This window comes from Biomphalaria glabrata, chromosome 14 (genome assembly GCF_947242115.1).
Source record: "Biomphalaria glabrata chromosome 14, xgBioGlab47.1, whole genome shotgun sequence".
NCBI lineage: Eukaryota > Metazoa > Mollusca > Gastropoda > Planorbidae > Biomphalaria > Biomphalaria glabrata.
The window spans coordinates 15,016,854-15,070,884 of record NC_074724.1 but is presented as its reverse complement, the minus strand read 5'-3'; the positions used below and the strand labels follow the sequence as shown (position 1 = coordinate 15,070,884).

General features: G+C 34.5%; 2 protein-coding genes and 1 long non-coding RNA gene across 3 annotated transcripts; 2 read left to right on the top strand and 1 right to left on the bottom strand.

Annotated features, from left to right (window-relative positions):
- Nucleotides 1-1,078: 1,078 nt before the first annotated feature.
- LOC129922921 (hybrid signal transduction histidine kinase G-like) lies at nt 1,079-7,440 on the top strand. The gene is made up of 6 exons (XM_056011149.1): nt 1,079-1,087; nt 1,642-1,818; nt 3,188-3,341; nt 4,229-4,423; nt 5,272-5,441; nt 6,877-7,440. Exons 1-6 carry the CDS (start codon nt 1,079-1,081, stop codon nt 7,438-7,440), a joined length of 1,269 nt encoding a protein of 422 aa, XP_055867124.1.
- A 6,315-nt stretch (nt 7,441-13,755) lies between these two features.
- LOC106060963 (secretory phospholipase A2 receptor-like) lies at nt 13,756-53,241 on the top strand. Its single transcript, XM_056011146.1, has 23 exons — nt 13,756-13,984; nt 16,054-16,145; nt 17,386-17,488; nt 19,352-19,453; nt 20,287-20,402; nt 21,029-21,128; nt 22,885-23,106; nt 24,639-24,730; nt 25,133-25,238; nt 27,266-27,463; nt 29,790-29,905; nt 30,255-30,354; nt 30,856-31,050; nt 34,369-34,457; nt 36,161-36,242; nt 36,501-36,611; nt 43,941-44,168; nt 45,308-45,472; nt 46,363-46,471; nt 47,418-47,550; nt 51,525-51,695; nt 52,932-53,099; nt 53,233-53,241. The coding sequence occupies exons 1-23, from the start codon at nt 13,906-13,908 to the stop codon at nt 53,239-53,241; spliced, it is 2,886 nt and encodes a 961-aa protein (XP_055867121.1). The 5' UTR covers nt 13,756-13,905.
- LOC129922972 (uncharacterized) lies at nt 41,821-43,685 on the bottom strand. Its single transcript, XR_008774901.1, has 3 exons — nt 43,662-43,685; nt 42,309-42,376; nt 41,821-41,961 (listed from the first exon to the last, which is right to left on the bottom strand). It is a non-coding gene; the product is annotated as an uncharacterized LOC129922972 (long non-coding RNA).
- Nucleotides 53,242-54,031: the final 790 nt, after the last annotated feature.

The following is a 54,031-nucleotide window of genomic DNA, read 5'->3' as shown; positions in this document are numbered from 1 at the left end:
ATTGATTTACAAGACTTTTTTTTCCACATCGGTGTTACATAATTCTAAAGGAAACATTTTGTGGTTGTTTCGAAGTCATAATGAGGCTACGAGGTTCATTACCATGTTCTTCATTATTTTATCCTAATTACTGGACATACATGTATGACGTGGTGTTTTCGTGGACACGACGAGTTGAAGTGGACTATTCAGTCATTATGTTCTCAATTTAAAGCTACTACGATTATATTTTTTAAAATTTTTAGGGTGTAAATTTTTTTACAGTAACAAAATATAATTGCAATAATAATAATAATAATATAATAATAACAACATTTAGATAAAGATAAGTCGCAAAATAGTACATTTTTACATGATGTGTTCCCATAGCTGTTTATTTATACTAAAATAGTGTAGTTTTAGTAGATTGCCATATCATATGTTATATATGTAAACATACATTTTTTGTTACAGTCTGACGAGGTCTTACTTGAACATCTTCTCCACCACTAGAACCGGCCCTAACTTGTGTATATTTATCAATAATTACTCAGGACAAAGTTATTTCTATAGCAATCAAGCTGTTTCCATCTATCTAATGAACAGAGCAAGTATCGAGTGTTAACGTATCGATTTTAAAAATATCGAGTGTTTGAGTATTGAGTGATAAAGCATCGAGTGTTAAAGTATCGAGTGTTAAAGTATCGAGTGTTAAAGTATCGAGTGTTAAAATATGGAGTGTTAAAGTATCGAGTGTTAAAGTATCGAGTGTTAAAGCATCGAGTGTTAAAATATCTTATATTTTGTGTGAATGTTTTGAATGGCTCAACTAAATGAAGATAAATAAACTCAGTGTCGTAAATGACTTTGGTTTTTGGATTTCCTCCTTGATAATGATTTTTTGTGATTGAATTTCAGAATTGAATTAGTCCAATTGAAGTCATTTATTTGAAGCTAAGATCTTTTCAATCAAACAAATGATAAAGACAATGTATTGTTTTCAATCAATACTCCCTCAACACGTAATTTAATAATTTTCCATTGTCAATGTATTCGATTGAGATCATATTGCAGTAAATGTAAGCAAGGACTAATCGAAATGAAGGAGGTAATAATAGAAAAGGCATTGTATTACAGCTAGAAACAAATTGTTAGACATTGACTTCAGCTATCAGGTCACAGGGAGTAATGTCTTAAGTTCTGCAAGTCCTACTTAACACTAGAACAGACCACCTACACCCTTCGCTCCAGGTCCTTCAGTCAGTTCACTGCTATGGCACTGGACGGCACTTAGCCGCAGACAGCTCAGACTCCCATAACCTGCAGATCCCTTCAGCTGGATCGACAACAGTCCTTCCTGTAGAATCAATGTCTTCTCCTACTCGTATTCAACGGTGCTCTAATGTGCACCTTCAGTGTCGGTGCGGTACCAGAGTTACAACAATATGTGTTTGTTGATCAGGGCTTTTTAAAAACAATGAGTGTAGGAACTCTTCCTCACAGTTCTAAAGTAGTATTTTAAAATTAATAGATCATCCAGTTTATTATGACTTACTAGTCTTAATCGTTCTAAGAATGTACTATCATGTTTGGCATAGAAGTAACAATTGTACATGTACTAATATTTAGTAATAATTAAATGAATATTGTTATTTTTTAAAGGTTGTAAATTCTAGTAGCTCAGAGCTTGACAATAAAGGTGATGTGACATTTCACCAACTTCTGCCTCTCCAATACTCTGGTTCTCAATACATCAGCTTTCCGTGTGCTGGCATCAGTTCTCTTCTAGGAAATATTACTTTCCGATTGATCTCTTTGCTGGACAATAATTACATCTATGTAAGTGTTTAATGTCATTGTCAAAGTAACTACCTTAAACCGACGTTCTAATAGACTTGTTTTTATAAAATCTACATCATTATCATGTTAACATTGAGTAGTTTAAGCCTATAAAAGCTTTACAGCTCATTCAATAGAGAAGCATGCGAAAATGTACAATAAAATAATAATAATAATTGATTGATCTCTTTGCTGGACAATAATTACATCTATGTAATTATTAAATACCTACAGTGCAAAGATCATCACTCGAGATTTTGTTTTCGCCAAAGGAAAAGTAAAAGCTTAGAATATAATTTTCTATCAATGGCAGTGCGAGTTTGATTGTTTAGGTTGTATAGAAATTTAGTAATAAATAATTCTGAAAACTAATAAAGTACATCTATTTGTGTGTCGTAGATCCATTAGTGAAAACATATGTGGGTATCTATTACAGTGTTCATAGTGGTTAAAAAGAAAAACCACTTCACTTTTTAATTACAAATCATTAACTATGAGTCACACATTAAATACATACAATAAAATTGTATTTCAATAAAAATGTATAAAAAATTAATTAAAACTTGATACTTAGCTCACCATTGTCTTTTGTATGAATAATTACTGTCAAATAAGCTTTATCTGAAGTCAACTATGAGCCAGATTACCGAAGTAATAAGATTTATGCTTATGTTTAACTCCCTTCCTGATATATTTAGCTCAAAAGGTTTCTCTTTTTTTTTTTGTTTATACAATTAAAACATTATTAACACATTACATTTATAATTACATAACAATCACTGTTCAACATGTTAATTCAACATTCCTTAAAAAAAAATCTGATGACAGTTTATGTATATCTTTGGGAAAAAATACTAGCTAATTAGCTACACTATAGAAACAGTTGTTTGAGCATTTTAAATTTAAAAAAATGCAATTATCGCAAAATTCATTTTGGTATTCTGAACACACATTCAGCATCTGAAATGTTTAAACTTAGTTAAGAGTTGAATACAAAAAATGATGAACATTGTATACACTGTCTCTTGTGAAACTTAGCAGCACTGTAAAAGAAGAAATGGATTATAACAACAACAAAAATGCAATGAAAAATTGTGCCTCGCTATGATATTAATATAGAGAGGAATTGATTTAAAAAAAGCAACAAGTTTTTGTATGCTAGTTGTTATAAGTATTACTGTCTCATAAAAAAAATGTTCAATACAATATCTTTCTAAAATAGAATGTATTTTAAGTTAGATGTGGCAAAACAAACTAATGATTGGTTGGTGAGCTTGAAACGTCAATAAAGGATGTTAAAAATTAAAGACTACCTCGAATTAAAAAAAGCAAAATTCTTGATTGGACCTCGTTCTATGTTTGTTGACAGATCAATGGAAGCAGTGGACTAGTCGGACAAGTTATTCTTAAGAACGTCGGTGAAGTTCGAGACCTAGATCTACCAAGTTCCAGTTTGTACTTGTTTAGTAGCAGCAAGAACAAGAGTTTCTATCTCTCTTTAACAATCAGAGATAGTGTAGGAGGTAGTGGACATATTACTACTTTATATACTAGGATATGTTTTTTGTTTGGCATTACATTGAATGAGATAGAGAATAGATAGATTGATAAATAGAAAGATAGAAAGATAGATAGATAGATAGATAGATAGATAGATAGATAGATAGATAGATTGATAGATAGATAGATAGATAGATAGATAGATAGATAGATAGATAGATAGATAGATAGATAGATAGATAGTAAATAGATAGATAGATAAATAGATAGATATATACATTGATAGAAAGATAGATAGATAGATAGATAGATAGATAGATAGATAGATAGATGGGTTGATAGATAGATGGGTTGATTGATTGATTGATTGATGGGTAGATAGATTGATTGAGTGATTGTTTGATGATTGATAAATTGATACATTGAAAGATAGATAGATCGATTGATTGATTGATTAATTGATTGATAATTGAAAGATGGGTAGAGTGATAGATTGATTGACTGATAGACTAATAGATTGATTGAAAAACAGAGAGAGAAAGATAGACAAGATAAAAAAACTGACTTATTTATACAAACACTGTTAATTATTACTATATCTTTCCATAGATCAAAGTAAAATATGTTTTAAACAATCTGTTCCTTGTAGACTACATGTTTCAATTACTTTTGTTTAGCATATATCTTGAATCAGCCTCTCAGCGCTCTGGTCTATCCTCTCTCTGTAGAACAGTGTCGGCAATGTGTTCCGGGGGAACGTTTCCGTCCTAGTATTACGTGCAAAGCCAATCGCAGCCTCGTCTCTTAATACGAACTCGAACCCTCTAAAAGTAGCCAAACGGTTTAGACCACTCAGCCAGACATCTTTTATGCATTATAATTTTCAGAACTTTTTTTCAATGAAAAACAGGTAGTTTCACTCCTGATAAAGTTTGCGAGACTTCCTTGATCCCTGTTCAACTTTGGAGATATCATTATGTTGTGGACATCGGAACAAGAAGACCTCTATTGAATATCTTCCTCTTTGTCATTGTGGAAACTTCTCTGAGAGAAAGCATTGAGATAAACAGCATAAAGAGAGCCTCGGATTGTACAGACATTCCAGGTAATACATGACTTTAGCATTTTCAGTCTTGATCCTGCTTCAACCAAAAACATGTTCATTATGTTCATTTATCAAATTTAATTTTTTTTTTTAACTAAGACTAAGACTGCTTTATTGATCCTTATGGAAATGTGTTGTGATTCCAAAGACTCTTTTCTAATGTCAAGACAACACAACAGAAACATGCACATAAATAGAACAGAAACAACATAAAGAGTTCAATGATCGACTACACACAGGCATCTTGGTCCTTTTCATGTTTCCAGATCAACGAGTGGCCTTGATGTAGTCTGACCGAGTAAGGAACGAACGAGTTTTTGTACTGCTCTGTTGATGTGTACATGTGAAAATATGTTAGCTGAACTATTCTATCAACTAATTTTTTTTAATGGGTACTTACTAAATTAAAAACAACTATTGCAGTAGCCTCAGTTTAGGAGTGTCGATAACTGAAAATCATAAAAACTAAAAGGTGTTCATTAGCAAGTTTTTTTTTTTTTTGTGACTGTACGCACCGGTACGGCGAACCGGCACCTTTTTCAATGTGGGGAAAAAATTATTACTTTTCTTGTATTTTAACGTTTAATTATTAATTTATTAGCAATTAAAAGTTAGGCAATCAATCACTGAGTACCGGCATCTATTTTTTTTTTTTGACAAAAAGCACTGTTTATTAGTATGTATCTAATAGAATTTTTTTTTCTTGGATAAGTCATAGTAAAATTATTAAACTAAACAAAATGAATTGAAAAAAAAATAATTTTTTGTTGTTATTAATTACTGTGATCGCTTGTAGACAATTTTAAACGTTTTGTATTCTTTAAGAGGTGGCATTTTTTTTTTTACAGGAACCAACTGGACAGGCTGTGTGTACAACATGACGTCCGATGTGGAGAGCCTCTATCATGTCCAACTGAAATACCATCAAAGAAATCTGGCCGCTTACATGATGACATACGACAACGTCACGATGGCATGTACAGCGTTGGGAGCCGCAGATGATGTGAAACAGCTCAATGTAAGTTGATTTCTATGTTTTGGGACTCGTCAATTCAAGAAAAACATTAAAAACTAGAACAGACGCTAAATAAAGCAGCGACGCGTGTAGCAAACTATAATCACATTTGACAAGAGTGACACCGTTGTGACATTTCATGATGTTGGTTTCCTTCAGTCGTAGAACGACTATGGTTCTCTCGAACACTTATTCACATTGCTGTGGAGACCTATTTTGGAAAGACACTCCAGTCCACATATATCGCAGGTTAAGGTGGCTTTCGCTTTCGTGGTTGAGGAGTCAGTCATTTTTCGTATAGCACGTTTTTCTTCTAGAGCTGAGGCCCATGTTGTTGTTTTTTTCACTGTCCATAGCTTTGGTGGTCACTGTCTCTCTCCATCTAGTGCGGTCTAGGGCTACGTCTTCCCAGTGGTCAATATCAATGTTCCATGTTTTAGGTTTCGTTTTATTACATCCACGAAACGGAGGTAGTAGCGACCAGTTTTTCTTGGACAAGACTCTAGTTGCCCGTAAAGAATGACTTTCGGAATGCGATTGTCCTCCATCCAGCGAACATGTCCGAGCCAGTGCAGGCGGCGTTGTTTGAGGATTAAAAAGTAAAGTAGCAATAATGTATCATAAATGTTAAATTGCAGTTCAAAAAATCACCTTCACATATCACTTAATCTGTTGAACCATTGATGTACCGCACAAGTTCTGTTGACCGTCTTTCTCGATTCCGTCATTTGCCTTGAATAGTTATGGATATTCTGTTCTATTGTCTCTCAATCGCTTTCTCTGTCTGATGCCTAATCTTTTTATTGCTACTGTTCCTTAAATAAAGTCTTTGGGAACCATTAGGACCTTGTGTTGAGGACCTTGTGATGCGGCCACAGAGTTTAAGTTTGCACTTTTTTTTGTTTTAACTGTCGTTAGGTCACGGGTGAGTCCTATTGCTGTATTAATCCTGTTTCTTATCTCTTCATTTGTGAAGCGGTCTTTGGTAGAGACACCTAGGATCATTCTGTAGCCTCTTAATTCCATTGCTGGGATCCTATTGTCGAGATCTTACAAATATTAAAACATATATATTTATTGTTATACAAAGACAAATTCGTACAAGTGCTCCTTCTTCACTAATGTCATTAGAGCATAGAACGGGTTGCTTGATTTAGCCAGGAAAACCAATGAATTTACAGTCTCTCATAAGCATGCATGACTAGATTAACATATGAATTTGCGTAGAACACACTTTTTTTTTCTTTTGAATGAAGATAATTGGAGACATCATTGTTAGGAAGGGATATCCTGGCGGTCTCCCTACCTAAGAGCATGTTCAAACTAGCGAATTAACATTAATGGTGAATCGTGACTTATTTTGTTTTTACAAAACACATTATAATTATTTTTTATCTTCACTTTTTATCAAGTTTCATTTTTTAAATTTTGTTATCAGTCCTTCTCTGATTCATCGTATTTGCGGTCACTGAACGCCCTGCCGAGTGAGACCGTATCACCGGACACTTGCACTCTGCCTACCACCACAGTAGCCCCATCTACTACAACTACTACCAGCCAAAGCTCCACGGTGGCCTACATCAACGTGTGCAACACTTCTCTCTGGAATGACTCAACAACGCCATCTCAAAACTTGTCTTCCTCGACGACATCCCAGAATACAACATCGATGAGTTCAGAGATAACTTCAGAAGATACACCTCGCAACAATATCGTAACGACGACCACCACGACCACCAGGAAACAGGACATCAGCCAGTACCTTAAGAGTATTGTCCAAAACTTGACCGTCGACAAAGAAAGTACGTCTGCCTTCAGAAGGACTAAAGAATGTGTTCCTGACTATAGACCATCGTCCAACGCCGTGGGAGCTACAGGCATAGCTCTGCTGACATTTGTTTTTGGTTTTATTTGTGGCAATGACGTGGTGATACTTGTTATCGCTGTGATAAAATGGTTGAAAATGAAAATTAGTTTAAGCCTAAGAAATATACCCAGCTAACAAAGTAGGCTAGAACATAAATAATAAAATTGGTTGACTTTCAGTTATAAAGTAATGTTTATAAAACATAGATCATAATTTCTAGTACCAATACACATTTAAAAAAAAAATAATTGAATGGTTGGCTTTGTAGCGGGCTTCAAACAAATTGTATCTATCTATAATTCGTTCATCGTGGTTCGATGATGACCACTTTTGTCATCCATGGGGCTGAGGGCTTTGCACTGGAGCTTTGTGCCTCCTCATGTAGCTAGTGAGACTTTTGCGAGCTCGCAATGTTCGGCAGCACACTGGAGCTAGTGTCATTAGCTTTGCTTTTTTTATATGACGCTTTTATTCTGCCAGCGATGTTTTCTTGTCCTCAGCAATTTGTGCACCAGTTATCACAGCGTGACGCCATGGTGCCCTGTCATGTGCTTCTATCTCCCAGGTGGCTGAGTCTATGCTGAGCGCTTTCAGAGAAACTTTGAGATAGCCAAATTGCCTCATGATTCATGATAAATATATCTCTTTGTGTGATTCATGTTTTGTATGTAGCAATACTTTAGTCGGGACCAAGGTTTAACAGAGTGGAGTTGCCTCCCTAAGGCCTAACCCTCATCCTTTCACATTCAAGCCAAGACGCGACAATGGAGGAGATTATTTGTACACAAATTCTCCAGAAACTTTAAAATAATCTGTACATTAGTTTTGCCTAATATGCCCAGTACTTGTTTCTGGCAATCGAAGTGTTTAAAAACACAGCATGTTACAACTTTCATTAGTCTTTACAAGTTTGCATATTTACTAAATAATTGTTGAAAATTTTAAGTTCAGTGCTTCAAAAGTGTAAAACGCTAATAATTTTCAACAAATGATGATAATTAAGTTAATGTAAAATTGAAAATAGAACATCGAAGGGTAATATCATTTTTCAAATTTTATTAAAGGAGAATACTTTAAATACACATAACAACTATTTTGAATCTAAGGCATCTTTAATACATTAGCTACACCAAGTGAAGAATAGAGACTCGTTATTGTTGACATTTTAAACGTAAAATTAATTTAATGATATTTATTAACAAGATTCCATGCATTTGAAAAAAAATTCTTATTACTCTACACTATTTTAATAAACGTTTGTGCAAAATCTATTTGTATTTTTCAAAATAAACAAATGATAAATATTGAAAGTAGTAATTTTATTTGATTAACTTTCTAGTAAAGTTAATAAATTGAAATTTCAATCGCTGTATTTCATAGGTTCCTATTAAATGAGTTATCACAACAAATAGCTTACATCTGCATGCCACTATAATACATACAATATTGAAAACTTGATCAAATATTGATTTTTGCTTTGAAATTTGCCACATAGGGCCTACATTCCTTATATCTTTGTGGAGGGCCCCTAGCAGTTTCATTGCAATACATTAAATAGATTTTATAAAAAAATTGTTTTTAGTGGACCAGAAGCTCATGTGTTGTAATATTCTATGTTTTTGAAAATTAATTATTTTTAAAGTTTTCATTATATCTTAAACTGGTAGATGCCCTTCAGCATTATATGCCATCTTAGACCCAAATTTGCATATTTTTTATTATTTTTGTTACTAACCTAATTTTATGGTCCCTTCAATGTAATTCTCAAGAAAAAAAATTCCTAATGTAAAATTAAGAAAAATGGTGTCTCTGAGGTGTTTGCTACCTTAATTCCATAGGCGTTTTTTTTTTCTATTAATTTCATAAAATCTGTCTACTTTAGATAAACTTTTCTAAGCTTAATTCATTATACAGCTGACATTATAAAGCTGACCTATAAGCAACGAGCGCTCAGGACATCTTCTTCGCATCTCCATTCGCAACACATTTCCCCAATGTTATGGTCGTACTCACGCGATTAGTGTTTATGTAGTTTACAAATACAAATCGTTCACGACTTTTCGTTTTTTCAACATTCTCGGATCAAGTTGCATAATTATTCATAGTCATGACAATACACGAGTCAATCCAAAAATTAACTAATTGGTTAATCAATTAGTACTAAATAATCTTCTTTTTTTTCCTCGTTCTAATTATTACATTGGAGACTTCAGATGACTAAACCAATACACAAGATGACCTGTGCAATTGTTTTCCAAATCAGGGAGCTCTCCATATAGTTTTTTATTTCTATTGGGGTGTTTTGGGGCTAGTGTCTTGTTCGGGGCTCTTGGTAAAGAATGCAGATTTGAAGGACATGGTCAGCATTCTCTGGTGACACTCCACAGGAGCAGATCTGATTGGTTCCAATTTTGAGCTTTCGGAACATAAGTTGTCTCATTCTGTTGTCTCCGATTCAGATGCGAAAGATTAGACGTTGATCTTGTCGGGATAGCTTATAATAGTCATCTTTCTTCTTATACTAAATAATCAATTTTGTATTATAATGCAGAAAGGGAGCTAAACCCTGCCATTTTCAGATAAATGACAGTAATTAGCAGTTGTTGTTTTTTTACCTAAGATAAGCTTTGTCTTTTAAAAAGATCTTTTTTTTTTTTTGCATCGTAAATTTTCCTTCGCTTATCGATACTTCCGAATATCGCACATGTAGTCGTATGGGTTATGTGTAGACATGGCTTTGGGTTCTTGTGGGGTAGGCACATGTGGGCGAAATTATGTATTAAACAAACTATTCTAGTTCTGGAATACAACAGATGAATGCCGATATCAGCAGACATTTATCAAACAAAATAACATAATATGTTTAAATATAAATGCATCTCCATTGGTGACATTAGCAAAATATGATAAAAGCTTAAAAATAATTCAATGTCGAAAATGGCAGAATCTTGGACAACCCCAATAGGTACTCACGAGTCCATTCTCCATAGAACTGAAGTACGTCCACTCTCTACCAAAACCAAAAGTTCCACTTCCTTTCTTCATCATTCAATTACCCATCGTCTCTTGTACCGTTCATCATTTGTTCTTGCTGTCCTAACTTATAGTTCTATATTACTATTGTTTACCTAATTGTCAACAGACCACTGTCCTGTTGGCTCATATTTCTCACGGCTATGGCCTAATTTTGACTCACGGTGCCCCCGCTAAGGGGAAAAAGAGGAAACCGTGTTTTATATTCTTTTTGACTGCCCCAGACTTGCTTATCTCCGCCTCGACAGGTCTGGGAAACCAAAAATTCTTGACCTGTATGGCGACATGTATGCACTACGCAAGACAGCAGGGTTTCTGTCCAGGGCTTTTGCAAGAGAGGATTTGAGCCTTCACTAAAATGGAGTTTGATGATGATGATGATGACCTTATTGTTAAAACTATCCGTCACAGTACACAATACACATCTATTAATTTACTTTTTATAGATATCTTTCCATTGAAGAAAATAATCACTAGAAACCAGTAATAAACAATATGTCTTAAAGACATTTTCTTACATAATTACTATGTGTATATATTTAATAGCTCAATATATTGGAATATTAGGTCCACTGTGTCTCTCTGTGTCCTAAATTGTTGTTTACAATAATGCTGTTCTCAAATAAAATTATTAGTACATAATTTCTACAAAAAATCTAGTTCGTCTTTATTCACTAACCCGGAAATATTAAATGAACATGTTTATCTCTACATGACAGAAACAAACTAGTTGGTCCTGTAGACATGTTGAAAACCTAATGATACTTGTATAGGATGACTGGTAAATAATATATTACCTTGTCATGTTTTAAAAGTTGACTACACTATCTTCCTTGTTCATTTAGCAGTTTTCTTGTAATGTTTACACTTAGAGCTTTCTTTAGTTGTCATTCGCAATATTGTTTTGTGTTTATATCAAACACTATTAGTATTATTTGAAGGCGATGTGGCTGAGTGGTTAAGCACTCGACTTCTGACCCTGGGATCTTGGGTTCGAATGTCGGTGAGATTTGTGATTTTGAATTTCGGGATTTTTAGGGCGCCCCTGAGTGAACCCAACTCTAACGGGTGAATGACTTAGGTTGGGCAAAGTAAAGGCATTTGGTCCTTGAGCTGGCCACATGATACCCTGCTTGTTAACCGTTGGCCATAGAAACAGATGAAGTTATCATATCTGCTCCATTCATCGCAAGGTCTTAAATGGGAAACTTTACTTATTTTTTTTTATATTATTTGGTCCTTCTAACCGTATGTCACGTCTTAAATAAAACGAGAAAAGTGAATGCAAATATAAATTTATATTTTGTAACTTTCAAAGTCTTAGGTGCATCGGTTACTTGCTCATTTTTAGCGGCCTCCGAAAGGGGAAAAGACGCTATTAGTTTTGTGTGAAATGTCTGTCCGTCTGTCCGTTTAGATCTCGTAAACTAGAAAAGATACTGAAAATCCGATATCACTATATTTTAGACCATTCAAAGTTCTGATCCAACTGGTACTTTTTTTCTGAAAGCGAAAAATCTTATTTTTTAAATCGCTTATGCAAGCAGTTTTTTTTTTCATAAAACTACACCACTTTTACAAATATTAACTATTAAAAACTCAAACACATCAGGCTTTATTAGGGGAGACGATCGTTTTTGATATTTTAACACATTTATGCAAACAGTTGTAGATTTTCTGACAAAAAATTTTGTTTTTATATTTGTATTGTTAAGTTATGTAAGTGTTGTTATACTAGGTACTATAATTACACACAAACAAATGTTTGCTATTTTTTAAAGAGAAAAAATATTTAGTATGCATTATAAGATAGACATAATTTAAAACGAAAAGTAATCTTGTAAACTGCATTTTCTTAGCATTAATTGAGTGTAGGACACCTCACAATATCAAATAATAGCTTGAGCCTTTTTAAAAACACTAATATCAATTATTAGACATCATTTTGGCCAGGGGAGGTGCGGTGGCTAAGCGGCAAAGCGCTTGGCTTTCGAACCGGGGTACCGGGTTCGAATCCTAGTGAAGACTGGGATAATCAACTTCGGAATCCTTGAGCGCTTATGTGTACCTGACATTAGTTGAAAAGTAAAGATGGTTGGTCGTTGTGCTGGCTACATGACACCCTCGTTAACCGTAGGCCACAAAAACAAATTAACTTTACATCATCTGCCCTATAGACCACAAGGTCTGAAAAGGGAAACCAGTTAGGCCAGATTCACATCTAACCTTACATTTACTTCCACCTATCTTTTGATCTGCTGGACCGTTGGGGCACTACACAAGATCTGTCAACCTTCCTTTTCCATTCGTATCTGTCATTTGTCTTTGATACAATATCATTCGGATGTTTATTCTGAAAATATTGAAGCCTGCCTGGGTGGACCACTTCGGGGGCCGATCTTGAGTTTGCGTTTCCACACAAACTGTCTTTGTAACCTTGTTAAGTTTTGTTTTTCATATTTAAAGTTTAACGTGATACAAAATATAGTCATTTTTGTTTCAAAGATTTTTAGCAAGGGATGTATGTATTTTAAGAGTGGAAAATAATTATTTTGTATCTCTGTTAACGTTTATAGTTTTTGTTATAAAGTTTCCTTAATAATTTGATTAAAATGTCTTTCTTTTTAACTAAATTACAAAGAAAACAACATTTGTCATTTTTATTAATTAGATACAAAGTTTTAAATTGTGAAAAAAAAACACCTAAAGCCGACTCTAGTGTTCTTATATTAAAAACTCAGAAACAAAAGAAATAGTCAACTCTTTAAGTTTGTATGTTATGCCTCCAGAGGCAATTCCTTCGTACATAATACAAGTGTACGCCAATACAAATCAGCAGGAGTACATGCATAGCAAGTCTGGTATTGATTGGTGCATGTAATCCTGCCTAGTACAGTGATGCCCAATATACTACCAGCGTGCCACCTCCGAACCATGATGAAGAGATATTCTGTCCACGAAGCGTCAGTGCATAATGGATACTAGGAGGCTGGAATCCATGGGACTCGACTTTCGCTGGTAATGCGGTCCATGTTAAGAGTGTCGGAAATGTAAAATGCCCCAAGCGGAAATAATCGGACAACGCTGATGTAAAACAAAACTAGTAACATCTTTACATCTTCTATGTACATTGTTTGCGTATGCAGGGGTGGCCTTGAATTGTGAAGCCAATCATAGGTTATTATGTTATGTTTTGCTGTTTCTAAACAGGTCCTCTGTATTTCAGTCCTATGACTTTTGTGCATTTGTGACAACAAAGTTAATGAAAAGAAGTTATAAATAATGAATGACCTGTAACTTAAGTCACTCTTGAAAGCCAACACGGGAAACAAAGATGACTAATTGCTTCTTCTCCTGATACTATTGTTATAATATTGTTTATGGAAGTCGTGTATGTAGCTGACAATGTAATAGACAGCCAATTTTCCTTTGCTAGCGTAATGTCGTAACAAGATGAAAACACACAATTTTGTTTGCACCAACTTGTTACAATGGTGACAACATAAATATAAGTTTGCATGCTATATCTATCATTGCGCAATTTGTGTAAAATTTATATTTCGTGGAATGGAGTTTATGGTAAAAGCAGTGTCTATATGTTTAGCTTTAAACATTCTAATGAATGTGATAGCCAATGTTGATTGTGGTAAGTACAGGCCGGGTAAGCTAGTCCATAATAACATTTTTATTAGGTGTGAAGTGTGATATGTCAGAATAACATGAGAATAATTTAATCAATAGATTTCTAGTAAGCTAATTTAAACTAGTATTTTTTTCTATTTGAAAAGACTCGGCTAACACTTTGGTTACTAAACTATTGTTTTTAAATCCAGCAATGAATAGTTAAATATGAATTAAAAAAACTATAAACATAAAATAAAAGCGACAGGGTTCGCATATGCATATAAAAATAATAGCAACATAGACAAGAGATACTTAAAGGTTGGAAAACAAAACACACTGGTCACTGTTATATGTTCTCTCACATGATTACCCTTCTAATATGGCCTGGTCATTGTTATATGTTGTCTCACATGATTACCCTTCTAATATGGCCTGGTCACTGTTATATGTTCTCTCACATGATTACCCTTCTAATATGGCCTGGTCACTGTTATACGTTCTCTATGTGTGAAGGGTGCAGCGATGGCGGGCTAAAGTGCTATTAGACCATGGAATGGGTTGCCTGAGCCAACCAGGAAAACCACGTTGTCTATCTTGACCTATTACGTGATTGTTTCATCTCATGCTTTCGGTCCAGCCCTGGTTCAGCCCACGAGGCATACGACTTTTCCAGTCAGGAATAATTTCTCCATTCACAATATAACTCGATCCTGACAGCGCCACGTCGACAAACGTTGTAAGCAACAGCAATAATAATATCAATAATTTAAATGCAACTAATAATAATTGTCAGCAGGTCAGGAGGGGCTACAGAGTGAGACCTTTTATTTACTGCTCAACATTTATTCATTATTTACAGTAGGCAGGTGGTAGCTCTACTGGATGGGCCCAATCTGTGCACCTCGGTCTGCGACCAAGGGGCTAGAGTCGCCTAAACAACCAGACAGCATAATTAAACTAAACTAACTAACTAAAGCAAGAGACAAACTTTATTTGAAAATGAATACTAAAAATGAAACTTTATTTACATACAAAAATAAATCAATAATCAATCAAATATATATATATATATGCATACACTAAAGTTGAATAAAAGAACTATACCTATGCAACTAACAAAAATTCAACACTAATCACCCAAACAACTATAATACTAATCAACCACTAACTAACACCTACCAACCTAGAATCTACAATATTCTACCACTAGTACAAGCAACACTAATAAACTAACCATCAACTAAATTACCCCAACACTAAACTCACTAAACCCAATAACATTTACAACAAAAGCATCAATCTAGACAGAGGATACTAAGCATTAACTAGTACAGAGCAGGCTACTAGCTACACAGCAGACAGGCAGGCAGTAAAGCAGGCAGGAATTATAGCAGGCGGTCCCAGCTGAAATTACACACACTACATGGTCACACAGACCAGCTACCTACAGACCAGTGGCCCAAACAGGAAAAAGGGACAAGACACGACAGCGTCCGTTCTATTTATAGAGACTGGTCATGACTCATCTACACTAACTCTAACGTTAAAGAGCTGGCGGGAGTACACACATGCAGCTTAGCACTAGCCTATAAAAGTAATTAAAATAAAATATACAAAATAGATAAAAATAGCTCAGAGAGCGCCAGCTCACATAATATTACTAATTGTAATAATACAAATAGTATCGCAGACACATTCTAGTCCCTAAACATTCTTAAGAAGATTCTCGTTACCTGTCAGAGGGCAATAATGTTGCAGACATTCCACATCTCCAGACAACACATTTAATGAGATTCCATCCAAGATAAAATACATAGAGGAATGGAGAAACATGGTCAAAAGATCTTGCGTGGTGCCCCAAGAGACTAAGGGACAGGAGAAGGTAAGGAAGGACTGTAATGAATTTTGATTCCCTCTAACAAAGCTCGACCCTGGAAGCTCTAGACAGTGAATATTATTAATTTATTTGTAAAGTATTTAAAATAATGACACTAATAATGAACGGAATATTAAGACATTTTGAGCATGTGTTTATTTCAATATGTGTGTTTCTATTTACAATGTTTATTAACCTAATTTAATTCCTTTTAGTGCATCCATGTTCAATGATCAAAGACTCGGTGTTGATAGACACAAAGTGTCTGATGCTGATCAAACTGACATTGACTTGGAATGACTCCAAGGTAGGGAACACTCTATATCATCTCTCCACTAAACACTGACTGTCATTTCATAGTCTTTGATTATGTTTAACTAATTTTTTTTACATCTCTTTATAATTTAAAAGTCGTAACTTGATGGAGGGCGGAATCTCAACACTAATATCAAAAATGGCTGTAACGATTTTTCTAGAAATTTAAAAGTTGTATATCTCTGAGAAAAAAATTACTGGCATGTCTGCCACACGAGAGAACTCTAGTTTGAGGGAGATAATTTTTCAGAGTAAAAAAGGAAATAAATTTAAATTTAACTATAAATACCATAACTCAGTAATTTATTAAACTTAATCTTGATTAAAGTTTATTGATAGATTATCAAAGATTTCATTATATATTTACTTAAAAGTATTATACATTCCTTCTACATTCTAGATCTAGTAGTAGATGTACATTAGATTTTAAGAGTTCTAAATCAGAACTTTAGGTCCAGTTCTAGACCTATATGTTCATATAATAAATAAATGTGTAAGAAAGGTATTTATTGCTAGAATAGTTCGTTCAAGAAGGTGACAGTGTCTAATCACGAGGGCGATACACAGTTTGAGCTATTGTTTTATATATATACATATTTATATTTTAAGTTGTTTAGATGAGGTCTTGTCTTTTTACAAATGTTTTTTGTTATGTTTTCTTGTTTCTTTTCGTAAGCATTCTCAAGTTCTTTTTAGCAAGCTTGATATGGAAATTGAATTCATTGTTCTAAAACTTTATGATTAAATAGAATGTTTAATTTCATTATTATGTTTATATTTTGCGAAAGACAGAATGGTCTTAATACTTAATTTTATTTATAAATTTAGAATATTTTTTCCCTTCAAGAGGTAAATATAAACTTTAACCTATATATCGCAAGTGTTGTTATTTTCTATATTTCATAATGGATTTAAAAAAAAAAAATTTCGTTTTAATTTTATGCAAAAAAAGAGTCTTATAACATTCAAGTTCTATCCATATTCATAAGGAATAATAGTGTGTAGGGCGAGGATATATGGAAGCAGCTATATTTGGGACTGGAGTATCTGGCAGTAGATTTTGTTTATTTCTTTAAACGTTTGAGAAAGTAAACTATGCCCCATTGAAATCACCCAACACATTTATAGTCCCTAAAGACAAGATCTTCAAAACGTTAAGTAAACCACTATTCCACAAAAACGTATGTATAACTGTTTAGACTTTCTATAATCCTACTCTTTGTTTCTGATAGAGTTATTGTGAGGACACATTCCACGGATCAATTCCCTTCAATGCAAGAGTTGATGTGATCAAAGCAGCATCAAACCTAATGAACCAAAACAACGCTGACTACGGTAAACAATTATAAGACCATGCGTCCGTAGAGTTGAAGGCCAGACCAAACCTTTTGCAAGACGGCGGAAAGACGGCATGGTTTGAACCTATAAAAGTCGAGAGTACATACTACGACGAATATGCCCAAGTTCGCGAGCGAAGCAGGACGTTTTGGCGCAGCCGTTTTGGCGCAGCCGTTTTGGCACAGCCGTTTTTGGTGCGAAGGTCGTTTTGGCGAAGCCGTTTGGGCGCACGGGACGTTTTGGAGCGAAATGTTTTGGTCCCATTATTTACGTTCATTGTATTATTTCTTTAAAAAGTATCTTAGCTTGTTCGGATATTAAGCTGAGTCATTTTTTTAAAAATGTCTTTTGGAAAGAACTCGAAGAAAGTCATCCAGAAATAAAATATAATTCAAGGCGAGGTGGAGCATGTTATTACCATTCAGGAATCGGAGTTATTATATATTCATGAAATAAGAAAATCCTTTCTATAAAACAAACAATAAACAACAATTCGCTGGATGGTGTTAGAATTCATAGTATTTATACAATATTATAGTAGAGTGGAAAAAAAAACATTGTTATAAAAGCTTCGCGGTTATTAAATTATCGTCTAATTACATATCGCACCAAAACGTCCCCATGCGCGCCCCGTGCCGAAAGAGTTGTGTCCGACTGAGAGTGCTGCCGCTAATTTTAAGTTTGTAGAAGAATTGTTAACTTATTTTACGTAGTTCGTTATCATTGCTGTATGTAAATATTCGGCTGTAAACAGTTGAACACTAGTCACTTCCTATTTTATAATTGTAACTATAGGCTTATTTTTTCACAGTAGACTATATATCATTAAAGGCCTGATTAAAACAGGTTCACTAGATCTATAATTTCATACACACACAAAAAACAACAACAAATTAATTCATTCTAGTAGTTAACCGATTTAAAGTGAATATCGTTGAGTGTGGGCCTTCTAAAAGACTTAGATTTTGCCTTTAGGCGTTGTTATGTACCTAACCATATTTGTTCTTGTTATGTAACTACTTTTATTTAGAATTTGTTATATGACTGATTACATTTAGATTTGTTATTTAGCTAATTACTTAGTAAGCCCAATATCTTCCTTGAAGTGTTCATTGCTAGTGCAAGGCACACTTAGTCTATGTGTGTTTTTATGCGCATAACACTCAATTGTTTATCTACACGAAAGTAAATAATTAAACTCCAATGGTAACATCCAAAAGTTACAGAGTAGTATACTTCAATTTGATGACTTCAGTCAGACACCCCTCTCCAGACTTTCGATATACAAAACAAAGAGTCTATACAAAGTAAGGTAGTTTTCTCTGTTCCTGAAAAAAAAAAAGCAACTAAATCTAGATTCTTATCTCATTTAGTCAAACGTATGATCTAGGCCTATTCCTTATCATCGTTACATGTAAAACAATTCTCAATTCACATCGGCACTGGCTATAAAGATAATAGATAATGCACATACTGTATAGTCTAATTGAACTTACCACCATGGTGGTAGTATGAGGCTTATACTTCAAAATCATCAACCTATATCTACAGTATTTAAGCAAGCTAAAATAAAAGAACTCCACACTTACAACTATATCTCCCTTTAATGTAGAAGTCATTTCCCTTTTTTGATATAATAAAATAATTAATTACCAATAATTAATTTGTTTACTAATTTTGTAATTGATTCAGGCTTTGCTAGGTAAAATAAATAAAGTTTCAACTTGATCCTAAAAGGGTTGTGGGAGAAGTAACATGTTCTGATTTTAGACCAGACAGAGTTTATATAAGTTTTATAACAACGAACTGAATTGCTCCCAGTGTCACAATGGTGATAAATAAATCTGCTCTAACTTCTAGCGTGGACTCATCAGAATGAAACATGCAAGGCAATCTCTAAGTCTGAGAATGTATTCGTCTCACAGAAATGCGAAGAAAAGCACGAATTCTTCTGTTACCTAGGTCAGACATTTTTGTGTGTAAATATATAGGCTATGAAAAGAAAATGTTTTATTGGACCTTTTTTATATTTAATGTTTGTGCATGTGCAGAAAGAGAATTTATAGATGATAGTTATACAATTTAAAGAAACGTTGTTTTTTTTTTCTCTATTGTATAGAACTCTTTAAAATGCCAATTATATCGTTACTATAAGTTTAATTCTTCGTTTTCTTCACAGTACAATGAAACTTTGACACAATTTTTACGACATTTCTTGAGATCTGAAAAATGCAGATGCAAAATTACATATTTTAAAAAAATACTTTTGTATAGATCAATTTTCATGCTAAAAATATTCCCAGTGCTTGTCCAAATCTCATTGGTTGACTGGTGGAGGGAGGAACTATCAGAGAGATTCCGCTCTGCCTTGAGCTGCTCAGAGAGCACAACTATAGTCAAATCAAGCCTCCTTGAAAAGCATCATAGCTATATACTTACCCAAAACCTCACTTTCTTCTGGAAACTACTGCAAATTGTACATTTAGCACTAAAAGTGAAAAAAAAAATACTTTAAAAAAAATGCGAGATGAATGCTATGTGTGACAGCATCTTAATAGTAGATATAATGTGCAAGCGTATACTTAGCAGCTTCAACAGAACATAACATCGTTAAGATTCCCTTGTGTCTATCATGTTTTAGACTAAGAAATAAATAAACATTGTAATAGTTTTATTTCGAACTAAATAGTAAAGTTGAAATTCTGAAAATAAATGTGTTCAACACAAAGGAAATCTTTCTCAACACAAATATTGTTGTCACTGTTTAATAAACCATTCTTCTTATGAATACCTAGACTTTAAAGGCCTAGAACACTTGGACGACCCATGCTATCCATGGAGATCAGCTCTATTCAGCAACGGAACTTGCTTCAAACTGTTTAATGTGAATTTATCATTACCTAATGCAACGGTATGTTTCATAATAACATTGAAGCATAAACTAGTTTATATAATGGGGAAATATTTCAGAGTCTTGTAACTGGTGTACACTATTTAAACGTATTTTTAAGCTCTGTATTTCCAACTACATATTATATAATTTGTGTACACCATTTAGTAATGCAATTTCTAATGTTTTTAGCAGTTAATATAAATAGACATTTATAGAATACTATGCTCAGTTGCTTTAATATTGCGTCAGTGATATTGTTGTGTCAGTTTATTTTAAAATCATGTCACGTCTTACCCTTTTTCTTAATTTCAAAGAATTATTTCGTTTGATTCATGTGGTCATCCCTCATTTCTCTTTGTTTAAGCTTGAATTGGGCCTGTCCTCACTGAACAAAGGACCAATGAATTTCTATTATTGATATGTCATTGCGTTACATTGTAGATTGGTTTAATGAAGTAATTATCTTGTTCCTGTTTTGCTCTGATTACATTAATCTTTTTATTTGACGTAACACACTTTGCTCGGTAACAATTTCGTCATTCTCGAGAACAGGACATATAGTACGGAAATGTAAAAAAGTTTCGTTCTTAGAACTTTGCTCGTAACATATACATTCTAACGGATCAAATTATTTAATTTTTCAGTCCCACTGTACACTCTGCAACTCTACGTTGCTAGAGACACCAGGGGATGATGAAAAGATCGTATTGTTGAAGTTTCTTCAAAATATCACCACGAGTTCAGGTAAGTTCTACTAAAAACGTTTAAACGTGTAAATATTATCTATCTGAAGTGTAAAGCGACAATATAAACTCACTTAATATCGATAATTGCTTTAAAATTCTTATTGATTTGTATGTATTCGTATAAAGAAACATAAATTGTTGACATTTTATTCAACTCCTACAAAATTGCTTGTTTTTGTTTTTCGTATACTTACCAGCGCTTTTTAAATCCCTGGAAGATGGAGTATATATCCACAGTAGATCCAATGGAAAGCTATTTATCCTAAAACGCCTTAAAGCCAAAACGAAGAAGGCGTATCTTGATTACAGAACTGCTGTTCGATACTTCACTCACAATAAGGATTGCAGAGGCTTGTGAATGCTCTAGAATGCTTATCAAGAGTTTTGTCTTACAATAAGTCTCTACAAGACCGAAACCTGAAACAAGATGTCGCAATAATACCAGCAATACATATTGGAAACCACACACTTACAGTGGTGCAGGAATTTACCTACTTGGGAACAACAATAGCCAGCAACCTAGATTTAGACACTGAGCTGACACTGAGCTGACAAAAAGAATAGGAAAGACTTCTGCAGCAATGGCAAAACTCTCCAAGCGCTCTGAGCACACTTCTTTATGGCAGTGAAAGCTGGGCAACTTACATGCGTCAAGAACACAGATTAAATAGCTTCCACTTACGCTGCCTACGAGGGATCATGTCACCAACCAGTAAGTTTTGAAACGGGCCAAAATGCACAGCATCTATGCTCTTCTTACACAGAGAAGACAACGCTGACTCGGTCATGTCACTCGCATGCCAGATGGAAGAATCCCTTAAGACGTCTTATATGCTGAGCTTGTTAGGGTGCCTAAGAAATAAGTCCTTTGTACTGATAGAAGCAAGCCCCAATTAATGTCACTACCTACACACTGTTTCTCTAGGTGCCGTATTTACCGCGGACACCTGCCCAGAATGAGCCCTGCAATTGTTAGAACCAGTAGAGCCGGCCAAGCCCAATATTTTAATTTTTAATATAGTGTTAATTCTACATACTTAAAGACGTCTTTCTAGAACTTTATTCACATTGTAATAGTATTGAAAGTTTTGTATTAACACAACCTCACTGACAGACGCTTTGTTTTTGATGCTGTTAAACATAGCTGGACATAAAATAGACTTTGGTATATTTAGCACGACAAGCAACATTTTTAAAATACTAAAACAAAACCGTATCTAAGGGAAAGAACTCCGCACTTACAAACTAGCCCTCAAAAATGTAGAAGTTACTTTTCATTATTCAATAGCGAACAAAATGATTAATTATCAATAATGAATTGACTAATATGTTATTTTTTAAAAATAGATTCATGTTTTATTAGGTACAATAAATATTTGTTTAAAGTTTCAACTTAATCCGATTACTGGTGTTGGAGAGATCACAATCATCTAGATTCTAAGGGGACAAAACCCTAAACATTTAGCCATATCTCTGAATATGAAGAATTTATTTCCTTGACGGTATCAAACACAATATTTAATTACCGATAATTTATGAGTTCGAATCTATATAAACTTTCCTTTAAAAATCATTCAACTTAGGGGATGGGGTGGGGGGCTTGGTCACCTGGTACTTAGCTGTTATAAAAAGTATTTATTTTTATTGCTGCAAATCTGCTTTAACGATCCATCTCATTTAAAACCCTGGATCTATTGTGAGAAATAAATGACAACACAATAATTAATTTATTTGTATTATTTATTTTATATTAGTTTGGGTCAGAGCAAGGAGAGAAAATGTCAATCTATATGGTGGACTGTTTGATTTCAAACTGACATGGGAAAGTACCAACAGTCGTCTCCAAAGCAAATTGCCGTTGTATGATGTGATCATTTCCAACACTACAGACAATGAGTGCGTTCTGATGAATGCCAACAATACAACGTTCTACAACGAGGCTTGTGATCAAGAGAATGCCTTTGTCTGTGCAAGAGGTCAGATGCAAAGTGTAACAAATGATCAAAATGTTAGAGATTAGCTTTTAACCAGAAAAAAAAATGATTTATAGACCAAAAATCTAGAATCGAAAATAAAATTTTACTGTACTTTTAACAAATCATTAAGGCGAAGCCATCGTAAAATCTTATGTGTCACTTGCCTCACTTCTACAAAGCCAGGTCAGGTTGGGGGTAGGTGTTAAATAGATGCTGGTCAATGAAACGTCGTTCAGGTAACGAAATTTGGTGAATCGGAATGCTAAATACGAATATTAAATCAAATCGTCATCTTTCTGTAAGATCCTTAGTATTCAGTATAATAAGGATGGTCTTCGAGTCCGAAGAATAGAGAGTAATGCAGTATTTAGTATTAACGATTTCTTGAATCAAGATACATAAGACGCTGGAACAATAAAATGTTCAAATATAATATATAAATATATATAAAATACTTATTGAATAAAATAACTTTCGATAAGATAAGATAATAAAGATAAAACAATTGAGTTGGTCATAATAAATAGAAATTCAGTTTGACAATAATTGCCCACCCCCGACCTCAGTATAACCACTATAACCATTACAATCTAGATGCAAACCAGAACAGCATTCATCTACAAAATATAAACAATTACACAAACACCCACAATCAGGGCAATATGAAGAGCGCATGTCACAAAACGTTAAAGTAAAAAAAGGGTTTGATGTAGATTTGTCAAGTGTTTCCTTGCACACCATTCGTCCGAGTCATATTCAGTTTAATAAAGATGGAGGCAGCATAGCCAATGGTATTATGCAAAGCCATTTTGAGGTACATATAGAACGTAAAGACCTCTTATGGACTCGAGCGTCATAGGATCATCATCATAATAAGTAAGACGTCTTGACACTTTTTCTCATATTAAAATGTTCAACCTAACGATGTATGTATGCTCGAGAGAATTTCAGACGTTCTGATACAAGAACGTCAAAAGTTAATTCCTTTAGCGGAGACGTTTTGAAACGTCTTCGGAAAGTTTTAAGTCATCATTTTTGAGATACCTCTCATGAAGACGATATTTATTGGAAGCTGCAACGAAATCTCTAGCTTTAAATAGATTATTTGTTGGAAACATTGGTTTTAGTATCATTTTGCTACGTTGATAATCAAACATGGATGGATAACTACAATGCAAAATATTTTTTGACACTCGAAAATTTAATTGACCTGTTTTACCTGACTCTCTTAGTCAAGACTTCCTTAAGAAGACGTTATTTTCCTGTTAGATCAACGCTGCTTGATGATTTACGCGTCTCACTATTTAAAAATTCACTCAATGTTTTTTTTCGGTCACCTTTTTTTTTGCATACACTAATTAAGACCTCTAACCTATTTCTATTATATGAACACAATTGTTCGATTTAAATTTGACAATGGTTATCCCTAAGGCCAATTAAAATAACGATTTTAAATACAATAAAATAGGGATTTTAATTTTATGTTTATTCTCGCTTCGAAATAAAGGTGAAGCATATATTATTTCTTTCAGTTGATCCTTGTTCTCCCTTTATGGAATCTAGCTACCTACCTGGAAGATGTCTGGTCTTAGTTCGACATTTAGCAACTTGGAACCAGTCCAAGGTCAATAAAATACGCGTTTTATTTATTTTACAACCTGTGAAAATATTTACTTTTCCAAATTTTAATGTCAATTAATATAAAACCCAATTCTAGTTCGCTTAATTTTAGTGTTAGTATTTTTATTATAGAATTTAATTTTATTATATATCCAGATTTTAAATTCAGAAAACAATTAAGATTTTTTTTCGTTTTTTGGTTATACTTGAAATTTAAGATGAAAATACGTTTGTTTATTTTTTTTTATACATTATTAATAACTTATATAATTACATCGATTTTCAAATATGATTACTTAATGACAATGGAAATACAGCAGAACATTTCTTTAAAAAGCAAAAAAAAATAGCATAAACAAAACGTCAGTGATTGGTTCACATTGTATTGCGAATTCCTTCTTGTCAGGCATTTTGTGAAAGTTTTCATGGCGGCAGTCTGGCTGAACTTATTTTTGAGGAGGAAAGAAGCAAGACGTTTGACTTGATCAACTATTTCTCATGGTGTGATGCAGGTCTGTAGATAGTATTGTGTTATGTACTGATACGCTCTTAAGCGTCTTCTGTGTTTATATGCCAGTTTAGCAGCCGTATTTTTTAGTGTAGCCGCAAGTAACAGTTATGAAACAATCTGCTCAATAGATTATGATTTCCGCTTGATTTATTCCAAAAGAGCGTTAAAAAGAGAAAACCCACGTACTTGAGTGTGAGGGAACAACTTATAAAATTTCTCGGTAGTTCTTCGGGGATTTCCTGATTCATACAAAAACAAAACTATGACAGAAATACTGATTCATTACCAGGCAATGTTACCTTGACCAGATTTATAGAAAAATATGTTATTTACAGCTTTCTATATCACAACTAATGTTGTTGGTACGTCTTTGAACTACATTGTTGCATAATAGGAATTCGTTTTATGATATCAGAGGCAAGTTTGTGTAAAATAGTTCAATTCAATGTTTACCTATAGTGCATTGTGTTCCCAATTTCGCTATAGGATGATATAGTTCAGACGCTCGCAAATAGTCCCATTTTATAATGTTGAAGTGAAGATTCTGTCCTCTGTGGATCTATTCTGAAACTTATATTTAAGTGTTCACAAGTGTTTCAAATCTTTAGGCCTATGTATTTTATCAAGGTGTTATAGTCTCATATGATCTTCCAGCTGGTTTGATGGCATCATGACTTAAAACTTGGTACATAACGCGCACTTAGACAACTGAGGGAGAAATGAAGCCCAATAATTGCGGTATTTCTAGGCTATCTACATTTCTTTGTTGGATTATGTTTATTATTAGTTCCATGTAAACACAATAAAGATTTTTAAAATGTTAAAGATGTTAAAATTTAAAAAAATCATTAAAATCATTGAAGGTTGAAATTCAATGGATCAGCTAAGGTACACATTTATTATTAATACGAAATACATTTTTCTTAATTTAGATCCACTATCGTAGACCCCCGTTAAAATCTCATAGACCCCCAATTCACTTTTTCACTCTCACAGTAGACCCCTGTGGGTCTTTATCGACCACTATCGGAATTAATGGTCCATATCTACTACAAACATAATGACATGACTGAACCAAACCAATAAATACACTTTAGCAACATAGGCTTTTTTTTCGCTTGTTGTCACGTTCTAGTTACTAAAAAAATAATATTCTTATTATTCATTTATTTAGAATCCCCTACATAGAATGTTTTCGCTTATTTATTCGCTAAAAAAATTTTGCCAAAATTATTTGTTTTTAATTAAAAATTAATGAAATAAAAAATTGGAAACCCAGCTTATAGGATCATAAAAAAGTTTAGGGTATAGCTGTCATTTTGTTAAAAAATAATAATATACCCGTGTGTGTAATTTTTACTTCTAAAATTTTAAGTGTCGTAACTTACTCTTTGAACAATGTGTCCCTGATATCTTCTTTATTTGTTGAATGTGCAGTTAAATGGCATAAAATAAGCTTAGTGATAATTAGTATGCAAACTATTTGTGGGAACCAATAGCGTGTGCTTCCATAGTTAGGAATAATTCTCCCAGTTTTGAACAATCATTCGTTTTCGATGAAAACACAAGAATCAATCAAAAATGTATTAATTAGTTAATCTATAAGTAAAAAAAAAAAGATAAAGTTCTCCTTTCAGACCTTATGGTCTATAGGGCAGATGATGTTAAGGTCATATGTTTCTGTGGCCTAAGGTTATCGAGGATGTCATGAGGCCTGCATAGCGACTTTTCCCCAACTAATGTCAGCTACCCAATAGAGGCGCCCAAAGATCCCGAAATTAAAAATCCCAATCTTCACTACGATTTGAACCCGGCATTCCCGGTTCGAAAGCCAAGCGCTTTACCGCTAAGCCACCGGGCCTTATCTATAAGAATTAATTTATAATTTTTGCTGTATATAGAAAAGCGGAGATCGATATTGAGAAATATTGCAGCAATTCAACGGTCCACTCTTTATTCAATCTTTTTTTTATAATTGATATTTGATAGTTGGCTTGCTTATAATCTCTAGAGGTGCTTTGATTTCAGCTTGGATTGCACTAACAAACATTAGAAGCGATAGACATTTTGGCTGGGCCTATTCTCAAGCAAGAGCTATTAATATACCATGGGGTAATGCAGAACCTAATAATAATCTAGGGATTGACCACTGTGTCGAGGCCGTTCAGTCAAGGACGTTGAACGATAACAAGTGCGACACAAACCGAGAGTTCATATGTGATATAGGTTGGTGCTTAATTTTTGAGATTTATATTTATTATAACTGAATATTTGAAGTTTGAAAAAAAAATGTTGATTGGGTTTATACAATTTCTTATATCGTAACTTAAACATGAGTACGTTCTAATGAGCACTATCCAACATTACCCATTAATATTTTATATTGTTTATTCATTCAGAAAACCAATACTGAAGCATAAGTACCTAAGATGTTTTGTTTAGTTTAATTATAGCAAATATGAGTTGAATATAACAGGACCTGAGGACCAAGACGAAAACTGCTTATATGTTTTGATCCTTCTAAATGTCATTTAAATTTTTTAAAATCTTAGAAGTACCCTGAAGTCTAGAAAAACAGTTGCTCACGTCTTGTCCTTTTCCATTGCAATTTCTGCATTTAATTATTGGCTTATTATTGGCTTGGAAGTAAGTCTTTGCATTGCGATTTCTCAAATGGTTTATTTCAAACATTTAATATGGCATTTAATATGCATTAAATCTAGAAACATTGAATAGTGGATTTTGCAACAAAGAAAGAGGCTATACTTTTCCAGACTTAAAAACATTGCCCTAGTGTTCATCAAATCAATTTTTGGGCATAACATTCGGAGAATTAAAGTCTAAAATATAAATTTAAAATTGTTTTTAAAGATTGGATTTATATTATAATATTTTAGTATCAAACAAAATATTATACTACACCCTACAGATTACGGGGCCCTATGCGAAATGGATATATGTCAAAACTTGTAAATATAAAAGTGTACTAAAGAAACCTCTTTGACCAAACCCAACTCTTGTATTAAAAGCTTCATTAGTAAATAATGAGTAGATACACATGAATTCTACGCATCATAGTTATCAGACTTGTTTTTGAGTCCGAAGATTAATGAGGAGTACAGTATATCACGTCCCATCTGCGACCAATATATTTTGCTACAGCCAGCACAGACATAACTGTTGTCTGCCGCTTATCGTTATAGATTCTCTTTTCGACATCTACGTCTATCCTCGGCAGTGGATTGTCTTTTGGTCTCACATGTGTATCATACGGCCTTTGTAAGTTACATTTAGTTGTCTCGTTCTGAAGCAGCCTGCAATTAGGTGCTCTCTTCTATGTTAGTTAAAGCAAGTTGGCACCTAGCTGGTTTCTAAAGTGTTTCTTGGTACCATTTAACTCACCTAAAAAAAAGACTGCCACGGCACACACCTTTTCAGCGTAACTGTCAAACTATAAACAGTCCCTTTATACTGTCCATACTGGAATTCGCAAGAACATAGATATTTTATATTTGCGGTCTTGCCACCTTAGAAAAAAGAAAGACCGGCTTTTCCCTAATCGGGGGCAACTAAAACGGGTATTTACAATTTAAAAAAAAATACACTTCCAATCCTTAATATTCATCGCTATCATTTTGCTTTTTAAGAATGTCTGAGAAAAAAAAAAAAGATTTCAATTACTCTTCTCAACTCTACTCATACATTTTTCTCTATGTTTATTTTATTTTTACTCTTCAAAATAGATACTAACATTGTAATTTTGGTTCAATTCAAGAAGTGCCACTCTTGCTGCGTGCTATGTAGATTGATTTATACGGGAGATTTGTTTTTTAAATTATCGTAATGGTTATAGTGTTTTGCGTGATTTATAAATTGTTTACACTTGAGCAGAAGACAGAATTGTAGGTGGCTTTTATTTTGGCGTAATGGTTTAATACAATAAAATGGTGTCACTTTTTTGTTCCTCAAACATCACTTTTATTCAAGAAATATGTGAAGCTAAAATGAATATTACATCAATGAAACTTGGTAAAACCAATATAACCTTCAACCTTGAGTTTTCGCGATGTGGCCAATGAGTTGAGAATTTGTTTTTCATTTATATATTTATGTCTTATAATCTTCTTTTAAAATCGTTAGAGCCATTAAGAATTGTTCGCTTAAGAGAATAAGATATCCTGTGAATAGATTGCATAATACATTATTCCTTTCTTTATTTTTTGCTTGCTGAAACATTCATTTGAGTCATTCTTTTGATCTTTTGGTCATTCTTTAGAATCATTTATTAAAAAAAAATAATTTCTTATCTTATCTTATATAATACAGACGTTACTTCAAAAAATAAGATGATTACGTCCTACGCGTCATGCATTTAGTCATGCATATTAACCAATGACTTAAATTCTGCCAAGTCACAGGTTTTCCTGGCTAGCTCTAGCAATCCATTCCATGCTCTAATAGCACTAGGGAAGAAGGAGCATTTGTATCTTAAATGTCTTGTTAAGGTTTTTAAAAATCATTTTTAAAATGTGTTGTATTTTTTTGTGTAAAGAAATCAACTATCTAGAACCTGCCACTGATGCTTGTTATCCTTGGCAAATAGCTGCTTACAATAATGGCACATGTGTCAAACTGTTTGATGTTCAAATAACGTGGCAAAAAGCGCAGGTATATTCCTTGATTAATTCTTTGTATTTGCTTGCTCCCAATGTTCTTACTGCAGATTTTCCACTATTGCGAATAACGCTAAATAGATTACTTTACAATGTATCCTGTTCACAGACTTACACATATTATAGGTAGTGTTGATTATCAGTTATTCGAAACGAGTATAAAAAGTGTTAATTTTTACTTTGATTTGACTTTGTTTGGAATCGAAAATTGTTCTTAAAGTCCCCAAGCTAGATGAAAAGCTAGCTTTAAAATATAATCGTATTATACACCATGACTATTATTTGCTTTAATTTTAAATAAAGAATATAAAAAAAAATTCAAAATTTAGAAATACTTTTTTCAGAAATTCTGTGAAAAATTTGGTGGAAAACTGTTTGAAATGTCAACACCAGAGAAAAGTGTTTTTGTCATTACATTATACAATGGCATTGCCCCAGGAAAAGGTAGGTTCTAAAATTAATATTTTTAAAATGATAATTTTTTAATTAGATCATATATTTCTTTATCAATCTTTAACATACATAAAAATTAGAACTACCAGAATAATCAAACTAAGAGGGTACGCAAATAAAGTTTAATGCGAGATAAAAATAAAAAAATGATTTTTTTTTAAATGGGGTGGGGGAGCGAGAGGTAAAAGGTCCCTGGTTCTAATTTCGTTGAAGATTAGGATTTTGAATTTCGTGATTTTTAGTCCTTGTCTCAGTCCATACAATGTTTAAGACTAGTGACATACACACAGTGACGAGACGCGTATCAAACAAAACAAGAAATTTCGAATCCTTTGCTACCAATCCTCTGCTGTTTCGTCCTAAGTCGATGTTTTCGATGGGTCTCTATAAAAAGTCAAGGACTCAAGGGCCATATTGGGCTCGCAGGATGTAGGTTAGGTATTACTAATTCAAAGTATTACGTCAACAAAATATTTCTTTTGTCTCAACTAGATGTCTGGGTTGGTGCAAGACAGACGGATAATGAGTTCAATTGGACAAGCAACGCTGAAACAGTTTTCTCCAACTGGTTGGCGGATGGTGTGCAACAATTAAGTGGAGATACAACCGAATCGTGCTTATATCTTAGTAACGGACGTTTATACGTCACACAGTGTAATAGCGAAAAGAGTTTTATATGTGAAAAAGGTAGGCCCAACCTTTAGATTGAAATAAAAGTGATACATTTCATAGGCATAACCATTGTCCGCAGGTGGTCGATTAATTTTTTTTTCGCCCTCTACGTCTGTCCTCGGCATAGGATTTTCTTTTGGTCTCAAAAATGGGTCTCTCGGTCCTTTTGAGTGACCTCCAGTTGTCTCGTTTTTGAACCCGTATGCAACCAGGTGCTCTCTTCTATGTCATCAGATTGAGGTTGAATGTGATTATTCTATTTGGTCGTTCATTTGTGAAATGCTGGAGAATCCCTGGTCAATATCTGATGTGCAGATTCATGACAGTTTCCTAAGCTATGCAGCAATAGATGGATTTGTAATTTCGATTGTCTTTATCTTGAAGATAATTTTTAGTTCTTTTAATTCTGCTTTTTTTTATCTTTTTATTAATTTGAGAGCAGTTCTTACCTTATCTTATAAAATACAGACGTTACTTAAAAAAAAAAAAGATGATTGATTCGTACGCGTTATGCATCTAGTCATGCATGTTAAATAATGACTTGAATTCTGCTAAGTCACTGGTTTTCCTGGCTAGCTCAGGCAACCCATTCCATGCTCTGATAGTACTAGGGAAGAAGGAGCATTTGTACAAATTTGTTCTTGCATATGGGACGAGGAATGTGCCTTTATCTTTGTGTCTTTCAGAGTATTTTATTAAATTTTGTTTTTGTATTTGAAGATTATGGTTCAGTGTTTTATGTATGATTGCTACTTTACTTTTGAGTCATCTATGCTGAAGGCTTTCTAAATTTAGTGATTTTATTAAAGTGTTACTCTAGTCAAATGTGAATATTCGTTTGTTATGAATCTCACTGCTCTATTTTGTGTCTGTTCCAGTTTCTTAATGTTTTCTTGAGTTGAGGGGTCCCAAACAGAGGATGCATATTCTATTATTGGCCTAACCAAGGTTAAATAACATTTTAGTTGTATGTTCTTATTTGATTTATAGAAAATTCTTTTAACAAACCTTAATGCTTTGTTTGATTTTTTTTATAGTTTCATCAATATGGGGATTCCATGACAGTTTTTTCATTTATTATAACACCTAGATATTTTGCATTTTTAGTCTGTTTTACTGGTTTACCATGAATAAGATAAGTGGAATTTATTTGTTTTAGTATTTTTTTACCCTTAATAACTGACATTTTTCATGGTGGAAAGACATACTGCAAATTGATTCCCATTTCTGTAATTCATCTAATTCTCTTTGTAAAATATCTGTGTCTTGTGTTGATTTTATTGTTCTATATATTATGCAATCGTCTGCAAATAATCTGACTTTTGTTCCTGAACTAATGCAATTAGGCAAATCTTTTATGTAAATTAAAAACAGTAGTGGACCTAACACTGTTTTTTTGAGGTACGCATGAGTTTATTGTTATTGGTGTTGATTTAGAGCCATTTATTATTACAGTTTGTTCTCTCCCTATCAGAAAATCCTTAATCCACTGATGCAATGGACCATCAATGCCAAAATATTTTAATTTCTTAAGCAAACTATGGTTGTGAACTTTGTCAAAAGTCTTGGAAAAATGTAATCATATAGCATCTATTTGCTCATTATTTTCTAAACCTTTTGAAAGATTATCATTAGCTCTATTAGTTGTGTTTCACATGATCTATATTTCCTAAAGCCGTGTTGGTATGGAGTAAGGACATTATATTTGTCTAAGTGGTTTATGGTGTTACTACATATGTGTTCTAGGATTTTGCATGTGATGCTGGTTAGTGATACTGGTCTGTAGTTTCCTGGGTCAGATTTTTCTCCTTTTTTAAATAGGGGGGTGACATTAGCTTCTTTCCAGTCCCTTGGTACTCTGCCCTGGTTAAGCGATGCCTGAAAAAGTATTTTGAACACTGGTGCTAGCTCATTGCTTTGTTCTTTGAGTAATCTAGCTGGAATACCATCAGGTCCAGAAGCTTTATTCGGTTTGATGTTGGCTAAAAGTTTTTGGATTCCTTTTTTTTGTACTTCTATATCTCCTATGGTGTCTATTTGATTTAAATTAAGTAATATGTCTTTGTCTCCTGGGGCTGAGAATGCTGATGCAAAGTATTTGTTTAGGATGTTAGCTTTAGTTTCATTATCATTGTATGTTAGGTTCATTTCATTGATGATATGTATATCTTTTTTTTTTAATTTTGAAGTAACCAATACTTTTCGCACACCTTTTCTATAATGCATGTGTGTGTATAAATCTAAAGTATAAATTTATGATAATGGCTGTTTAATAAAGCTGATATAAATGTATTAACAATTACGCATAAGAAAATCAAAGTCCTTATACATACTTCATAACTTACATTGTAGCATCTTTACAGTCATTGATAAAAGACCAAGGCTATAGACTAAGCAATATAACAAATTCCAGACCAATCGATGCGCATTTAAAAGTAACAATCCGATGGTAAATTTATGAAATCAGAAATATTTATCTAGTAGTAATGATAGAAATTGATCATTTACTGTAAAAAAATAGTTTGTCATATTTAGGAATATACCATGTAATTATCGTTAAAATTTTAAACAAGTCTGCACATAACAATTTCTTGCCGATAACAATAGACCGGCCGGCCTTGACTCGAAATGGCTTTGATCAATGTGAAGCGAGATAAGGCCTGTTAGCGATATTGCCAGTTAGTTTATTTGTTGGTCAATTTCGGAATTTAATCATAATGCATATACATACAAACGTTCACACACACACACATTCACAGGCGCATACACACACACACACACAGATATATTTATATATATATATAGATAGATAGATAGATATGGATATATATATATATATATATATATATATATAAAGAGAGAGAGAGAGAGAGAGAGAGATAAATAGATAGATAGATAGATAGATAGATAGATAGATAGATAGATAGATAGATAGATAGATAGATTGATAGATAGATAGATAGATAGATAGATAGATAGATAGATAGATAGATAGATAGATAGATAGATAGATAGATAGATAGATAGATATGGATAAAGATATATATATATATATATTTATATATATATATATATATATATATATATAGAGAGAGAGAGAGAGAGATAGATAGATAGATAGATAGATAGATAGATAGATAGATAGATAGATAGATAGATAGATAGATAGATAGATAGATAGATAGATAGATAGATAGATAGATAGATAGATAGATAGATAGATAGATAGATAGATAGATAGATAGATAGATAGGTAGATAGATAGAATAAATACTTCATACGGTAACAAAAAAGTTAATTTTGATTTAGATATATATATATTTATGTATTCAGGTGAAAACAACGTGTGTCCAAATAGACTATATAACAAAGGGAAATGCCTCAAATGTGTGGATATATTGTCTACATGGAACGATGCTCAGGTAGACCTATGTAGTGTACTATAAGTAATGTGACATTCTACTAGTTATAAGCAAAAAAGAAACGTTTACACTCGATTTTACAATGTGTCATAAATAGATATGTACGAAGCCCTCGGCATGTATTTTGGACTACCAGTTTTGAAGAGACCTATTTAACATTACTTTCACATTAAAAGAAAAGCGAGTTGTGCATAACTAGTGTTAAAAATTGATATTTTTTGGTTTAATTTTTAAACAATTTTTTAAATATGTAAATTAATAACTAATGTACACACACAGAAGTGTAGTGAATGGAGGGGGGGGAGGTAGTGGGCTCAATGTACCGGGCGCAACCATCAGGGGATGCCACACGCAGCCTATATTTCTATTTGATGTTCATGGAAAATGTTGGGGGAGGATGCCAATAATGTAGTTTGCCCCGAGCGCACGTTTTGCTGACTACGCCTCTGTACGCACACATGCCTTAAAAAATGAAGTTTTGTTAGTATTACATTTCCATCGTGTTCAAGTGTTCAACTACCGGTACTCGACCTATTGCGCGACCGTTTGACTAATTCATTATATCGTATTGCGAACTGTTGCTGTGCCGTTGGATGTTTGGCCTAAGATTTATTAATCTCCTAATTGTTAAGGAACATTCGAAACTTGTAAAACATACAAACAATGAAGGCCAGATTTCTTCCTGAGAAATGATATTAACATGCCTTCCCCTCCCATACGTTATATCAGTGTTTCCCAAAGTGGGGTACGCGTACCCCCAGGGGTACAGGAAGACTTTGTAAGGGTTACGCGTTGCACCTCATTAACTATGCTGACTTTGTAAAATACACATTTAATATGTTCAGTCTTGTCATATATGGAAGGAGAGTGGTACTCAGCGTTACAAAGAATATAAAATACACATTTAATATGTTCAGTATTGTCATAGATGGAAGGAGAGTGGTACTCAGCGTTACAAAGAATATAAAAGGGTGCACTTTAGTCAAAAGTTTGGGAACCATTACCCTATATTATAAGATAATATACAGGATGAAATTAATCTTTTTTTTCTATAGATATTATAAATTAATTAAGCCATTTTCATGTAAACGAAAAATTGTAGAATTGTTTCATTGTTTTTGGACAATATTAAAATGCATTATCGGTATCTACGTGGGGAGCTGTTAGCGATAGTTATACAACACACTTAAATTCCAAATGTAATGTAAATAAAATATATAAATTATAGCTTTTATATAGAGCTACTTTCAGGCTTTTAGCATGCACAGAGTGCTATAGTCCGATTTCATTGGTGGACTGGTGGCGGTGGGAGGTATCTGGGAGAACAACAATTAACTATTTGGTCTTTGCATAAAAAAATGGATTTAAAGATCCAAAAATAAAATTTAACGTCAATAAAAGTTCAATTTTTATTTTCTAAAATTCGTTTAAAGAACTTCAATTTTATTTTGATAATCTTGTTTTCTCTTGCCACAAATAAATGGTATAAACAAGAACTGATGCAGATAACATAGATTTCTGGAAACTAGTCGGGTTGAGCGTAAAATTGTTATTAGCATTTTTTAATTGTTCTTATTTAATTATATATATATATATATATATATATATATATATATATATATATATATATATATATATATAATGTCTGTGTGTGTAAAATATTGTTATATTCTAATCTTGTTGAACTCGCTATCTATATCAAGAAAGAATGTTGGAATCAAGGAGGTCTTCTGGCTGAACAGACTACTATTGCCGATGCAAGTGAGCTTTTAAGCAAATACAAAGGTAACAATGGATATAATAAAATTTTACAGATATTCCATGATTATATTGATAAATATATTAATTCATGTGGTGTAAATTAATGTCTACATTATACTTTAATACGTCTACGTTATTCATCCTTACTTTAAAATAGTTTCAATTATTTGCATAGAAAACCTTTAATAGCAATTAACATCTCTGTAGCGATTAACCTCATTCATAAACATAGACTTACTTTTAAGTTCAACAATTTTTCTCTTCTTGTCTTGTTTGATGAAGATGAGCTAGTATGGGCTGGGAAATCTAAAAACATGTTATGGAACTCGATAACACGTGACTGGACAGGAGAGAACAACGAAAATATAAAATACAATTCTATATGCCAAACAGGTGAGTCAGGATTAGGATTATTGGTTAAAAGATTTGTTATTGAAATAAAATAGGAATTACTTGTCCAAGTATCCATTGTCCATGCTGTTTCTTTTATTCTTAAAATGTATAAACTATTTCGATAAACCATTTCCAGTAACTAGTAAGGAAAAAAAATGTTTATATATGTTTATATAATGTTTATATTCACTCACTATATCTGTCGTTGTGTCTGTCTTGTACACATTTTGTACACATTTCTTCCACTCCCCATTACAGTATTTAGAGATATGGCTGTAAATAAATGCTTTAAAAGGTTTTCTTGTTTTCAGATTAAACCTTAGATAGCTCTGGCTCTAGGTCAGTCCTCAACCATTGCAATTTACAACGCATTTGTAATGGGCCCAGTCAAACTAATTAGAATCAGACCTCTGCGGATCATTATGTGTTGTGGAGAGAGGTTTCAAGGCACAGAATGGTTTAAATAGTTTAGAAAGAAAAGGAAGTGTCATATGAAATTTCGTATACAATCAATACAAATGATTTTTGTGACCAATTGAACCTTTTAATTAACAAATAAAAAGGATTCGTTTATTTGATGAAGTGTAACCATAAAAGTTGACGCGTAGTTAGTTTCTTGGAATTTATCTTCTTATATGATTTATACCTGAGCTTGCAACTTTAAAGGGCCTATGAACGTTTAATAGGACATTTCTTTGTTCCATGATATTAAAAGAACAATTTACTCTCACTTGGCTGATTAATATCCAGTAACAATTAAAGAACTCACTTAAAACCACTATATAGGTCGGTAAAGAATATTCACATTTAGTAGTAAAACACTAAATAAGTGAAATATATGTAAATATTTTTAAAAAATTATCAAGCTTATCTAAGGGGAATAACACCCATAACGCTCACTACCATAACATTTATTTCCTTTTTTTTAGATCAAATTAAATTTATTAACTACCACTATTTAATTATTTTGTATGCGCGATGGCTGAGTGATAAAGTTCTTGCCTCCGAGCAGGGAGATTCCGGGCTCGAATTGTGGTGATGACTAGGATATTTGCGTATTTCGAAATCCTTAAGGAGGCTCTGATTCCACCCGGCTCTTGGTTAATTTTCTGGGCAAAGTAAACATGCAATGACATAGTACTGGCCACATGACACCCTCTTTAACAATGGGCCAAAGAAACAGACGACCTATACATCATCTGCCCTGTGGATCACAAGTTCTGAAAACGGAACTTGACTTTTACTTTAGTTAACTATGTGGTAAAGTTTTTGTTTGATTCACGTTTTGTCAGGAACAATGAATTTTTGTGAGAAGTTTCCGCTTGACCAGAGAATGGAAGAAGAGAGAAAAATGTGTACAAAATGTGTAGCAGACCGGCAGAGAGAATTGTTAAAACGCTTTGCAACAATATTTACTTCTCTTTTAGACTATAACTAACACATTAAATATTACTTAAATTCTAGTTGTTTTTTTTTTTTTTGTTTTTTGGGGGTGGAGCGTTTTTTTTTCCCATAATCTAAAAAACGGAAAAATCTGTCTTATCATTACATTCTCAATGATGTCCGATCATTTGTTTATATCATAGACTATATATTACATGGACTGCCAACACTAAGGAAACTAAGCATAAGTTCCATTCAACGAGGCGTCCTTGGTTGCGTGGTAAATTGACTTCCGGTAGAATTTTGTTTACTATATAAAGAAACCATTCCCGAAGATTTTTATCACCACTTTTACAGCAAATCATAAATGGAAACTTAATTGTCATATACGATGTTACAGAGGTAAGTGTGCACAAATCAATTTGTGACTTAGATCTATGACTATAAAGCTTTGTAACTGGTTTTCTTAGCCAATATAGACTAATTAGCCAAGCCTGTATTTCGTGTATTCTTGTTTACGACATTAATTGTCTGCTAATTGGTGCTGCCAGTTTGGATTATTTGTTTTTCTTTTTTTTTTCATCACATTTGATAATTATTATCATTATTTTTACAATGTATATTTTAAATGTGATAAGCAATTTACTGAAAGAGTCAATACATTTTTGAGAGTGTCATTTATTAGCTTTGTATATAATGGGTGATATAGGCCTAAGTTAAATCTGTGAATGAGTCAGTCTAAATAAAATAACAATATAGTGAGTCAGTAAGCCTACAATCTTACATCTTTACCAACTTTTGTTCAGATCTACAAATAAATTTATTATTCAATTTGATTTTAATTTCAAGATAATGTGCATTTTTATCTATAGTAATGGAAAATCAACCAAAAAAAAAATCAATGATGTATGTATGACTAACTGAAAAATCTGCATAAAAATTTCGGCCTTCAAGTTTTTATTGTTTTTTTTTTTAACTAACTAGAATCCCAAATAACATCCAATTCTTCTAAAAGCTATAAAAAGATCTGATATTGTTTCGAATATTTCTTCGCCCAATAAAATTTTAGAATCATTAGGCTCTACTTCAATAGAAAGTGATTGTACACATAAACATGTAGACTTTCACCCAGATGTAGTGACCTATGGCTATAAACTTTATCTACAAATACGACCTTACACACAACACTCTACTATATATATATAATAGAACACTAAACACGTAAATTTTATGTAAATGCCCATTTATAAGTTTGTAAAATAATAATTTGTTTTTATAAAAATCTGGCTATGCCTATAGTACTCTTAACAAAATTATGACTAAAAATATTATGAACGTCGAGTTGCTAGATTCATCATCTTTGTGTGTCTGATAAACCCAGAGAATCAAGATATAATAGTATATAGGCCCCCTATTATATAGAATCTAGCTCTAGTCGACTGTAGACTAGATCTAGGATAAATCTCAAGTCTAGATGATCAGCTTCATCTTACCTTGATCATGGCATGATCAACATGAACATGATAATTAATGATTTTATTAATCTGACTTCCTGACTAATGACTTGTTAACTTAAATTTCGACTTAGCCTTAGCTTCTTCATATATGTGAATCATGAATGGAAGCGCTTGGCTCACAGTGTCACAGATCGTTCTTTAAACTATTTGAAGATCTACTTTATCTTTACTAACGACTCTAATCTATATCTAGTTTATATCTATATTTTATACGACAATAATAGACCTAGACTCTTATAAGATCTAGAATCTGTATCTAGATCTATTCCTATGTTGTAAATAAAACATATTATATTCCCTCCAGCCTGTGCAGGGTATTTTTAAAGTGATAATTGGCTCATGCAGGCCAATACCACTCTTTTGTTATCTAAGGTGTTTTCCTTCAAATTATACTTTCTTGCATAAGAATTAAATATATTATGCAACAATTCTCAATTAGAAGTACAGATTATCCAGTTATCTTGGTGGAAAAGGAGATTTCAGATGAGTTGAGACAATGCTTAAAGAAAGTCTTTACATGATTCTTTGAACTAAGTCACTATAAATATTTTGGAGATTTTTAAAATTTAATTAGAATTTTATTATTGCTCACAGTAAAAAGCAATTGTTCTTTTCTTTTCCACAGATGTATATTTCAAGAAGAAATGATGCTTTCTTATTCCTAAGAGTTTATCAATAGGATGAATGCCACAAAACTCACTTGTTATGCCAGAAACTCTTCCTACGAAACTTCCAGTAAGTAAAAAAAAAAAGTAAAGTTTCCCTTTCAGACCTTGTGATCGATAGGGCAGATGATGTAAAGATCATCTGTTTCTGACCATTCTGTTGCCTACGGTTAACGAGGGTGTCATGTGGCCAGCACAATGACCAACCGCCTTTACTTTCCCCAACTAATGTCAGGTACCCATTAGAGCTGAGTGGACTCAGACTCAAATTAAAAATTCCAGTCTTCACCAGGATTTGAACCTGGGACCTCCGGTTCGGAAGCCAAGCGCTTTACCGCTAAGCCACCAGGCTTCCTTCCAGTAAGTAGGGCAGCTTAAAATTTAATACTTTTATCTTAGTGCAAAAAGAATAAAAGCAGTCTTCAAATTCTCCCTTTAAATTTGAAAAGATATGTTCATATTTTAATGTATGCAACAAAAAATTAAGTTTCAAACACTCAGTACAATATTTAATGACTCTCTTTATTTGGGTTACCTCAGCATGCTTGTGCAGAAAATTTCCTGAATTTTTTTAAAAATCTGTCCCCTTCACTTTCAAGTGCATTTAATGATTCATTAAATTTTCATAATATTACTGAATATAATGTCAAAGATTAAATATTGTTATTATTATTCTATTCCTTTTTTTTTGTAATATTTTTGTTTCATAATATGTTCCCATAGCATTTTTTATGTAAAACCTCTAATATACTTTACTATACTCCTAATATACGTTTAAAGAACTGTTTTGTTAGATGTTTTCAGAATTGATTTTATCCGTAAAGGACTTGAACATATGGAAGTTTGGTACTATATGAAACTAATATTGAATTGGTGACTTGTTATGAATTTAATGTATGTTGTTTCTATTCCATCAACAGTACTAGAATTTGTCCAGTGCCTGTGATCCTCTGAGTTGAAGGAGAATGTGCTCCATAATACCTACTAGGAGCTTGCTGATAGCTGGAAGTTCATGAATACTATGTTGTCCTTGATTTTATGATTCTGAAAACTACCATTTCTGAAGACTTGAGCATTATTTCTATAATTTAAAAAAATCTTTTCAGGAAATATTGTGTTTATAATATTAAGAAAGTGAAGATAATATTGTTCTTACTAATATTATTGACTTATTAAAATAGAAAGCACATCATTACTTCAATATTCACTTGTCAGTAAATGTTAGCATTATTCAATTTCCTGTAAAAAGTCTATAATAATAAGTTAATGTCGATGTAGTATTGTTCAAACACTTACAAGTTTAATCCTCTATACTTCACAAAAAAAAAAGTTTGAATGGTTTTCATTTGTTTGTACATCAAATATGTATTAATATAATTATCATTTTTAGATGAAACATTAAATACTGAAGATGACCATTTCAATTTCTGATGTAGGCCTATTCTCATTTCATAAAACAAACAGAATATTATCTGAAATTTCATCCTTTCATGGTAACTGTAACTGGCTTCATAAAAAAATGGATTGATGACTTGGTTGACTATACATTTTTGTATAAATAATGCATCAATGAATGTAGCTTATACTGTTCTTTTCCTCATCTTGAAATGTGCTGACTGATAATTTGCTGTTGCATTTTGTTTTCATAAGTCAATGACGCATGATACTCTAAATGACAAATATCTTCTACTCATTACAATAGCACATTTCCATGCTGTTTGTCTAAGTGGAAGCAGATAAAATTTGTTCCTCTATTTGCTGTACAATCTCAAAATTCATGAGCAGCTGGAAAAAAAAAAGAAAAGAAATTCAAACTAGTTTAGACATGTTATAAATATATGTTACAAATATATATATATTTGCTAATAAAAAATGTAAGACTACTTTATGTTACAACAATGGACAGCATCTTTAAAGCTGATTTCAATGCAATCACAAGAAATAATTTTTTCTCTACAATTAGGCCTGCTTTAATTATTTTTTTTAATGTAAATAAATTTTATGCATAGGATTAAATATAACATGTACTTAAGGAGATTTTTTTACCTATTATTTCACAATTACAAGTAATTAAAAGTGATACATGTATTGATAACACAATGTTATTGCAGAAAGTAAAAAAAAAATCTCACTTTTAGTAGATCCCTTTCAATTTGAAAGTTAGTGACAATCAAATCAGGTTTGTGGAAGTAGTATGCTCCTTTAATAAAAAAACAAACGAAAAATGCATTATAAAAAGTTTTCACTTTAAATAAAATTTCTCTTGGGTGACTTGAGTAGAAAGTAATAGAAATATGAACTTCATTTAGCAATAGGCTCACACTAAGCAGAAGTGGTTTTTACTAGTGAAAATTGTCTGTCCAAATAAGCTATTGAAACTACTGTCAGCTTCACATGATAGGAACTGTAAAGTTTGACAGTTCTTCCTCTAAGACTTTTAGGTACCGGTATTATCTATCAAGAGCAGGGTAAAACAAGGATGGGTTTTGGCCATAACACTATTCGGAATTGTTTCGTCAGTACTCTCATAGTGCCTTGGAAGATGGAGTATATATCCACAGTAGATCGGATGGAAGGCTTCTTAAACTGGCTTGACCAAAACGAGGAGACGACATATCCTGATTAGGGAACTGATGTTTGACGACGATGTGGCTCTCACTACCATTCGCAGTCATGATTACAAAGGCTAGTCAATACTTCGACAGCTGCAGGTCAATAGTTCAGTCTTACAATAACTCTCACCAAGACAGAAAAAAGGGCATAAAAAGTCAACATCATCAAACTCCATTTGAGTGAGGGCTTGAGAGGCTCAAATCTTCTCTTGCAAAAGCCCTGGACAGAAACCCTGCTGTATTGCGTAGTGCATATATGTCACCATACAGATCGAGAATTTTTGGTTTCTCTGACCTGTTGAGACGGAGATCAGCAAGTCTGGGGCAGTCAAACAGAATATGAGGCACGGGGGCACCGGGATTCGAAATTTGGCCATAGCCGTGAGTGGCGTGAGAAACATGAGGCAACAGGACAGTGGCCTGTCCTGCACTGTGATATAATAACTTGCCATAAAACATCACAGAATGTACTTTTTCTATTTTATCATCGACACCATCTAAATGCCAAACATACTTTTCTTACATTTTTCAACTCGGAGAAAATTTTACATCTAGATTTATTACCTTTACTTTAGGCCTACACATAATATATGACTTTTTTAAAACTTATAAACGAAAGGTCATTTTAGCCTATTATAGTAAGAGCATATAGATCTAAATGCGCCGGGTTATCCTTCTGAACAAGTCTTACTATTTGGTTTATATATGTATATATAGGCTATGCTCTCACAAGAACTTCAATTCAATCAATGTCGTAAACAAGAAAATACACGAAATACAGGCTTGTCTAATTAGTCTATATTGGCTAAGAAAATCAGTTATATAGCTTTACAGTTATAGATCTAAGTCAGAAATTGATTTGTGCACACTTACCTCTGTAACATCTTCTTTAACAATTCAGTTTTCATTCATGATTTGCTGTAAAAGTGGTGGTAAAAATCTTCGGGAATGGTTTCTTTATATAGTATAAAAAAAATCTACCGGAAGTCAATTTACCACGCAACCAAGGACGCCTCCGTGAACGGGACTTGTTTATTGAAGAATATAGGCTTAGTGCGTAGAGTTGGCAGTCCATGTAATATATAGTCTATGGTTTATATCGAAATATCCACTTTTTATATGATGTATAATTAAGAGTTTTGTTTTCCAAAGCTGCTACAGAAACAAGGAGTAATGTGTATATGATAGTGATACCAAGTAGCATTGGATCATCTGAGACATTTTATGCCAATCTTAGCGTTACCTCCAGTTATCATGAGCTGACAACGTATATCGAAGTGAACAACTCCTGCACTCTGACTACAAATAAATACTATACATTGTATCCACGTAGCTCCTGGAAATCGACGTTAAATAACTGTTTGCCACAAGATTTAAAGCGTAAGTTAGACCACAATGACTAATATTTGTCTAATGTATGTCTACATTATATTTTCTGAATCTAAATTTTAGATAATTTTTTTTGTTTGTTTTAAGAACCTATTTTCTTTTACGTTTCTCTAACGTTTTTTTTCTTTATATCTCTTTCTTTCTTTCTTTCTCTCTATTTCTCTTTCTTTGTCTCTGTAACACACTCTCTCTTTTACTCTTTCTCTCTCTCTTCTCCCCCCATTTCACAATCTCTCCACTCTGGACCCTATGTTAATAATCAAAAGTATATATTTTTCCATAGGCACGCACACAAAGGATTAGCCACAGTAAACTAATGTGAACAGAACTATACCTAAAAATAATAATCTTTATTATCTATTAGGAAAAATGGTTTAATTTAATAATTTCTACGCCTTCAATTAGAGCGGGCCCTATGAAAGTGCGGGTCCTATGAAAGTGCGGGGCTCACTGCGGTTGCATAGGTTGCATGCACCTAAGGCGGGCCCTGCAAAATTGCAGCGTATGATACGCCGCCGGTCGACTAGTAATCTTTATTACCCATCAGGAAATTAGTTTTACAATTGTGATTTACACATTAACAGTACATTGTTTGCTTGATTCTTATTTTGTTGTGTTTTTTTTCCTTTGCCAAAGATTGAGAAATACTGCTTTTTTTCTTAAATCTAATATTATATATGCGCGTTTATTCTTAGGGATAGGGTTTACTGGGCGTTAGGGTTTTGAAAAAAATCGCCCCCCCCCCCCCCCCACGCCATTGACCTGGATCCGCTAGTGGTTTAAAATTTCTATAGTTGACAGGCACACGCCAATTCTTTTTGTGTCTTCTAAAAACTTCAAATGTCTTCCTCTCCTTCCAATCCTGGCTCTGTTCCCTGAAAAAACATCGAGAAGTGAGGATCTCGTGATAAGGCTGGACATTCAAAGCTGACGTTTATGGACACTGTCCAGATCATCATTTGGCCTAATCGCCATCGGCATGCTGTTTAGAATTTCCTCATTTTTATAATATCTTCATAGGAACTCCAGTATAAAGCTGAGTCTTACAAGTCTTAAATAAAACTTTTATTTTAAAGATGTATATCTCTAAGATATTTTTTTCAATTTCTTTTTGTATAATTAAACTTAAGAGAGGAACACTTACGCTCAAGTGAACTCAACACAGCCAGTCACTGTTGTGCTGTATATTGAGGATACATTCAAGAAGCTGCTGGGGTCTACATTGGTCTTACCATTGGATATGTTTAAAACCTCGAAATCTTACTTTATTGATAATGTACTTGATCATTTTCTTGGTAAGTAAATTTATTAAAAGAATAATGATAAATCAACAAATCGAAATGAATATTTTATTTGAATAAAACCACTGACTGCATGATTGTTTTATGTGTAAAGAGCTCTCATCAACTGTCTTAGGGATTTTATTTTTCTTATTTGTGATGGCTAAGACGTGGTTTTGACATATTCATAGTTTATTTTCTGTAGTCCCCAAAAAGATGCAGCATATATATATATACACAGATTTCTTTATTCTAAATAAACAATTACAATAAAACCATTGAGGCTAAAAAACGTAAGTTTTAGTCCTAGTAATAAAACGGAGGCGCTGTGGCTGAATGGTAAAGCGATTATCTTTCGAACCGGGGTCCCGGATTCAAATCCTGGTGAAGACTGAGATTTTTAATTTCAGGATCTTGGGGGTCCTCTGAGTCCACCTAGGAAAAAGAAAGGTAAAGACGGTTGGTCGTTAACCGTTGGTAACAGAAACAGATGACCTTTACATCATCTGCCCTATATATCTCAAGGTCTGAAAGGGAACTTTACTAGTAATAAATGAGATGTGAGGTTGTGGGTAGGGTCGAAAAGCAACAGAGGGTATATTAAATATTGAATTGAGAACCCGAAATAAAGTCACAGGCGGGAATGGGTGGGGGAGCGGGTATATGAAAGTGACACCAAAATTCACGGGCCAAAAGCGTGTGTATCGTAAAGGTAAAGGGGGGCTGGTGTTATGAAAAGGATCGTTCCAATGCACTTCAAAAGGGTTAGGGTAAGGGAAGAGATTGACAATCAGGACCTATATCTAAAGTAAAAGATTTGATAATATTTTTGTTTCAATAGTAAAAGTCCCCCCCCCCCTCTTTTTGCACTTTATAACTTTTTTTACTGTATGTGTTTCTCTTAGATGGAAGCGTGGCTGCGTTCACAATGGATCCACATCTTCTTGTAAACGTCCTTGTTAATTTCACACTAGCTATCAAAGATCAAGACATCGTTAAAAACATCTCTTACAGGTGAGATAGTGCAATTAATGTTGTTCAACTGTTTTCCGTCTGTCCAGTTTCGTTGTAAACATTTTTATTAGAGATGGCCGTAAAGAAAGCAAGGCAGAGTGATCTTTGGACGTTAGTTGCTTAGGTGGACTAGGTTCGAATCCTACTGCAACCTAGGCAAAATTAAACTGTTTTTTTTTTATTAACAGACTTGACACACGATATGATTATTGTTCTTATTTCAAAATTAAACAAAATAATTAATCACAATTAATTGATTAAACTCATTTTTTAATGGAATAGTTGGGCAAAATATTAACCTGATCAGAGAATGGGAAACGGGATAAAAACAACGTGTTCAAACGTTTTACCAGACAGACAGAGAGAGGGAGTTGTAAAACTTAGTAAAAATATCCCGGCATTCTAAAACGACATATTCTTGGATAAATGGAGAGACTTGGAACTCAAAGCAAATGTTTCTAAGACGCACTCAAAGCTTTCCTTATTGTTTTAACGTAGATTCTACCTATTAGCTAGAGCCAAGAAAATCACGACGTCAGCTGCATGTATTGGTTCGAAACTCCCTGAAGTTACATTAAACTAAACGGCTAAAGAAATGTGAATAACAAACTGGTGTTAGCCGGCACACGCTACCAAAGGGCTAAACATCGATACTTGTTCTCAATGTAGGACGGAACACTGGACTAATGGTGCAAGCTTTGCGAGATTCTATCCTAACTTTAATTCCCGATGCAATCAGCGTGAAGAGTCCGTAGAGACAGCGTAACATATAGAGTACGAGTGTCCTAGACCAAGAGCTAATATGGAACGTGTCTGGAGGGTGAACATATCTCAGACTATTTACAGAAAAGCTTCTAATTCAGTTGATAGTTTGTATCACAGCTTAACAAAGTCATTGATTTTTTGTATCACAGTTTAACAAAGTCATTGATTTTTTGTGTCATAGTTTAACAAAGTCATACTTGAACGTATTTGCCACGACCAAGTCTGATGTGAACATTTGCCTGTTTATCAATCTTGACGCAAGACCGAGTTACTTCTACAGCAATATCCCAGTGATATTTTATTTGGCTAATCAGGTAGTCTACATATTTATTGAGCGATTTGTTAATTACAATATATCACATACAAACAGATATATGTAAACAAAAAAAACTATTTGATAGAGGGATATATCAATACGAACTTCGCCGAGTACAAAAGAAACGAAGCTGCATCAATCAAAAGAAAGAAGAAAACTGCCCAGTCAACTAGACCTAGGACACATGCATACACATGCACAAACTGTCGCAAACTCTGCCGCTCCAGAATCGGCTTGATCAGTCACACCAGAATCTGCCCCGTCTCAAGACGAAGCCAAAGCCATTGATTCAGCTGGGCGCATCCATTGTCTTCCGATACACAAGAAGCCATATACATCAATACACATATAAATAGACTGACATAGGGTAGATATAGATAGAAAGATAGAAAGATAGAAAGATATGAATAGATAGATAGATAGATAGATAGATAGATAGATAGATAGATAGATAGATAGATAGATAGATAGATAGATAGATAGATAGATAGATAGATAGATAGATAGATAGATAAATAGATAGATAGATATGAAAAGATCGGTTTTTTACTTATACTTTTACGAATCTCACTATGCAGGCTCTCTGCAAACTGCACCATACACCACCAACTTAAAGAACTTGACAAGTCAGGGCTCCAAAATAACGTAAAGGTTTAAAGTCCATAAATAACAGCCAATACTGTACAATTGGCAGCACGTAGAACAGTACAAATAGCTCTGCGATAACAAATATCTCTCCGATAACACCGTTCCGCCGTATCAAGTCTTGCACTGGCCTCTCCGTCTCGTTCCGGGCTTGCACTGGGTTCAACAGTTCAGGACTGACTTCACACACTTGGGCTCGTTGTGTCGGACTCGATCACAGACCAAGATCAAGACGCCGTTCGTCTCAACTGTACTTGATAGTACTCCGCACTGAACCGTCGTAATGCTCCGTACAGAACCACACCGCTGAACTGTGCTGTAGTCGACCGTGTTCTGAACTCTTGTCGTGAACCTCCTTTCTGAACCTTCTGTCGTGAACCTTGCTGTATTGAGCCCCTTTTCTCAACCGTCTTGACTGCGTCGCCTCCGCTCTTATATAGGGTCCCTACTGGCCTTCTCGAACCGGACAGAACGCCGCTCGACGTTTCTAGGTGGTCAGATGACTACAACTCTCGTGACGCTCCTGAGCTCTGTTCACGACATCGATCCTTCCCGGACCGCCGTCGATCCTTCCCGAACCGCCGTGTTGACACTCGTCTCGGCTGACAGTCGTAACTCGTCACGGTTGACCGCTCGTCTAGCGCTGGCCTGGGGCGATTTGCGTCGGCTGACTACACACACACCACTACCCCCATCTGTGCCACCACCAGGTTTATAACACTGCCCCCTCCTTAGATCTGTCCGTCCCGGACAGAATCAACATCATGGCATTGGCTGTGAAGTTTCATCGCTGTAGGTGGGGGTCGATCGGTGGCAGTTGGCTTGCCTCTTGAGCTTGACGGAGTCATCCATGTTGCAGTCAGCAATGGTCGCTTCCTTCTTCTTCGCCTGTTTGCCTTGACCTGGTTGCCCCGCCGTCGTGCTTTCATTGCCATCCACGTGGAATTCAGAAGACGTTTTCTTCTCCTCCAGTTAGCCTTCATCTGGGTGTATCGACGTCTTGATCGCATCTTCATCCATACTGCACTCAGCAAAAGTCGCCTTCTTCTTCTTCTTTTCCGCCAGTTGGTTTTCATGTGGCTGCAGTGATGTCGTGGTCGCATCGTCATCCATGTTGCATTCAATAAAAGTAGCCTTTTTCTTCTCCGCCAGTTGGTCTTTATGTGGCTGCAGTGATGTCGTGGTTGCATCGTCATCCATGTTGCATTCAATAAAAGTAGCCTTTTTCTTCTCCGCCAGTTGGTCTTTATGTGGCTGCAGTGATGTCGTGGTCGCATTGCTCTCTTGTCCTTCGGTACTGAGGGCAGCCGCTTGGCACATCGAGAGGTATAGGATGTAAGGGCTGGGGATACCAAGATCGATGGCCAAAGAGGTGACTTCATAGGGCTTTGCGAAGAAAGACTAGGATGGGCTCCAAATCCACAGGGCAGGGGATTGTGGGACAGGTCATCATCTTCAGCCTTGTCTGGAGGGCATGCTCGTGGGGCAGGTTGGCAACACTCCTAGTGCAAAGGTCCCTCGTCTTCGGCTTCAGGCTCCATTCGGCTTTCTTCACCACCATCAGGACTTTCCTCTCCAGTCTTGGCAGCTGGACCAACGTCTGTTAGGTTCGGACCTGACTGGTATCTCTCGAATCGTATATGTCTCTCAACTGTTTCATCAGGTTTCAATGGGTTCTCATGATCACCACCACGGCTCCTCTCACTGGTCTGAGAATCTTGATAAACGTCAGTATGGTCCAACCTTTGTAGGTGACTTTCGATTTGCAAAAGTCCGTCAGCAACAGGCATGGACGTGGGCACAACGTTCACTTGATCTGTCTTGCTGTTTGAGGTGCTCATATCAGGTACAGCTGCATCACAAGCTTCTGTTGGACTATGGGCAGCTTCCATTGTCTCTTCATCTGTCTCTTTCGGCTCCACAGGTCTGTATTCCCTGTTTTCAGATTGACAGGCAGCATTGCCGTTGTCACTGCATATTTCTTCAAAGCTTTGGGTGGCTAGTAGTGCATTGTTTAACGATGGCGCAGCTCCTTTATCTTTCAAGTCTCTTTGGTCGTACAGGGTTTCTTCCAACACGTCCATCGTTTTCACCACGGGGCTCGTCACTTCCTTCACTGAGGTATACATCTTTTCAAGCTTGGTACAGGTCTCTTCGTTGGACTTCTTCCATGTCGTATTCATAGCCCGCAACTCTTCCTTCCAATCATCTAGCTGTTGGTGCAAGAACTCTCTTAAATTTGGTGCGACTTCAAACAGATACGTGTCTGGATCTTCCTCTTCTTCAACTATACATTCTCGGAGGCGTGCTTGTAAGGTTTCTTTATTTCCGCTCGTTTTCAGATCTCGATCACGGAGTTCTTCCTTCAGTTCTCTAAATTCAAGTTCGTACAGCAGTTTCAGACGAGCCATAGTAGATCCGATCCAATCCGTTCCGATCCGATCCCACTTCTGACACCAGTGGTTACGAATCTCACTATGCAGGCTCTCTGCAAACTGCACCATACACCACCAACTTAAAGAACTTGACAAGTCAGGGCTCCAAAATAACGTAAAGGTTTAAAGTCCATAAATAACAGCCAATACTGTACAATTGGCAGCACGTAGAACAGTACAAATAGCTCTGCGATAACAAATATCTCTCCGATAACACCGTTCCGCCGTATCAAGTCTTGCACTGGCCTCTCCGTCTCGTTCCGGGCTTGCACTGGGTTCAACAGTTCAGGACTGACTTCACACACTTGGGCTCGTTGTGTCGGACTAGATCAAAGACCAAGATCAAGACGCCGTTCGTCTCAACTGTACTTGATAGTACTCCGCACTGAACCGTCGTAATGCTCCGTACAGAACCACACCGCTGAACTGTGCTGTAGTCGACCGTGTTCTGAACTCTTGTCGTGAACCTCCTTTCTGAACCTTCTGTCGTGAACCTTGCTGTATTGAGCCCCTTTTCTCAACCGTCTTGACTGCGTCGCCTCCGCTCTTATATAGGGTCCCTACTGGCCTTCTCGAACCGGACAGAACGCCGCTCGACGTTTCTAGGTGGTCAGATGACTACAAATCTCGTGACGCTCCTGAGCTCTGTTCACGACATCGATCCTTCCCGGACCGCCGTCGATCCTTTCCGAACCGCCGTGTTGACACTCGTCTCGGCTGACAGTCGTAACTCGTCACGGTTGACCGCTCGTCTAGCGCTGGCCTGGGGCGATTTGCGTCGGCTGACTACACACACACCACTACCCCCATCTGTGCCACCACCAGGTTTATAACAGTATATTTCTAGGTGTATGCATTAACTCTTGTTTATAAAAAAATTCTTTGAATACAGAAGTTTGTCTCCAGTTCTACAAACCCAAACACTCAACAGGTTGTAACCTTTGATCAACCCATGCCAATGAGTTATTCTGGATCTCAGTACATCAGTTTCCCGGTTCCTAGCAGCAGAGAGAACAATAGTACTTATAAACTCATAGCTCTCCGAAGCGACACTAAAATAAATGTGAGTCTGAAATGTACAAGATGATCTTTCTTCAATAATTGTGCTACCTTAAACAATAACTGCTGTTAATGCTGCCTTGACGCTTATCAAGAGGCGTTTCTAGGTTTGGTGTCACCTTGTACAGGTGGCTTAGGGTGTATCCTCATAGTGTGCACTGTTGTGTTGTAAGCTACCCCCGCTCCTTACTAGTGACCCTAATGGGTGCATCTACTGTGGCACTGTTGGACATTAATCTAAAATGATGAATTTAGATCTATATATTTTTTTAAATTTTGTTTTGCGAAATAAAATAAAAATATTTTTGACGACTATAATAAATATAGATAATACTACAGACTTTAAAAACATGCATCGATTAGTATCCTATTGCTAATACAATTGATGAAGTGATCATGGTATGTAACTATACTAGCAGCACTAGGATACTTGACCAGACAAATTGAAGGTTTCTAGCCATTGACTTTGCAATAGTGACGTCTGACTGGTGAATACATGTCCAGCATAATCTATTGATTAAACATAATTATTTTGAGCGAGAACACTAGCACAAAGACTAAGACAAAATAGACTAATTAAAAAAGCTACCATCTCTTGAGGAGCTTTTTCATGACAGATGCCTTTACAAAACATTCACGATTCTAAAAGACAAGCTGCTCCCATTAAATCACTGTTACATCAGATCTGAACCATTAGGACTAAAACAGAAAGATTTAAAAACTCCTTTATCCCACTTTCGATCAGAGTGTTACAAGATCAGCTGTCGTCATCTAGAAGTACATAGAAATCTAATTTATAAAGCGCTGGTTGTGAGTGTTTATTAGTTTTCGTGTGTGAATGTTGTTCGTATTTGCATCTATATTGTTATTGTACAGCAGTTACGCAGAGGTTGTCAATTGTAGTCAAACTGAATTTTCATTTGACTGGATCAATAAAAATTAACTTATCTATCTTACCTTATATTTATCTCATATGCAATTCTTACCAGTGTGTTTGCTAAAAGGCATGTGACAAATCAAAGGTCCAAGATAAATGTTCAGAGATTACCTTACTTTTGTCGTATCAGTTGTAACAATGTCTCTTGGCGGTTATCAGTCCAGCTCTGTACTATATAAAATATAGATCTGTAGTCGACATAGTTATGCTATCAGCCGAATATCTGTTAAAAGTGAAAGCATCAAGTAAAAGACATTTCTCTTCCAGAATTTTAATTTATTCGCAAAATGAATTGTGTTGCAGATTTTTGGAGACAGAGGACTGTGGCGGCAGGTCAGTCTCTCCAGCACTGGTCAAGTTGAAAGTCTGGAGCTGCCAAATTCACAATTTTACTATTTCAACAGTAGTAACAAATTTATGATGACAATAACTCACAGGATTATGTTCTCAGGTACGATTTTTAGAGAGCCGGTAAGGAAAATGGACATTTGTTTTGATGTTGTGCCACCCATTTGGCAGAGTGAAAATGTCGTATTTTCTCTTTGTTGTTTACGGTAAAGTGCCATTATAAATCAATCAATTTCAATGTGGATTAAACACACAGAGTCACTGACACATGATGGAATAACATATATACTCTAGACTAGATCTTAGAGTTATAAATCAGAAGCCTAGGTCTTGTATTGAATCTAGATGGCCATATAATATCAATAAATAATTATAAAACGTTTGAATTCCCGATGCCAGAATATATAAATACACATTCAAACATCAGACGGTGTCAATATCACACGTTTGATATCCGGTTTGAACCAAATGTTTTTTTTTTAATATATTTTATTATATTTTACGTTGTATAATGAAGGTTGTTTTGTTTTATTGTATTTTTAAAATGATTTTCTTTTTTGTTGACAGCAACTTCTGCAACTTCAACAACTTCTGAAACTTCAACAACTTCTGAAACTTCATGCGCTGCAACATTAATTCCAGTAACTCATTGGAGATACCAGTATGATGTTGTGGGCTTTCCTTCAGGCAACTTGAAGCTTTATTTCTTCATCATTGTTGACACTTCTCTCCAGGAGGCAGTAGAAATTAACAATGTTTCTAGGCCTCTTACGTGTTCAAATATCACAGGTAAATAACTTCACAATTACAGAACATGAATTGTATCAACATCTAGTTTTTTTGTTGTTGTCTTTTGCAATATAGAAGTTTAATGATGATATGTAAAGGTTTTGTTTTTACAAAGCTTGTATCAACTCACTTTGACTGTCAGAATGTCTGTCTGGTAAAAAGTTAGAACATGTTTTTTTCTCCCATTTTTAGCGGCCCCCGTAAGGGGAAAAAGCCGCTATTAGGTTTGTGCAAAATGTCCGTCTGTCCGTCTGTCCGTCTGTCCG

What these genes read in the sequence shown, in the direction of transcription:
- LOC129922921 (XM_056011149.1), top strand. An exon ending in GGATTGTACAGACATTCCAG is followed by an intron (nt 4,424 to 5,271) that starts GTAATACATGAC and finishes TTTTTTTTACAG; the next exon opens with GAACCAACTGGACAGGCTGT. An exon ending in ATGATGTGAAACAGCTCAAT is followed by an intron (nt 5,442 to 6,876) that starts GTAAGTTGATTT and finishes TTTTGTTATCAG; the next exon opens with TCCTTCTCTGATTCATCGTA.
- LOC106060963 (XM_056011146.1), top strand. Translation starts at nt 13,906, where the DNA reads ATGGAGTTTATGGTAAAAGCAGTGTCTATATGTTTAGCTTTAAACATT. An exon ending in CAACTTGGAACCAGTCCAAG is followed by an intron (nt 24,731 to 25,132) that starts GTCAATAAAATA and finishes CCTTCTTGTCAG; the next exon opens with GCATTTTGTGAAAGTTTTCA. An exon ending in TGGCATTGCCCCAGGAAAAG is followed by an intron (nt 30,355 to 30,855) that starts GTAGGTTCTAAA and finishes TGTCTCAACTAG; the next exon opens with ATGTCTGGGTTGGTGCAAGA.